The 72,089-nt window shown below is 36.4% G+C and overlaps 1 pseudogene; it reads left to right on the top strand.

Moving 5' to 3' along the window:
* The first annotated feature begins 24,029 nt into the window (after nt 1-24,029).
* Nucleotides 24,030-51,262, top strand: LOC100071752 (E3 ubiquitin-protein ligase Mdm2-like; annotated as a pseudogene).
* The last annotated feature ends 20,827 nt before the right edge of the window (nt 51,263-72,089 follow it).

Below are 72,089 nucleotides of genomic sequence, written 5' to 3'. Positions count from 1 at the left end.
TCTATGTATCATTAGTTGATATCTATCTGGGTTTTTTCCACTCTTTGGCTATTATGAGTAATGCAGCAATGAATATTCATGTACAAGTTTTTGTGTGAACCTAGATTTTCTGTTCCCTTGGCTATACACCTAGGAGTAAAATTGCTGGGTCATATGACAACTTCATGCTTAACTTTTTGAGGAACTGCAAGCTGTTTACCAAAGGGAATGTGCCATTTTACATTCCCGTTAGCAACGTTTGAAGATTCCAATTTCTCAGTATCTTTGCCAACATTTGTTATTGGCCTATCCCTTTGGATTGTAGTCATCCTTGTCAATGTGAAGTTCTATCGTATTGTGATTTTGAGCTCCATTTCCCTGTTGACCAATGCTGTTGAGAATCTTATCATGTACTTATTAACTATTTGCATATATTCTTTGGAGAAACGTCTATTCAAATCCTTTGTTCATTTTTAATTTTCAGTTTTTAAATTGTGGAGCTTTAAGAGTTCTTTGTATAGTCTAGATACAAGTCCCTTAACAGATATCTGGTTTTCAGATATATTTTCTCACATTTTTTGGTCGTTTTTTTACTTTCTTGATTGTGTCCTCTGCAGCATAAAATTTTCTAGTTTTGATGCACGTCAATTCATCAGTTTTTTCTTATTATATTTGTTATTTTAGTGTCATATCTAAATAAACTGCCTAACCCAAGGTCATGAAGATTACACTTGTTTTCCTCGAAGTGTTTTAGATTTACACTTAGGTTCTTGATCCTTTTTAAGTTAATCTTTGTATATGGTGTAATACAGGGGTCCAAACCTAATTTCTTGCATGTGGATATCAGGTGGTCTAAACACCATTTAGTTGAAAAGTCTGTTCTTTCCTCTGCTTAATTATCTTGGCACCCTTGTTGAAAAATCAAATGATTCTGTATGTGTGGGTTTATTTCTGAACTCTTCAATTGTATTTCATTGACCTATATGTCTATTTCTGTTCCATCTCAGTAATTTTTAACTAATTTCATTTCCTTTCTTAAAATTTACTCTGTTGACTTTTTCTAGTTTTTTAAATATTCATATTCAATTTCAAGTATTAAAAATACAAGTAAGGCTATGAGTTTGCTTCTAATTACCACTCAACTGAATCTGAATAAGCTAAGCATTTTTTAAAAACAAAAACAATACAAGCATTTCACAATTTTCACTTTCATTTTTATTTTAACCCATGGACTACTTGGAAATCTGTTTTGTTGTATTTGCACATTCGTTTTATTTGTTTATTTGGTTGATTGATTATTTTGCTTTCATTTTGTTGTTGATCAATGCTCTCTCACATTCTAGTCAGAGATATCTTCTCTATAATCTTAATTCGATGGAATTTGTTGCAAATATATCCTACTTATAAAAGATTACCCTGTGAGTAATTTCATGATTGCTGTTATGAGACCCTTCTCAGGAACACTTACCCAGCTGTAAAAAGTCTTCAGTTACCAGAGATTCTATCAGGTCTCAGAATAATTATTTGCAATTGCAGCATCAAGGACTGTTTTTCTGGGGGGTAGCTGATACTGCCTGTGGCTTGGGGCCCCAAAGTCACCTTCAGCTTCATGACAGGAAGTGACCAGGGATCCAGAGTCCCAGCTTCCTCCTGCACATGGATGTGACACTCATGCTCTCTTGGCGTTTAATCTCCAGCCCCTAATGGTGATATCAGAATCCCTAGGACGATGCAATCTCATCCCCTACTCACCACTAAGTGCTTCCTTTCCAGTTTTCTTTCTTTTATTAAATGCAAATATATCTATTTTAATGTGTATGTGTGTGTTTACAGCATTACTATGCATTCAGAAGAAGGAGGGGAGATTTAGGCCCATGCCTAAATTGCCATTTTAACAGAGAAGCTTAGTGGATCATTTTTAAAATGGATTGTGCATATTGATCTACCAGAATTTTACGTCTTTTGCATGAAAATTGGTCTATACAGTATTCCCCTCTTATCCATGGTTTCGCTTTCCACGGTTTCAGTCACTCATGGTCAACTGCAGTCCAAAAATATTAAATGAAAAATTCCAGTAATAAACAATTCATAAGTTTTAAATTGCCGCTGTTCTGAGTAGCATGATGAAATCTTGCACCGTCCATCACTGTATTGCAGTGCTTGTGTTCAAGTCACCCTTATTTTACTTAATAATCGCCCCAAAGTGGGAGAGTAGTGCTGTTGGCACTTCAGATATGCCAAAGAGAAGCCGTAAAGTGTTCCTTTAAGTGAAAAGGTGAAAGTTCTTGATTTAATAAGGAAAGAAAAAAACTGTAAGCTGAGGTTGCTAAGATCTATGGTAAGAACAAATCTTCTATCCAAGATTGTGAAGAAGGAAAAAAAATTATGCTAGCTTTGCTGTCACACCTCAAACTGCAGAATTTGCAGCCACAGTGAATGATAAGTGCATCGTATAGGAAAAAAACATAGTACCGAACACCATACATGTGGGGGTCTTGGAACGTATCCCCCATAAATAAGGGAGAACTACTCTAGTTTTGTCTTCATCACAGAGTAACAAATTTGTCTTTTCACCTTAGAGAAAGAATATAATCGGAAATCTATTTTATAAATCTCCAGTGTGATAATTACAGTTGGTATAAATATGCACTGTAGCTGTAGATTGAACACGCACAGTGGTGCTTGAGGTATTTCCCCAATCGCAGCACAGAACGTGCTCAGTTTTATCTACCATCACATTAAATAATTGTTTCTAATTAGACAGCACGAGACTTTAACTTATAACATTATTTCCTATCTCTTATCACTGCAACTGTACACTTCACTACATCCACTGGGGTTAACAAAAATTCTCTTTGAAATCTAATCCTTTCTGTCAGCTAAAAAGAAGAGAAAAACAATGCAGGTGTGTTTTGTGCTGAAAGTAGGAATCAGAAGGATATAACATTTCAATAATGACAAAAATGTAGGTCTCTCTGTATAGTGTCAAACAAACTAGGCAATAATTATGCCTATGTAACTGAACAGGATCTAGGTAGATTGGTTCATACCTTGTACAAAGCCACCGAGCCTATTTGATCAAAATTTGTTCTTACTCCTTTCCTTCCATTAAACCTATTGTACTGCCAATAGGAATGACTAATTCCCGAAGGTCATAGAGCAATTAACCTCTGTCACTAACTGTGATATCACTGAATGTGGGATTTGTTCACCCTTTAATTCAATGAATCTCTATAGTGAGTAGATATTTTCTCTTCCTTTCAGCCCTGGAGCCATGAAGATATTCTGCTTACCACTCGTACGATAGGTGTAGTATATTAAATTATTGCTCAGCAAATATTTGCTACCTCCCTTTGACCTACATGGGAAGAATATATTTCTGTGCTTGTCAGATATTGTGCATAGGCATGTAACTGGCTTTGGTAAATATTATGTTAGTGAATATGATTTAAACAGAAGCTTGAAATGGTCTTGCACAAATGTGCTTCTTTTCTTGGGCTTGTGCTATGTCCAAGACAAGAATATGGCATAAGTAGCCCACCTAATGAACTCAGGCTATATATACTCAAATAGGTTATATAGTCATGCATCACTTAACAATGGGGATACGTTCTGAGAAATACATGATTAGGCAATTTCATTGTGCGAACATCATAGAGTGTACTTACGCAAACCTAAACGGTATGGCCTACTGCACACCTAGGCTATATGGTACTAATCTTATGGGATCACCATTGTATAAGTGGTCTATCATTGACCAAAACGTGGTTATGTGGCACATGACTGTGCATATACAAATAGCTCATATATACTAAATATATATATACTGAAATACAAAAGAGAAGCATATCTCAAAAAGAACTGTAGGTGCAGCTTTAGTATGTGGAGTGGATTAGTATCAATTCATAGAAAACTTACAAATTTTTGAGAAAGTTGTATTTGCAAATGCACTAACAACTGATCTAAGGCATCCTAGACCATTCAAGTCATGAAAATATCTCTTGGTCCCTCAACTTTCAATGGACAGGAAATAGGATCAGAAATCTGCTCAACCATCAAGGGAATATTCTCTATTGACTCTTCTGCAGTAGCCCAGTAAAATGATGGCAGAGCAAGAATATTTCAGAGCAGCAGAGGCAAGAGGCATAGAAAAAAAGAAATGGAGGAATCGCTTTCAAGAAGCAGAACTGCTGCTGAATGAAAGAACCTTTCCGACTCTCAAGGTAATGGTTCTCGGCAAATGTGCCCACTGGGATTTTGGAATTTCTATGGACTGGTGACGTCTATAAGCTTCCCATCACTACCCTTTCCAATATAAATGTTTATTGAGGTTATACTCTCCATGTCCTGCCATTGTATGTTGTGAGTATATTGCCAAAATATACTTGTCTTAACAGTTTATAGGTCTCTAGCCTTCTCTTTTATAAGTAGATAAAAAGCAAACGCAAAGTTTCAGTGAGAGAAAAGCTTGGTCTAACTTTCATGAATGAATCTGCAAAGCTGGGCAACAGATGGCGCTTCTCCATCTCCAGGAGCTCTTACTGTCTGAGTGCATCCTGGTCTCTCTGAACTAAGTTATCCTCTGTGACAAAGGAGAATGATTCTCAAAGGTTTTAGTCTCATCACTACTTTCCGCTTCTATTTTCTTATGATTCCTTTTGGGTTCATTTTAATACTTAACTTTTCATTGTCAGTAAGGTAAATTTCTTAGAAATAATATCCTCCTCATTATTATTGTTTAGATACTGTCATTCTAAGAATACTTAATACTTACATAATTGGTTATCAACTTCAAATGCAGACATATAATTTGTCCTTGCTTATCTCATAAGAATGTGGCTCTGTGTTGCTTTGAGCTTATTAAAATATCTTTACAGCTGGTGAACGTGAGTGTTTATTACATACTTTAAAATATTCATTTAGCATTTTGTAAAACAACTACTATGTTTTTTACGTTAGTTAAAAAATATGTGACCAATACGTAAAACAGCAGGTCAGTTGGAAACGAGTCTTTTGAACTAAATGCCGTCCACTGCAGTGATACCCAAACTACATCATCAAGATGTTATAAATAAACAGACCGAAGAGAACATAATTTGATCAATATCAGGTTGCTAAGAGTCAGATCTGGGGCTAGAACTCAGACCTTCTGACACTATTTTAGAAACAACAGATACACAGTGCTTAGATTAAACATAGGGAAAGCTTCAGATTGAGAAATAAAGCATTGTTTTCTCTCTTCAACTAGGAAACACGCTGCCCACCTCGTGATGGCTATATTTATTTGAATTTTCATATTACGTGAAGGTGGCCATTTAATTTTATTTCTCCAACCTAAATTCACCCATTTTAACACAGTCAACAATGTTTAGTTAGATACTGAATGCCTTAATCTTCCACCTCATACCATGTAACTCAGTGAATGATAGATAGATAAAATATAAAAACCCTTCAAGTTAATTGTTACAAGTCTAAATTTCAAACAATTTTATATTTAAATTGTTTTTATTGGGACTAACATAAAGAAAAATCAAATCATGATTAAATCACCAATTAACTGTTTCAATTTTGTGGACTCTTCTGGCAGAAAATGTCTTCTAACAATTTCTCATATGTAATCATCTTGCCCCCCACCTAATGTGTCAACAAGGAAAGTGCACTGCTTCCAGGATGTTGTTTTCCCTGTACAGCAGTGTAAACATTTTTTTGAGTTACAGGGCTCTGACAAACTTGGATTACCTCTCTTTTAATTTGTTTCTAATAGATACATTCTGCCTTATTGGCCTCACTTGCCACAATGACTTTACATAAGCATGTTTTGTCAACAGCATTTTTCATGACCTATTGATTGTACAGAAAGAAAATGACTATTCAGGAAGTGGAGAGGTGGTAAAATGGAGATGGACAATGTGAAGGAGTTGCCATGGAGGGATTCCTAAGACCACACACCTGTTTTTTACGCACATAGCCAAAGAGAACTTGACAAGGAGGATCATGAATCATTAATTCTGTAGTTATGGAACAGCTGTGTCCCTGTTTACTCCAAACACTGCTTATTCAGGAAGCCAGGCAACAGCAGGTAGGACTCTGAACATTTTAGGTATTGTGAGCATTACCTCAAAATAGACACTAAGGCCTGTTGTCAAAGTTAATACTACATATTGACATTAAAATACTTACTGCCTGTAGAGCCAGGGAGTAAATTCCAAATGCTTTGTGTCAGAAACATGGCAATGGGTCATCTTCCCCACTTCTTAAATTGACCATTAATATACTTCATCTGAGTCAGTTTATCCTCCATGACATCCCACCTTGTTATTCTGGTTCTCTTTCATTTATCTAACATTATCTTCTCTGGAACAGAATCATAATTGCTATGGAGAAAAAGTAGTTGGAAAACACCCCATATGTTGTTGTTATTTGCAGATCTCAAAACACTTGACTATACCAAACATTTAATAAGCATATCCTGGATACCCAGCATTAAGATTAATATGATATGGCTCCTGACTTCATTATGCCTGCAGTCTGGAGAGGGAACCAAATGAATAACTAAAGAAGTATAACAAAATATGTCAAGTGTTATAATAGAGGTACTTTAAAAGAATGTGTTATTCTCAAGAATTTGGGTAAAAATTACACACACACACAAATAAATATATATACATACATCTATAAGCAAACACAAATATATATGACAAATAAAACAAATAAAAATGCGGCACCTGCACTGCACATTTTGCATAGCATGACATCATGTCATAAAACTGTCAATCACTATAAAATTGTCATGTAATTCTTTTTCAAAATAGGTTGAATTTTAACTTCATATTGAAAACCAAATCTAGTGGTCAGACAGTGAAAAGTTCAAAAAGAAAAGAACAGCAAATGAGTAATTGCCTTATCCTAATAGAGAATACTTTAAATATGCTGCTTTCATATTGATAAATGATTACACCAGGGCTCTCAATTTGCGTATTATTAACATTTTGGGCCAGATACCTATTGATTGGGGGGGTGGCCTCCCTGTGCATTGTAGGATATTTAGCAGCATCCCTCACCTCTACCAATTAGATGACACTAGCACCCATCTAGTCGTAAAAATAAAAAAATGTCTCCAGACATTGCCAACTGTCTCCTGGATGGTAAGAATAACTGCCCGTTGAAAACGAATCTAGCTCATTTGTTAAAATACTAACAGATCAAATCTCACTCCTTAAAATTCATCAGTGACTTCTCAACACACTTAAAATAAAGTGCAGTGTCATTACCACGTCCCACGTGACCCTACACAATCTGACCCCCAGCTCTTTCCAACCTCGCCTTCAGTGACTCAGCTCTGTTATCACTGCCCAGCAGCCATCTTAGCTCTTGCTGTTCCTGGGAGAGGCCGAGTACGTGCCCACTTCAAGTCCTTACACTTGATGTTTCCTTTCTCTGGAATGTTCTTTCCCGAGAAATTCACAGGACTTGTATCTTCACTTCAAGTTTCACCTCTTCATCCTATTATTTTCTGTCTCTCCACTGGAACATGAACTCTGTGAGGAAGCGGCTTCCTCTTGTTTGCTTCTGTAACCTGATAACCTGAAATAGTGCCTTATGCATAGAAGGCACTCAATGGGTTTCTTGAATAAATTTTTTGAAAGAATAAGTAAATTCCTACAAATCAATAATAAAATTGGTTAAATTTTTTAAAAGAGGCAAATAATAGATAAATTATATGTACAATAATCAGAGAAATAACTCTTAAAGAAGTATATTGTACTCAAATCTATAAGTGTGGCAAAAAATTCCAAAATAATTTTTGTAGGGAATGATGAAAGTAAAGGAAGACTCTTATACACAGCTACTAGCGGTGTTGGATGTTATAAAATGTTTGGAATGCAAAATGGAAAAAGTATTGTAGTTGAAAATGCACATACTCTATCATGTAACAATTTAAAGGAGATTTAACTAATTTAATTTCTAGGTAAATTCCCTAGAGAAAATGTTGCACATTTGTAAATGGAGATGTATTTAATGAGAACCATTACTTAATTTTTAGGAATAAAGAGATATTCAGAAAATTTACCACAATTCAATCAACATGAGAGTGCATAAAATTTAGACTATTAAATAGCACCAAAAGTTAGTAAATTTTATATAGAGATATCAGGATAAATCAATCTTAAAATAATATAAAGTCATGTAAATAAGTTATTGAAAAATAAATTTGTGATTATATGTCATTTAATATTTTTTATCTAAGCTAAAAAACACTAAACAATACTATAGTGTTTATAAAAATACACAAATACAGTAAAACATAAGAATACAGAAGAGAGGGACCAGCCCGGTGGCACAGTGGTTAAGTTCGCACATTCCACTTCTTGGAGGCACAGGGTTAACCGGTTCGGATCCTGGCTGCAGGCATGACAGCACTTGGCAAAAGCCATGCTGTAGTAGGTGTTCCACGTATAAAGCAGAGGAAGATGGGCACGGATGTTAGCTCAGGGCCAGTCTTCCTCAGCAAAAAATATATAGAAGAGAGAATACTCATCAGACTGATGATAATGGCTGCACCTGAGAAAGATGGACGGTTATCTCTGTGGATGGGAACACGTGAGACTTTAGCCCCATTGTGCTCTATTCTTCTCTCTTTTTTGGAGAAGAAAGAAAAATTCTGAAGCAAATATGGCAGTACTAATATTTGTTTAGTCTGAATGAGGATACATGGGTGTTATACCATTTTATTAACTTATTTTTGTTTGTATTAAGAAGAAAATAAAAGTGTTACAGGTTTAGTTCAACAGTTATTAAATCATTATTATTTGCCAAGCAATGTGTTAGCTGCTGAACCACAGAGCATGGAGCCATCATTTTGCATCAAGGGCAAATTTAAGCTGGATCTGAATGAGAGTTTACTACGAAAATAGGATAAGATGAAGGAAACAGAAACATCATTACTACAAGTGGAAAGGGCATGAATATGCACATACTTTTGGAACTAGTTTAAGATTAATACTGTCTTGGTAGAGACAAAAATAATGTCATACTGAAATTTGTTCAGTCACGAGAAATTCACAGATAGCTACAAACAGCGAGTTGTCAGAATCTTTGCTTGTTTCATCATTATCTTTAACATACTTTAAAAAATATTTTAATATATGATAAATGACTCATCTAGATGAAAAAAATGTTATGTTACATCTCTGGTTGCACTATCACATAGTAGACTATGGATATTAATTTAATAATTGACTTGGTGCTTTTATCATTCTTCTGCTTCCCTCAGATTTGAACTAAGTTTAGGAAAGAGCTAAATTTATACATTTCTTACAAAAACAGAAAGAAAATACAAAGTTAAATATACCCAACATGCATCTATCTGTAGGGCACTCTAAGAAGATGCTAAAAAAATAACACATTTATTAGAGAAAGAGAAGAATGTTAGAAGCACAAGCACTTAAAAATGTTTGTGAATACAATACCTGGAATAATTGATGCATCAATTGGATTTTATGGAGAAACCCCCCTTTTTTTTTTTTTTTGGTGAGGAAGATTGGTCCTGAGCTAACAACTGTGCCCATCTCCCTCTAATTTGTATGTAGGATGAAGCTGCAGCACAGCTTGATAAGTGGTGTGTAGGTCTGCGCACAGGATCCAAAACTGTGAACCCTGGGCTGCCGAAGGGCAGCATGAGAACTTAGCCACTATGGCACCAGGCCAGCCCTGAGAAAACTTTCTTCAAACTAATATCTAGACCCATTTGAAAATGTGCCCCTCTTTCTGAAACCAACTAGGGAAAGATAATTTTTTCTTCAAAATATTTTAATTATAGCACAAATACAGAATCTAATCCAAATAACATAGAAAACTAACACTCATTCTGAATTTTCTTGAGTGCAAAAACCAATTGTTTTTTCTTGGCTATGGCATTCTGTCTCTTACTTCCTAGTTTAATAGCAAAATACTTATTTTTGTTTCTCCAGAATTGATTTGTGAACTAAGGCAAATAACTACAAGTCTAGCTTCCAAAACAAATATTATGACACTTCAACCATTGGGTTATTATTTGGATCTCTTAGAATGTAAGTCTGGGGATTCATTTTACTCATTATCTTTTATTAGTGCTGGTAGTTTGTCCCAGTATATTGCTTAAGTAAATAAATGAATCTTCTTGAAATTTGACTAGTGTAACAAACAGAAAATACACTATTTTTAGCACATGTAGTGTATGCACTTATATGAACGAAGCATACAGTTTGTGGAAATTCGTTAAATGTTATAATACTAATGTTTACTACTCCATTGACCAGAATGTTAATTACTGAGGAATCAAAAGCTGGCAGTCTTTGGAAAGCACTGCTGCTGGGAAAGAATGAAGCAACTTGGAAACAGAAGATACCAGTTGGAAGCAGGGTATAATAGAAAAAAAAGGGAGGAAATGGTGGAAATTAAGGAAAAAAAGAGAAAAATCGAAAGGCACATCATCTTCCATCCCAGTGAAAAGTGCCAACCAGTGAGGGATGTCCGTTTCACTTTACTAACAAATAAGGACACTCTCAATGTAAGAAACAGGAACACAACCAAGTCCCTCACGCCAGTTGCCATAGAGACATTCTCTATTGATACTTTCAAAAAATAGAAGACTTTTCAAAATGAACAGAACTTGAAAGTGGCATCCTTACAAATCTACTATAAGAATAAAACAGAAAATAAGAATTAAAACATTTCAGCTGAAGAAAATATACTCCCAAGCAACAACAATGCAGAAGAAAACAAAATAGCAACAGCGAAAACTTGCAGCAATACCCGAGGAGAATTAAGTAACTTAAAACAAGCATTTGAAGACGTGAAAGAGCTCTCGGAATCTGATATTTTAAAAATAACTAATTAATTCATGAGAGAAGAAATGGGAAAAACCCAGGGAGATGTGATATGAAAATTTTGAACACTCAGAAAGAAAGGGAAAAATCAGCTTAGTAATAAGGCACAAATTACAAGGTGACTAAGGGAAAGTAGGTTTCTGGAAAATACACTAAGGGAGGTTGAGAAGTAGCATGAAAAGAGCCAAGAGAATAAAAATAAATTCATAAAAAAGGTAAAATGCATCAGATAGAAAGGGATAGATACAGAAAAAAAGGCAAAGAAAATTCACGTACACGGAACAGGATTTTTTGTAGAAGAAAAACAAAACAATGAAACTTATTATTTAAAATTGTAACCCAAGAAGGTCTGAATCTACGTAGGAAAAGAGCCCATTACTGAAAAAAATTGACATAGAATGTTCAATCCCAAAATATATCCTAGTAAAATTTCTGGACTCTAAGGATAGGAGGGAAAAAAGTTCTTTGAGCATCCGGACAAAAAGACCAAGTCACTTAAAGAAAAGAAAACCAAGTTGACGTCAAACTTCTAGACAGCAGCATATGAAGCAAGAAGAGAATGGAGCAAAATCAAAATAACAAAAACAAACAAACAAAACTTTAAGAACACAAAGTGCTAACCCAGGATTTTCAAACCAGCCCAGCTGTCAACAAATATCAAAGCAATAGAAATGCCGTGAACTCACAAGTCTTCTCTAGGAATCCGCTACATTCAATCAAGAGATGACAACCAATAGCAAAGGAACTGATGGTAAGCAAAGAAATGTATTAATTGTGGATATAAGATTAAAACAAAAATGGGGACAAGAGTGGATAAAGAGTAAAGGCTGTTATAAGTTCTTGCACAGTATAAATAAGAGAATTTTAAGAAGGGGAGGAGAATTAAGCAAGACAGGGGAAATAAGCTCATGGATTGCTGCATGGATAATAGATGGAAACCAAATGTTAAAAGTGAAGCCGACAAATCAAATAGGAAAAACCTATGTAAGGAAAGAGGGGGACTAAGGCCATTCCAAACAGTATTTTAAAATAAAGGTACTGATATATATAAACAAAAAGTCCTCAACATGAGATTTTTTTAAAGAAAGAGCGAGAAATCAAGAGAATGAGCACACAAGAGTGAGATTGAGAACAAGATTCAAAATGAGAACAAGATCAATAGAGAAAGAGAGAAAGACAGACAGAGAGGAAGCAAGACTGCAAAGAAAACCACAGTAAATAAAATACACACAGAAAAATAACATAGAAGAATACGATTTAATTGAGACTAAACCTATCTGATATATAAATAAATATGAATGTGCTTTCTGTTTCCTGTGATAAATCATGTTGATAGCATGTACTTTGATATAATATGTTGAGAATGATACTTTATCTCTGTTGTCTTCCCAAAAATCCATAACACAGTCTTACCATGAGAAAAACACCAGACGAACCCAAATTGAGGAACATTCTACAAAACACCTGACCAGTACCCCTCAAACTGTCAAGGTCATCAACAACCAAGAAAGTCTGATAACCAGAGAAACATAAGGAGACACGATAACTAAATGTAATGTAGTATCCTAGATGGGATTCTGGAATAGAAAAGGGACATCAGGGGAAAACTAGTGAAACTCAAATAAAGAATGAATTTTGGGTAATAATAATGTGTCATAATTGGTTCATTAGTTGTGACATTACTATAGTAATGTAAGACATTAGTAGGAGAAATGGTATGTAGTACACACTGTTCTATCTTTGTAACTTTTCGCTAAATATAAAACTTATTGAAAAGTTTATTTAAATTTTAAAAAGATAATAAGCGAATATTATAAACAAACAATTTTCCAATAAACGGATCGACTTGGTTAAAATGGACTAATTCCTTGAAAGACACAAACTACCAAAGCTCACTTAGGATGAGATACATAAACTAATAGAATGATATCTGTTAAATAAATTGAATTTATAATTTAAAACTTTAAAAGAAAGATTTGGGTCCAGTTGACTTACTGGAGAATTCTACCAGACATATAAGGGAAAATATAACTTATGCTAAAAAGAATATCTTTCAGAAAATAGAAAAGGAGGAAATAGTTTGCAATTCATTTTACAAGGCCAGCATTACTGTGATATCAAAATCAGACAAAGGTATTAAAAGAACAGAAAACTATAGACCAATATCTCTCATGAACATAGATGTAGAAGTTCTTAACAAATTTTAGCAAATAATATAGCAACATACATATAAAAAACATATAATAGCCAGGTTGTATTCATATCATGCCTGCAGATGTGGTTTGACATTCAAAAAAATAAGTATACGTAATCCACCATACCAACAGAAATTAAAAAAAAACATATAATGATATTTATAGAGGAAAAGCATTTGCTAGATCCCAACACCCATTCATAATAAAAACTCTCATTAATTAGAAGAAGGGAACTTCCTCAACTTGATAAAGGACCTACTTGTGGATCCTTATGGATGAAAAGTTATAATTTTCCTCTTAATGTTAGAAACAAGGAAAGATGTCTGCTTCCATCATCTTCTATCCAATATTCACTGAAAGTCCTAGACACTGTAGCAAGGCAAGAAAAAGAATAACAGCTCTAATAGTTTATCTCCTTTGCTTTCTTTTCTCTTTCATCTCCATGGAAGAAACAAGGAGACATAGGCAGAGAAAGAGAGAGAGAGAGAGGGAGAGAAAGGGAGATTTTATCATTTCTCTGAAGCTCAAGTGCCAGCTACAAACACCCAGTCCTAACTATAGCATTTTTCAAGTAGTTTTTCAAAAGACATTTACCTATATTTGATTAATTAAAATGCCAGGTAGAACAATATTTTTGCTATTCACAGATAACGGAAATGTATTTAGGAATCCAGGTTAATCTCTCCTTTGCACAAGGCTATATAGATGCAAGAAGCAGCCCAGTTGATCATTATAAGGTTTGGGTTAACTGCCATTTAGCATCATGATGGAAAAAAAAAGTACAGCTACTTATTAAATACACTCCCTGTTCACCTTCATACCATGAATCTTTTTCAGAAATTCACTTTTTCAGTGTTTTCTAACTGCCAGTCACGACTCATTAGCGGCTCAAGGCTGTGAAATCATTTTCAAAAAATGAAGCAGAGAGGAATATACTAGAAGAGATAATTTCAGTGTGAGTATCTCACTACAGAAATATTAATAACTGTTTTCTGAAAACTTTATCTTGGTGATATATATATGTATGTATATATATACATACATTTACATATAGGAGTTTTGGATTACAGAATGTAATTTGCTATTCCAATTAGCAATAAAAATGTCCAAAGTGAACTACATTTGGTGTTTGCTAATTAATTGTTTGAAAAAAAGGTAAGGTTTTCCCTTATCAATAGCTAATGTGTGCTATTAAAATCAAATTGAGAATATACAAACATAATTATTTTGATTTCCATTGTAAAGATGTTTTACTCTAGGCTTCATATTTTTATAGCAGAAGCTCTTCTTAAATTTGTATTTGTGTAGTTGTTTTCTGCCTCCCAACTGGAAAGCATGCCTCTTGAGGACGTATATTATATAATAATACAGTAACATAGCCATAATGCAACTTTGCCTATTCTGAATAGACTAAAAAAAGAATTTAATAGCTTCTCGGAGCAGCCAAAATAGTTATCACCAATGCATGCACTAAAATCTATGTACATTATTCCTAGAAGAACTTTACGTTCTCACATATACAGAAATGTGGCCATTCCTATTATATATAACATGTATTTGGCTAAAGAGATTCCAAACATATTGTCTAATAGAATGGGTTTTTTTCAATGCTTAAATGTTTACTGGAGGGGGTTGAAATACGAGATAAGTGTTCAACACTTTCTGTATTATTTTAACTATAAAAGCCAATAAACAGCTGCCCATTTTGGAAAATAGAAAACTAAATATGTCTGTTTCACTTGGACCTTGTGTAGTTTAGGCTGAAATGTAAAGGGTAAGATTTTTGTGTGTGTAGCAGAATATATATAACATAAAGTTTCCCATTTTAAATGTTTTAAGTGTATAATTCAGTAGCATTAATTACATTCACAATGTTGTGAAACCATAATATCACTATCTATTTCCAAAATCACTTGAAACAGACACTTCCTACTCATTAATCAAAACTCCCTATTTTTCCCTCCCCTTACCGCCGGATGACCTGTAATCTACTTTCCGTCTCCTGAATTTGCTTATTTTAGATATTTTATATAAGTGGAATCATAAAATATTTGTCCTTTTATGTCTGCAGAATGTTTTCAAGGTTCATCCAAGTTGTGGCATGCGTCGGTACTTCATGTTTATGACTGAATAATAGTCTATTATATTATATACCACATTTGTTAATCCTTTTATCTGTTGATAAACTCCTAGATTATTTATACCTTTTGGCTATCGTGAATAATGTTTCTACAAACGCTAGCATGCAAGTTCTAGTTTAAGTCCTCTTTTTCAGTTATTTGGGGAATATACCTACAAGTGGAATTACTAGGTAATATGGTAACTCTATGTTGAGCTTTCTGAGGAACTGACATTTTTTCACAGCGGCTATACCAGTTTACTTTCCCACCGATAATGTACAAGAATTCCAATTTCTCCACATTCTCTTCAACACTTGTTATTTTCATTATTATTGTTATTGTTGTTGCCATCCTAGTTAGGGTGAAGTGGTACCTCACTGTGGTTTTGACTTGCATTTCTCTAATGACTAATGATGCTGAGTATCTTTTTTAAGTGCTCATTGGCCATTTGTGTATACCTTCTTTGGAGAAATATCTATTCAAGTCCTTTGCCAATTTTTTAATAGTTTTTTTTTAGCTATAGGAGTTGTTTATATAATCTGGATATTAAACCTTTATCAAATATATGATTTATTTTCTATCATTCTGTGGTTTGTCTTTTCACTTTATTGATAGTGTTCTTTGACGCACAGACATTTTTTAATTTTGATGATGACCTTGTTTCTTTTGTTGTCTATACTTTTGATGTCATAACAAGAAACCATTGCCAAGTCTAAGGTCATGAAGATTTCCTTCTATGTTTTCTTCCAAAAGTTTTATAATTAAGCCATTAAGATTAGGCTTCTGATCCATTTTGAGTTACTTTTTCTATGTAATGTAAGGTGAGGATCCAAATTCATTCTTTTGCATGTGAATATCCAGTTTTTCCAGCACCACTTGTTGAGACTATTCTTGTCCCATTGAACGGTCTCAGCACCCTTGTTGAAAATCAATTGACCATACATATGAGGGCTAATGTTTATAGTAAGAAAAAGAATAACACAATAAGTTATAATATCTGTTATATTATATCTGAGAATCCGGGAGCAGAGCAGGAGGGAAAAATCCTAGCCTAAGTATTCAGCATCGATAAAAGTTCAGGAGCAGAGGGCATTTAGAGTAAGGACAATCAATTCCATAATAAGTCAGGAAACCCATAAGATGAACACTGGAAAGTCCTCCACCCTTTCTGTAAAATGTAAAGAGGTATACATGTTAAACAACCACCTGAAAACCAAGGCTAGATTATACACTTGGCTGTGGATGGTAGAGATTGAAAAAGTACAAACAATTAGAAAGGCAATGACAACTTTGTTAAGTAAAAATATTCACACAAAAAGTGAGTTTTATTTCCATCTCTTGGTAGAACTTTCCCTTGGAAAACTTGGGAAAATATCATTGCATAAAATATTGGTTTGACAAATACATTAGAATATGGGTCAGGCTGATGAATTATACTGGAAATGGCATAACTACAAAACGTTATGTCTCATATAGCTACATCAAATGACTATTTGTAGAAAATTAAGCCCCGTGCACTTAAAACTGGATTCATTTCTTCCTGATTCTATTGAACAGGATTTACCATTAGAGTGGACACTGAGAGATCTTGATTTTTTCCATATCCTGCCGCAATTTTCTTTGACACCTTAAAAAGTAATTTAAACTCAATAAAATGAAGATAATTGCACTTACCTCACAGAGATGTAGAGAGCGTTAATGAGATCATGTCTACAAAGTGATTCAAAGTCTTTAGTTGGTAATATAAATAGCAAGCATAACTATATTTTTCCAGATGTCTAATAATGATAACTATAAATATGATGAACTGAAAAGTTAAAAGGCTGCCAGTAAAAGTAAAATGTTTTCATTTTAATTGCTAGGCATTTAAATGGTCCCTCTTGCATGTTTGGATGATAGGAAATGCACAGAAATGTTAATTATGAGTTCCATTTTAATAAGGACATGTCCCCCAAGTTTAGACTCAAGGGTACTTAACTTCTAGCCAAATAGGGAAAAACGGAACTACCTCTTCTTTGCAATATGTCTAATAAATCACTGTAGAAGTTTAATAAAATAAATCACAGCATAAATTTTAATGAAACCTATACATTACTTCTTCAAAATGTTTCTTAATATGAAATAGAAGATCATGACTTTAGTTCCAAATCCCATTACTCAATTGTCATACCTTCAGTGCGTCTTTATTTCTGAACTGATAAAGCCAAATACTAATATCCTCTATTCAGTTCCTATCCTGTTAAATATTTCTCAGAGCAGACATCCTTGTGATCAGACCCAAACTATTTTTAAGTTCAGAGCCTACACCATATTCCTACGGCTGTCAACCATTTGTGAATTAAAGTACTTATCTTTGAAACTGAATTGCATTTTACATTAAACGAGCCAGAAAAAGCAATGTTGATTCTAACGGGAACAGGCATTATAATCTCCTGGCAAAGATGCTTTTCAAAGTACTGATTCTTGGCAGCTATGGTGGTTCACTGTCTACTGTACTTGGCCTTGGGATAAGCATTGCAGACAGGGCTTTGAAATGAGACCAGACATTAGGTCTGGATTCAATAAATACCAGAGTAAAGAAGGTCACTCTCTACAGCATCCAGCAGGGTAATTGCATCCTAAAGGACAGCAGAATTTCTTGTCATGTCCCACGAGGGCAGCCTGGGTTGCACTGATATGACTGGTTATTGTTGGATCTCATCCAACAGGTTGTCAGGATTCAACATTCTATCAGAATCCACACACACAAATAAGAAAAAGCAGACTGAGAGAGAAAAATCACAGTAGCTTCTTGGAATAAGAAAACGAGTTTTATTTTCCTTTTAACCTCATATATAATCCACCAAAATTAATGAGTTATTCCCTATATATTACAGTTAAAGCAAATGCATTCTTCATTTATCCACCTTGACGCTGCTTAAATAAACTTTGTTTCTCAACAAAACTGATAGAGGAAATGTCTCTTTTCTCAAAGTCAGCCCGGATCCCTAGTAGCTACTGCACAAATTCTGTCAGGATTTTGGATTGGCAAGTGTTACTGATATTCAAACAGAAAATCATCAAAGGTTCTCCCAAACATGCGTGCATGCGCGCGCACACACATACACACCCCCACTCCAAACCACCACCATCTGCATCTCCATCTCCATTGGTATTACCATCAGCTGTAGGAATTAGGGTTTGGATCTGCCTCAGAGGCGAGATAAGCAGGCCAGGAGAAAACAGGAAAGCTCTATTTGAAATGAACGTTTTCTTCCAGAGCACAGGAGTAATCTTCTTCCAAGAATTCAGGAGACAGTGGTGAGAAAAAACATCTTTCTAGTGAAGAATTGAGCCAGGTATGCTATAATATTAGGTAAGGACATCCTCTTCACATTAAAAGGAAATTAAACAAAGAGATATATATCTTTAATTAAATGCAACTTTTATTTAAAAATTGAGGGGAAAGAGGAACTTTCTGCTTAGTTTCTTATAATTAACCATTGATGTAAATGACACTCAAGCAAAAGTCAATTGCATTTCTATACAGCAGTAATGAAAAATGCAAAGTAAAGTGAAGAAAACAAGTCCATTTATAACAGCATAAAAAACCTACCATACATAGGAATAAATTTAACAAAAGATGTGTAAGACCGATATACTGAAAACTATAAAACACTTGGAAGAAATCAAAGACCTAAATAAATGGAAAGACACCTTGTGTTTATGGATTAGAAGAGAAGATTATTAAGATGGCAATACTGCCCATATTGGTCCACAGATTCGATGCAATTCTTATCAAAATGCTACCTGAATTTTTTTTCCCAGAAATTGACAAGTTGATCCTAAAATGCATATGGAAATTCAAGGGACCCAGACCAGTCAAAACAAACTTGAAATAAAACAAAGTTGGAAGACTCACACTTCCTGACTTCAAAACTTACTACAAAGCTATAGTAATCAAGACACCATGGTACTGGCTTAAGGACAGACATATAGATCAATTAAATAGAATTGAGAGTCTGGAAATACACCTATACATTTGTGGTCAATTGATTTTTGACAAAAACAACAAGGCAATTCAATGGGGAAAAATTACTCTTTTTAACAACTGGTGCTGGGATAGCTGGATACTTACATGCAAAAGCTGGAATCTTACTTCATAAAATATACAAAAATGAACTTGAAATGACCTGAAGAAAAACATTTAAGGACTAAAACTGAACAATTTTTAGAGGAAAACAGGCAAAAAAAATTTGATGACCGTGGATTTGGCAATTATTTTTAGTTATAATATCTGAAGTAAGAGCAACCAAAGAAAAAATAGATAAATTAGACACCATCAAAATTAAAAGTCTCTGTCTTTGCATTTCAAAGTACACTATCAAGAAAACAGGTTAACCTACAGAATGAGAGAAGGTATTTGCAAATCATGAATCTAATTTAAAAAACACACTAAAAATTAATATTATTCAACAATAAAAAGACAAATAACTCAATTTTTTAAAGGGGGAAATAATTTGAAATAAGATTTCTCCAAAGAAGATGGTCATTAATTATGAGAAAATCTGTTCAACGTCATTAGTCATTAAGAAAATGCAAGTCAAAACCACTTCACACCATCAGGATGGCTAAAACTTAAAAAAAACCAAAAAACAAAAAACAATCAATAACAAGTATTTGGGGTATAGAGAAATTTAAATCTTCATACAAGTCTGGTGGAAATGTGAAATGAGGCAGCCACTTTGGAAAACAGTTTGTCAGTTCCTGTAGAAGTTCAATGTGGAGTTGCCAAATGATCCAGCATTTCCAATCCTAGTTATATACTCAAGATGAATAAAAATATATGTTCACACAAAAGATTTACAATATATTTATTACAACAATATTCATAATAGCAAAAAAAGTAGAAACAACTCTAAGTCCATCAACTGAGTAATAGATAAACAAAACGGAATATTATTTAGCCAGTAAAATGAATGAATATTGATACATGCTACAACACGGATGAACCTTGAAAACATTATGCTAATTCAACAAAGTCAGACACAAAAAGCCACATATTGTATGATTTTATTTATATGACATATTCAGAATAGGTAAATTCATAGAGATAGAAAAAGAATTAGCAGTTGCCAAGAGTGGTGGGGTTGGGGGAAAGTAGGGGAAATAAGAATAGAGAGTGATTGCTAACAGATACAGCCTTTCTTTGAGGGATAATGAAAATGTTCTGGGATTAGTCAGTGCATTTTATGGTATTTGAATTATATTTCAATTTAAAAAAAGTCTGAAGAATCATATCAAATTACATGTCAATGAAGGAATGTTGTATAAAGACGCATACAAATCACGCCATTCAAACAGAAGTGCAAATGATTTTCAATTCTGTCTTTTTTTTTTCTCCCTGTACCTCGATCAAAAATTCTGTGAAATAAATGTTTTGGGAATTGTGAACTTTTGATATGAAACGTACACACTAGGCATATTTTCTGATATTAGAAAGATGTAATTTCTTTGTGTGATGGTGACTATGATTTTGTCTGTGTCCTTTCCTCCCACAAATATCAGGGAGACGCGGTTGTGATTTGCGCTCACGATGAAGACCAGTTCTTCCAGTTGCAAGATAAGCAATGTCGTCATCTCACTTGATCTGCCAGCAGTTTTTGCAGTTAATTACTCCCTTCTTGACACTTTCTTCACTTGGCTTTGAGGAGTCAGATTCTTGGTTTTCCTCCTCTATCACTGGCCAATCCTTCTAAGTATCTTACGCTGGCTCCTCTCCTTCTTCCTGACTTTCCTACATTTGAATGCTTCAGACCTCAGTCTTCTGTCCACTCATCAGCTCATCTGCATTCACTCTATCAGTGATCATATATATTTGCAGGGTTTTAAATGTCATCTACATACCAATGCCCTGCAAACTTATACCCCTACACTAGCTCTCTTTTCTAAACTCCAAGATGATATCTGTAACTGCATACTCAACAATCCATCAGAATGTTTAACAGAAAACTCAGGCTTAACATGTTCAAAACTAAACTCCTGATTTCTCCCCTCCCGTCCCCCCCAAAAAATCCCTCTGTATCAACCACACTTCTCTCCGAGTCAGTTTATGGCTACCTCATCACTCTGTTTTCTCAGGACAAATCATTAAGAGTCATGTTTGATGCTTTTCTTTCTCTCATGTCCCATATATAATCTGTTAGGAAATGATGTTGGTTCTACCTTTAAAATATGTCCAAAACTTCCCCAGTTCTCACCATATTGATTGCTTCCTCTCTGATCCAAGTCACCATCAACTCACCTCTGGCTTACTGATACCTTCCTAAAATGTCTCTCTGCTTCTGCTCATTTTCTGTCCCATAATCTACTTTCACCCTAAAAGCCAAGGCGATCCTTTGAAAATATAAATTAGTTTATATCACTTCTCTGCTCATAACCTTCTAATGACTGCTCATTTGGCTCAGGAAGTTTAAGTTCGTATGGAGTCTATTCTTTTTTATCACGTCTTATGTCTATGTCTTTTGTCTTATGTCTTTCGTATTGCTTATGAGAAGAAATGTGTCTTAATTTTCTGGTGACTTTTAAGAGTATTTCCTTATCATTGGCTCTCAACAATTTGATTTGGATGTGCTTGCTTTGGTTCTCTTCTATTTATCCTTTTTGGGGTACTTTGAACTACTTAGGTCTTTCTGGTTTCATCCCATCAAGTTTGAAAAATGATCCACCATTATTTAATCAAATATATTTTCTGTCTAAATCTTTTTCCTCTCATTTTTTCTCTTTTGACACATATGTTAAACCTCTTTATATTGTCCCACAGGTCACTGAGGTATTATTCATTTTTTATTAGTTTTTTCTTTGTGACTTAGGTTTGATAGTTTCTACTGCTCTTTCTTCAAATGAACTGATTTTTTCCTGGTGTCCAATCTGCCGTTAAGCCTATCCAATAATTTTTTTCTTTCACTTAAAAGTTTGTATTTTCAATTGTAGGATTTCCAGTTGGTTCCATTTTGTCACTTCGACTTCTTTATTGAGATTCTATATTTGTTACCTCATTATGTCAAAGAATTTTTCAAAATATGGAGTGATCAATAATAACTATTAAGAAAATGTGGTAGAAAAATGTGTTGAATTCACACTGGCAACTATTAAACAAAAACATAAAATTGCTATTACAAAGAAATAGTATTTTTGATTTGATACTATTGACTAAAATCACAACTTATTGATTTATACATGATTGTGTAGTTCACCTCATATTTAATCAAATTATTATTAGCTGGTCTAATGTAGAAATGACCACCAGGAAATGACTACTGAGGTGATTCCTGATGCTGTGACATGAAAGAGCATAGCCAAAAGTTGTGTCACAATCCTGGAACTAGAAATATAGAGGTAATGAAGGAAAGACAATATTGGAATTGTACAGTGCTAGAAACTATTCTATTTAAGTTATTCAAATCATCAGACATGTAAAATTATAAGAAGAGAACTCACTTTTCAGAGATGCCTAGTGAAAAGTGATTTTCTACATTAAAAAATATGCACATATATACATATATATACACATGAGAATATATTTTATTTTTTGTTAAACAAAGTATTTATTAGACAAACAACACAAAGTCTATTTCATTGTTTTATTTATTTGTTTATTCTTGTTTATCATTTATATATACTCAATAATATTCTGAATCTTATAGCTCTATGTAAAGAAAATTTAGTTTTCCCAAATTTGTCTACAAATCAAAATTGTAAATATTTCCAATAAAACATTATGAAACTCAAGCAATCTTTCCTAAAATATCAATTATTAAATGAAATTAATTTACATCACTAGAGGAAGATTGAACTGACTTTGATTTTCTTCTCAGAAATTATAATTACAAAATCATTCTCAAGGATAGGGACAATTAAAGAAAATGCAACGAAAATAAAAAGTAGGAAAAATAAAGAATTATGCTGGAAATTTGATAAATAAAACATTATATTGTTTTCCTGGATTTTATCATGATTGTGTTATTTATTGTAATTTCTTTGCTCATTATGAATATGTTTACCAATTTTATATTCTTTTCCCTAAAGAAGTGTTTGTCAAAATTGTATAATAGCTGCAGGCCACAATAGAACAGAATGAGAAAGAACTCGTAAAATTAAGCACACTTCTAATGTGGAAATGAAATAAAAATATAATTCATAATCCAAAAAAATAAGAATATTTAGCAAACAAATGTCAAAATTCTTTATTTTTCTACTTTTATTTTCTTTTCCCTTCCTACTTCCTCCTCGTTATCCTCCTCTTGTCCAGAATTCTCCAAATCCTCTGCAGTAAGATAGCACTACATTAACAACTTTAGTTTTTAGAATTTTTAAACCTAAGCTATACTGTCTACTGAGGATGAAGACAACAATCACAGAGAACACAGCACCGCTCTTAATATGAGGGAAAACACACAGCCCAGAGTGCTCGACCCACCTCCATCTCCAATTAGCTGTGTCACTTTGGACAAGTTATTTGGACTCATTTCACTTTCCTCCTCTATAAAACAGAGCTGAAAAGCCTGGGGGGTGTGTGTGGGTGTGTGTGTGTGTATCTGTGTGTGTTTTAATTTCAAATAAAGCAATGCCTAAGAAAGCACAGGGAAAAGAATTACATTTCTGTATCTTTATTGCTTATGGTGTGTCTTAGTAAAAGCTTTTTATGAACAAAATATGTAAATATTAGAAGAAACCGAGAAAAAAGACAATATTTTTAAGGCGTATGTCGCTAGAAAGAGGATACCTCCCAAGTAAAAGTTGTCTTGTAAGAGGGGAAACTTTCACCAAGTAAAGCAAATTAAATAGACACATTCTTCTTCATGATTCCAAAGAACATCTTGTGAAAGATGCAGAGAGAAAGCTCAGTCTTCTGGTGTCCCAGTGAGCGTCTGGTTGAGTCTCCGCCAGCTGGGGCTGCCGCCACCACTGCGGCCTGGGGTAGACAGCCGAACACCGGGTCAAGGGGAGCGTGGAATGTCGTGATGCGGGTAAGGATTTTATTTTATCTTTGGCATCCATTTTCTAGTCACTTGACACTGTTCCCCAAAGACGTCAGCAGAGCATCTGCTCTGTTGACAGCATGAGCAGCTTGACATTTCTTCTGAGGAATGAACTATTAGGGTTCTTGGAAGGCATGATAGAGCCCGGCAGGAAGCGCCACAGCTTTGGGCCACCTTCCGCAAATTGCCTCCCAACGTCATGGATACAATCACATTTCTATTTTCCTCTTAATAACTAAGTGAAGAGCTAAGCCACAGCCTGCTTCTGATACCAGATTTGCTCTAGGCACCGTTCCTAGGATTCTACATTGATGGCGGGCAAAGATGAATGGAAAGCTTTCTTTACAAAGCATGCATGTCTAGTGCAGGCCTTAGGGTGGACATGGTCCAGACAGAGTTGATCATCTGTTTTTATCACATTTTCTCATTATTAGGACAGGTTTGGGATTACTATACTGCTTATTTCTTGAAAAAAAAAAAAATGGCATCAAATACCTAATGTTAAAAACCTCAAAACATGCAAGAGTGTACAATGAAAAATAAATCTGCCTTTGACTCCAGATTTCCAGGATGGACCACAGAGTTAATCAGCATCACCAGGTTCTTATGTGTCTTTTAATCAGTACTTATAGATTTGCAGCATTTTTTTCATAATGGCTGTTTTGTATTCCATGGCTTGAAGGTACTTTCAAAAATATTCTATACTGTGTGGTATTTATGTCACATCTAATACTGTATTGATAAAGCCATTGCAATGAACACCCTCACATATTCACAGAGAGGCAGTAAAATTGGGTTAAGGGGCTGGCCCCGTGGCCGAGTGGTTAAGTTTGCGCACTCCGCTGCAGGCAGCCCAGTGTTTCGTTGGTTCGAATCCTGGGTGCGGACATGGTGCTGCTTATCAAACCACACTGAGGCAGCGTCCTACATGCCACAACTAGAAGGACCCACAACGAAGAATATACAACTATGTACTGGGGGGCTTTGGGGAGAAAAAGGAAAAAATAAAAATCTTAAAAAAAAAAAATTTGGTTAAGATCCTGGAGTCAGACTACCTCGAATAAAATTTTAGCTCTTTTTTTTTTTTTTTTTTTTTTTTTACTGGTTTTGATCTGGAGGAAGCCACTTTACCTATATTTGTTTTGGTTTCCTCATAAGTAAGTATGTAAAGTGGAATAATAATAATGGAATGATAATAGTGTTGGCTTCACAGGGCTTTGTGAGGATAAAATGAGTTGATGAGCACAGGCACAAGTGCAATAACTAGGTCAGCAGAGATGTGCACTTTAAAAGGTATTACGTATGTCTAGTCCCAGGAACAGAACATGAAAGAGCCAGTTTTCATTCATCCTCAACAACAGAATATTCTAATATATAAATAACCTTTGCCATTCTGATAGGGAAAAAAATTGCATTTCATTGTTGTCTTAAATTTTATATTTTAACTATGGGAAAAATAAAAGTATTCATATGTTCATGAGCCATTTTCATGGATTTCCTGGTGAACTCTCTAACCCTGTTTTCCTCTCTCTATTTTACAATTGCGTGGCTCATTATTTTCATACTGATTCATAGAATATGCTATAGCTTAAATATTGTATGCATATCTCCTCAGTTTGTTGCTTATCTGTTGACTCTGATTTTATATCAGGCCAAGACTTTAAAAATTTACCTATTTTACTAATATCAAGTCAGATTTACCAACATTTTCTTTATGACTTCTGAGGTTTTCATCTGCTTTAGAAGACCTTTCATCATCATTTAGTAGAATGGAACCAATAACCCAATGAGAAAATCACCCTATTAGGACCTTCAATTTGTTTTAGAGATGATTCTGAAGATTAGTGGGAAAAAGAACTATTTTTCCAAAGGGAGATTGGATATCCACATGGAAAACAAAAGAAGTCATTTGGCTCTTTTGGCATAGTACACACAAAATCAAATTCTGGGAGACTGTATATCTGTATGTGAAAGTCACAACTTTCAGAAGATAATATAGGAAAAGATCTTCATGACCTTGAGGTAGAAAAATAAAATGAAAGAAATTTAAAACCACTACCTGTAAAGGAAAGACTGATAAATTTGACTACCAAAAGTAAAAACTTAACCTTTATTAAAAGTTTCAATTAGGAGGCCAAAAAATCAAGCTGCTGAGTAGGAGATATTTACAACTCATGTAATCAACAAAGGTTTTATATCCAGAATATATAAAAATGTCTTCAAATCAATAAGAAAAAGTATGCCATTGAAATGTAGGCAAGAAGTTTAAACAGGAACTCTACAAAAGAAGATATCCAAATGGCTAATATGAAAACGTGTGAAGAATTATTAGTAATCAGGCAGATGCAAATTAAATCAAAATAAAATGTCACTGCGTATCTACTACAAAAGAGTGACAATACCAAATGTGATGAGAATGTAGAACACATTGCTGGTATAAATGTACTACAGTGGCAAATGGTTTGGCATTATCAAGTGAAAGATGATGGTAGCTTGGCCAGGGTGGGCAGTTGGGGTGATGAATGGTAGTCAAATTCTGGATGTGTTTTGCGGAAAGATAATAAATTTGCTGTTGGAGTATATGTGGTGAGGAAGAGAATGGTAGAGTGAAGAATAATTCCAAGGTCTGGTCTGAACAAATGGATGGATGAGGTTGTCATCACTTAGTGTAGGAAAGCTGTAGAAGAGCCTTTATTTTTCATGGAGGTGGAGATGGTTCAGAAATTCAGTTTCTTACCACGTTAATTTGTAATGTCGGTCATGAATCCAAGTGGCAATGTAAAGTAGGCAGTTGTGTATACAAGTCCGGAGTTCAGGGATAAGGTCCAGGCTGGGCAAATATCCTTGAGAGTCATCAAAGTAAAGGTATTCAAAATTATGTAACTGGAAGTAATTATCAAGGCAGTGAATATAGAGAATGAAGAGAGTCAGTAAGACTGACCGCTGGAGTTTAAAAGTTTATGGAGTTGAGGAAGAACCAACCAAGGAGACAGAGGAGTGGTAGTGAGGTACAAGGGAAAGCAGAAGATTGTGGTAACCTGAAAATCCACTAGAGAAACAATGTTTCTAGGAAGAGACAGTAATCAACTGTTAAATGCTGTTGATAGGCCAAGTAAGACAGAGTATCCAGCCAGGTAAGGATGGATAATTGACTATTGATTTAGAAATGTGGAGATCATTAGTGACCTAGAAAAAAAAAATTTCAGGAGTCGGGTGGAGGTGAAATACTCAATGAAGTGGGTTCAACATAGAGAAGGAAGAAATCAGTAATAGTGGATACAGATAACACTTTTGAAGGGTTTGCTCTAAGAGAAAGGAAAGAAAAGGCAATAGCAAGAGAGGGAAGCAGTGCAGAGAAATAGGATATGTGCATGCCGATGGGAGAGATAAGGCAGAGAGAGAAACTTTAACGTACAAAAGAAAGCAGACATTGAAGCAATATCCTACAATGGGCAAAAGTCACGGAATCTCATGTGCGAGTTGAGGAACTTCTGTTAGGACCAGAAGTCATTCATTTATGATAACACCAGAGAAGAGCTGTCATTGGAGCACAGCTGTAGATAGGTAGTCAGGTGTAATAATAGAAGCTACTGAAATGTCATTCCTAATCCCTTTTCTTTTCTCAGTGAGACATCTGTTATACATGGAGAAAGGGGAAAAGGGTTATGAGGTTTTAGGAGAGAGAAAATGAAATGGTATTTTCCAGCAGAGTAGGGAAGTGAACGGGCAAGGGAATTGTATTAGGAATGCCAGGAGGCATTAAAATATCCATTTGCACAGATTTTTATGTAAATATGCAACAACGTGACGTTTTACACCACAAAACAGTATTTATTTTTTCCTTTGTATACTAAAATTATTTATTGTGTTTGCAAAATACTTGATGAACCAGATAAATGTGGCCTTTGTCTTCAGGGAGCTTACAAAACTTTTCCTCCTCTGAGGTTCTTTTGGGAAGTGAAATAATTATTTCCATTGCTTTACTACTGAGAAGAACAGGTTTAGATTCATTCTTCAGGTCTGCATTCAGAATATACAAACACGAAAACTATACAAAGAAATTTAATTTCAGATATATTTCATTTTAAAGAACATTATTCTGATGTTATTTCAAACTAAATCATCTATCTACTGCTTATTTCCTATCAATCTTCTGCATTTTAAGGGCAAACTGGGCAAAAGCAATGTTTTCAACACCACTCAATCTTCAGGTTCTGGAATGATGCTGGCACACGGTCAGAGCTCAATAATAGTTGTTGAACATACAAATTAATAGAAGGAATGTAATAAATCAGGACATACTACTTGAAGAAATCCCTAAGGAGAAAAAGAATCCCACATATTTTCCTTTTCTATATCCTACACTGTTTTGTCAAAGTGGAGACAATAAAAGTTGGATAAATTTGATTAACTTATTCAAAATATTTTGACTATAAGACATACATAGCCATAAAATATCATAGGAGTACAGTATAATGAAACTCAGAATTTTGATAAATATTATTTAAAAAGATTAAGAAAAGTTCTCAGCTCATTGAATTTCAGTCTTCAGCAAATAAAGAAAATGTCATTAATTATTAATGAAAGCTTTTTCACTTATTAATCTGTGAATTGTATGTGTAGGGATGAATTGGTTGTTAATAACAAAATGCGAATATGAAAGATAACACACCCAACCATCAAGTTTGCTGAACACAGTTCTTACCCCTCCTGGAAATGATTTCTTTTTAGAAAAATGAATTGAATATTGTTAAAAATGGAGAATAATCGGACACGGATGAGGAAGTTATGACATTGACACATATTCCTCTATAAATACTGAGATTTATTCTGTGCATCACTCAAAACACATTTGTTAAAAATTGAGTTAAAAGATCTCATACCCGTGATCCAGGAAACATAATGTGAGAAACATGATAAATTAAATGATTGATTGTTCATGTTTTAATCTACACATCTACTGATACAAAAAAAAACAAGCTTTATTTCTTTAGACTCATTAATTATAAACTTTGGATTCCTTTAGGGATTGAAAAAAACAACTTGCAAGTTAATCTTTTGTTGTCAGTTTTTGAATAAGTTACTAAAGAAAATTGGTGAACTTATTAGTTATGGAATCAAATATTTCAATTTTCTCATGTTGACTTCAATGTGGAAGTTTACTTATTTATTAAGTACAAGCTGTTGTGGTCATTTATTTATCTATTAAATATAAGCTGACGTATTATTTTTAAATTATGGAAACATTTGTAAAATATGTATGGTTGTTACTGAATTAAACAATTAAAATAAATATACTTTGTATATTAAAAGTCAAACTTCTATATAACTGCATTGGGTTGTTTAACGGCTTTTTAAAATTTGTAAACATGACTAATTCTATTTTATTGATTAGTTAGTAACTTCAAATCATGCAAATATAATTTACTTTGTCTTGGTGCTAATCCAGACAATACTTGGAATAAGGAAACGGTTTTCTGTAGATTGTACCTCTTCTTGACATGGTGAAATGACAACTTGTAAGTACATTAAAATCATTTTCCTCTGAAAACAGTGGTGGTTCCCACAAATTATTTCTACTCATTTTCTATGACTAGAACCTCATAAGTTTCCAGAATGAAACTTCTGGTGGCAGTTTCACATTGCCCGAATATGCAAGTTAAGGGACCCTGGTCTTCTCTCTGGGTCTATTTTCTATATGTGGGACTCCTTAAGGATGGACTATGTTTCTAGGATCTCCAGAATTCTTTTTAGATAGAATACTTGAAATTACTCAACTATATATTTAACATGCCCACCATTACACTCAGCACTTTAAATGGATATAGCCTCGGTCATCATTTCAAAGATTTTTAAATGCCTGACCTGGCATTGAGAAGCCATCTGTGTTTCTGTTTGAATCAGTTCCTGCCTTTAGTCTTGCCTTTGAAGCTATGAAATTAGCGGCACAGTTTTGCACCTACATCGTACAGTCCCCACTGCTTTCTCACTAGACATCTCTTTGTTGATTAGGCAGAGTTCATCATATGGCACCAACATGGGCAGAGATGCTCTTCAAGGAGAACTTGACCTTTCTATAACTTCTTGGTATTGACAATTCCCTAAATTGAACTTTTCCCAAGAACTGCATCAGCATGTCCACCTTCATGAAAAGGTCTCAGCTTTCCCTGTGCTCTGTGTATAGCCAAAAGAAATAAAACACATGTGTCTTCTCTGGTCAACATGTCCGGCAGTAAGAGGATAATGGGGGCTGCCTACCTGTATCCAGTTCTCTCAGACTTCCCATAATATGACTTACTCTACTTCTGCATGGGAATAGTAAAGGGGAGGGGGCAAGAATTGCTACAATAATGGGGCTTTAACTCCATATAAGAAAATATCATTTGGGAGGAGGTATCCTCCCCTAAATACTCCATGCCTTTCTGGCTCTTATTTCACGGGGCTTAGCCACTAAGTTTATGGTCAACCAAGAGTGTGGCTATTCTTCCATCATGAAGGAGATCAACATTACTGCTCCACCCTCGCAAGGCCACTTCCTCAATAAGAATTACTTTCCTTGATTGTCTTCCTGGGAATACCACTAAATAATATAGATTTTGCTACCAAAAATTCTAAAATAGGGGCTGGCTTGGTGGCATAGTGGTTAAGTTCACGCACTCTGCTTGGGCGGCCCAGGGTTCACGGGTTTGGATCCTGGGCACAGACCTACACACTGCTCATCAAGTCATGCTGTGGTGGCATCCCACATACAAAATAGAAGAAGATTGGCACAGCTGTTAGCTCAGGGCCAATCTTCCTCAAGCAAAAAGAGGAGGATTGACAACAGATGTTAGCTCAGGGCCAATCTTCCTCAAGCAAAAAGAGGAGGATTGACAACAGATGTTAGCTCAGGGCCAATCTTCCTCACCAACAAATAAATAAATAGAAAGTCTAAAATAGATTACAACAGCACATTTATCAAGTCTATTCTAGATCCATACTATATCTAAGGCTAGGATTTTACAACATTCTATCCCAAATGATTTCAAGCCGCTTTGTCTAAAACAGTCTATCAGAGATTCTGAAATGTGATCAAATGGATAAATCAAGATTGATGTAAATTCCAATAAAGTTATAGTCCAATTTGAATACAAATCACTTTCCATTGTCAGGTTTTTCAGAATAAAATTATATACAAAGCCAAAGAAAATAAATTAAAATCTTCAATTTTCTAGTCAAGCTGAAGAATAAAATGTTAAAATAAACTAAAATCTCCTGTTATCCCATCTTATATTACTATATTTCTTCCCCAAAACAAGAAGTCACATATTTCTATGTTTCTTTAGAAAGAGATATGCAAAGGAGGGAAAAGGAATGAGGAAAGGAGGAGGAAGAGAATAAAAAAGAGAAAGGAAAGGAAGAAAAGCATGTTCCACGTTCTCATTCCCCAGGAAGGTAGATGTGATCCCACTAATTGAAGACAGAGTCAGAAGTTAACTTCTAAGGGTTCTTTTTGTTGCCCATACTCTGGCCCTAGCAAAGTACCAGAATGGAGAGTCATGGGCCTCCCTATCATTGGTCCTGCTAATCTTCAGAGCATCTAAGTGCCTGCTTTTTCCATTATCAAGCATTCTTTCTACACTCTGAGTCTAAAACATTTCTACCAATGCTGCTTTCTCCTGACAGTGGGGTGTTTGTATTGATGACAGGCAATCCTACTGGCAAAATACATTGATTTATAATTTGGACAACTCCAGTTATTTGCTCTCCAAATAGTGCTTGACCTCATTCAGTCATATTTGGGTGTTTTCAATTTCCTGATATCCCTAACCATCTATCAACCTAATTCTGTCTGTTCTTCCAACTTCAATGTTGCCCCCACAATATTCCTTGGAGTCCCTCTTGTGTTCATTCTTTAGATTGTTGGGGAAACAGCTGTGCTTAATTTTCTCTGTTGAATGGTCTTTTACATTTTTCTTTATAATATATGCCTCAGACCCTACTGGGATCCTCTATATTCAGAAATGTGTAGCCGTTCATTTCTGGTTCTGTCAAAACGTGTTCTCCTGAGTCAGGTAATCCTATCGAGGAGCTTTTCTTCATCCAGTCCCAAATCTAGCCCAGGTCTGGATTCTACCTATTGAGATCTGGCTATTTCCCCCTTGTTCATGTCATTTATCCTTTATCTTGCCTTAGATTTCTTATTTTATAAAATTTCCACAACATATCCTTTAGAGAACAGTTAATAGCTGTGTCTCTGCTTATAATAATCAATTTACCTTGAAACTCACTCAGCAGTAATTCGAGCATTTTACGCCGGGACGCCTAGCCTTCCCCTATTACATTTGTTCAAAGAGTATATAAGCTGTTATTATAATTATCACAATCTTCAAGGAAGCAATTTTGTATTAGCTCTCAGGATATACTCTATCTGTAGCTGTGAGACGGCATTTCTCAATAGTTTCCTGAGTCCTAACTCGATCCAGGGGAATTATTTCAATCTTATCTCTGTGCTCTTCCCTATATTCTTCTGTTTCTCAAGGTTTCTCAGGCACTGATCACTTTTTCTGGCCTGATTATCAAAAGATCTCTCTCCCTGGTCCAGCCAAAAACTTAAAAGTACTTAAATCTTGGTATATTGGGTCCTACGTACATTTTTTAGCCATTTCTTTTGAATCACGGCCTCTGAAACCTTGAATTTCTTTGAAGTGTATACCTTTTCTCCTTCAGCTTGATTCCCCCAGATCTTCCTCAGTCATTTTCAAAGATAGACTTTTCTTAAAATACCATCTCATATTCATTTGAATCATTCTTCAATTTCCCTGCCACTTCCTATACCCAGATACTGCTTGCATACCAGGCTAATTCTCAAGATTAAGTCACTCCAGGTATAAGCTTTCTTGAATAATAATAATTGAAGAGGTGGTTCAAGTATTTGTGATCAGCTCTCCTCTAACTCTATCTGTGTGAATGTGATATATTCAAATCTGGCAGGGGCCTCCATTTCTATTTGTCTGTTCATTACTAAAATCTATCCTATTTCAGGAGATAGGACTGCTATTTGAATTTCCAGTATTCACATGCATAATTATTGACTGATGAAAAGTGTAATTTTAAGGGTACGTTAGTAGAAAAAATAAAATAAGACATGCCATTTTCTACTTGCTCTTGCTTCGGCCCTGGTGAAAGATAGTAGTAATAACCTCAAAGCTTTATAAGAAATCACTTCATGACCTACAGACCTAGCTGAGAAACAAAACAGAAGTTACTAAGTGCACAGAAGTTATTCTAAACAAGGTATTAACAAGTTTTAAAGAAAACCATGAAGATAAGACACCGTGTGACAGCTTCTTCATAATTTCTCCACCGGTGACCTTAGACTTCACAATTCTTAAGGCTCACCGCTCAATGAATCAGATGTCGGGATGTGAGGGGACACTACTCTACCCGCAGGCCTCGCCACTGAAGGGAGCAGGATCCACGAAGTAAACCCTATGACAGACTAGAGCAATTGCCAACTTCCAACAGATAGAAAAACAAAAACAGGTGGACCATACATGTTCAATCTCCTCTTCCCAAACTCACTGAAAAGGAAAGCTCCCCTTCTCCTCATGGGGGATGAGTTACGGAGGGGCCAGAGAATGGCCCAGAGTTTCATACTAGTGGGGATTCTGCTACGTAGATGAAAATATGAGGCTGGAGCTGGGGTGGGGGTAGGGGAACTGCTTCACTTTTAAAACTTGCAAGCACACTTAGACATGCTCTTCAAGGAAAGGTTTTTGACCAATGGAAGGCATTTTCACATTAAGTTGTCTGTGTCGTCCTTGTGTCAAAGAAAATGCATTTGGGCCTTACTTCATAAAAATATAAGACAAGAAAGTCCAAATGTAACAGGAGGGTTCATGGCCATCCAATCCTGCTGTCCTGGTAGCTTTGCCCAGAGCAAAGTCTTCTTGCTTCTCTTGGATTCTCTTCTGAATTTTCTTGGTCCATTAAGAGATAAACTCATTCTTTTACCTGCTGGAACCAACTGCAGACATCTGCTGCTCCTGAAGCTGCCCGTGGGGTGAACATAGACAAAGGCAACTTTAATCTACTTTATGCTGCCCATTGTTGAGTAAGATCTCTCTTTGCAAGCAAATAAGCAATCAAGAGATTAACTATACTGAGCATATGGACATTGCTTTTTTTTTTCTGGATAAAAGGTATGGTATGGGATTTATATAAACTGAACTTTGTAGCTACTTTCTTTATTTTGACTAGCAGGTATGTTATGTAATTGCTGAGATTCAAGCAGCTTTTAGTGTGTTTCCAGAAATAAAAGGCAGGCACTGAAAGAAAAATCATTACAGAGACACTATATCTGTAACGGTGAAGAACTAGAATAAGAACTTATCACACTGAAGGAAGAGCGTAGCCTCAACTGTTAATATAGATATAAGAACTGGTTTGGTACTATTAATCACTCTTCCATGTTATATTAAAAATGCTGGCTTCGTTTTCATCTGAGAAATTATTGAGGGGATCAAGACATTCACATGTTCTGCCCGGGGGTCTTCACTGGGTACATAGGTTAGTTTCAGGGCCTCGAGAGTCACTTCCAGTTGGTTTTCATCTCTGCTGTTTTCTCGAATGTGTGCCTTAACATCAGTGGGCTTATCAGATGTGGGGTTTATCATTTCAGTAGCCACATCCGGGGATTGAGTCTATACCACCTTTAGAAAGGTAAAATTTATGCTCTCTGAGATAGTAGCCTTGAGCTGTTGAATTATCTTCCTAGATAAGTTGATTACATACCACATACACATTTTAGAGCTATATTAAACTTAAATGTATGACAGTAACTTCCCTAAATATTTCTGACCTGAAACGATAATAATTATAATGGTAGTAGTAAGAGCTACCACTGTATTTATTACCACAGTCACAGTTAAAATTTATCTACATATTAATTATCACTTAAAATTAAAGTGGTTTGTGGTCTGGACTTAAAAGCAACCCATATCTTCTTTCATTTATTCCTCCTAACAACTTGAGAATTGGATAAGGTTATTATATCTGTTTTAAAAGATAAGGAAACTAAGTCCTAGGGAGAAATAAGGCAACTAGTCCATGAACACTCAGTAAATAAGTGGCTAAATAGGAACTTGAAGCCAGGTTTATATATCTCCTAAATCTGCATCCTTAAACATTTCACTAAACTTTCTCTACGGATTAGAATAGTCTGGCACACAAGCTGATAAGGCTCTTCCTAGTAGGACCCAGGTAAGCTAGCGCATGGAGCCCTTGATAGAAATATTAGTAGTCATGAGCAAAACAGTAAGTCTGAGCCATGGAAGCTACGAGATGCCCACCTGAGCCTGCCTGATGACAGTGCATCCCAGGATGTCAAGACCACCTCCCTCCCGTGCAACACTCCTTTCTGTTTTTCTACACACTATAGCTGTGTCCTGCATGTCCCAAAGCCCCGATTAATCAGTATGGTCCTAGCCGTGAAGGGAAATAAAATCTTAGAAGCTGTTAGAGAAGTAATGAATATTCACCAAATATCTGCAGCAAAATGCAAAACCTCGATAAGGACTTGAGGAAAATAATGAGAAGGATGCACCAATGAGTGCAAACACCACTACAAACGTAGTAACATAAATTTGGGAAGGTTTTATCCCTGTGAAATCCCATCACAACCTTGGAAGCAGCCTTTGACGAGCAGAGTGGCCATTCGCCAGCACATTACTTCCTAGTACAGACTTACAATCTGTGAGGTGAAGAGAGAGAAGGAATAACCACCACCAAGGTGAGCTTATTCTTTGAACGGAAGTGGAGGGGTCAGGAGCAATGAAAATGCTGAATGCCCTTTGTCTGAGCATCATTTGACAACAATGCAGCTCTTTCATGGGGCTGACATCTAGCCACCCAGAGAAAAACTCCACGAACTTTTGTTTTTTGCAAATAGACTTTCTACAAAACAATAGATAATACAATGATAGTGCTTTTTTTTTTTTTTCTGGTCCAGTCACATACTTGGCATCAAAGAGTGGGGGGAAAGTAGAAAAAAATCCTAGCCTAAGCTTTTTCTGTAATTATCTAAAATTATCTAGATTAAACTTGAATATATATCTACTGTACCTCATTAAGCACACTGTTCCACTGCCTGCCCTTTCTATCTGAAAACGTTCTCTCATTTGCAAATTGAATTTCTCCCCCATTAACTTACTGCTTAGGTATATTTTAATGGCTTTCCTTTCAATGTAAGCCCACTTGTTTTGGCCGTGAAATTATCTCATTTCATTGTATAAAGCCCAGCTTCATTTCTAATTTTCAGTAATTGTGTCCATTTCTAGGTGAAAAATGTAAGCCCTCACAAAAGGCCTCTTAAAACTGGCCTGTCATTTTCAATTCTTTCTCTTCCAGACGCTGGTTGTTAATTTTCCTTACAACAATGCGTGTCTGTTCTCCCTCTCCAACGTCCTGTTATAACTAAGAGAGTGAAGCATCTGCACCTTGCTGTGTGAGGTCATCTCCTGATAGGAAGCTGCCAGCTTCACACAGCACCAGGCAGTGCAGGTGTGGTAGCCATCAGCTAACTCATCACCTGTTTGCCTTCTGAGTAAAAGCCTAAGGAGGACGACAGTCCTGTCCTTACTTTTCCATTAACTAGAAATTCACTACCCAAAAACTTTGTCATAGAGAAACTCTGGGAAAAAGCACATTCTATTTTTAATCTTCAATATATTTCCCTGCACACTCACATACAAACACACACATGTAGATACACATTTGTATGCATGCTCACTCACCTACACACTCTGAAAAATCACGTGTTATAATATTATATTACACCCTCCGCATACAGACACACATGTATACACACACAGTGTCTTTTAAAACCTTGTTGGGAAATGACTTGCCAATACCTTTCAATCCTTGATTTGCATCAATTTGCCAGTGGGAGAGAAGGAATGGTAGATGACATTCCAAGTAGAGGAAGGAGCTTGTAGAGAGACCCCTTGTGCTGAAAGGACCTTGAAATTCTGAAAAGACCTTGAAATTTTGCAAAACCTGGGAAGGTAGGTACATCTGGTACAGGAGAAAAAAAAAACACACACACACACACAAAGTGAGTTTGTAGCTGTAACTTGGAAATTGAGAAGAACCTTACATGCCAAGCCTCAGGCTCTGGATGTGATCCAAACACACAGTGTATAAATCAAGCATCTGAACTTAATCCAAGTGCTACAAAGGGCATGAAAACCATTTCAAATAAAATAAAACATCAACACTTTCATACACACACACACAATACTATTAGTTAAAATGCACTTACTTACTCCCTTAATGGTCCATAGAACACAGAGGCAAATAATAATAATAATAATAAACAAAAACCTATGCAGCAGTAGGACAGACAGTAGGGTGATTATTATCAGAATGAAGAACTCGAGACTCAAAACATCTAAGTGAATCTTCAAGTTCATCCAATTCCACTGTGTTGATGTCTTCAAACTCAATAACTCGTTGCTGCCACACCAATCTGGAAAAGGTTGTTCAGAAGAATTGGCAAAGAGGAGGGTTGGCTTATGAAAATGGGTCTCAGTGTAGTCGCACCAAAAGATTTCTAAGTTCCCAGAGGAAGGCCAGGCACCGGAGCAAAGAAGCATAGAAGTGTGAAAGATTAATATTACAACCAGATTCAGAGAAAGATTTTGACAGAAATGTTTGCTAGGGGATTATTTATAATGAGAAAAAAAATGGAAATAATGTATGTGTTATTGAATGTGAAGGCTAAGTAAATAATGTGCATCGTATATTTGAATATCATGTGAGCATTAGGAACAATTTTTAATTAAATGGAAAAAAGTTCAGCAGATAATGTTAAGAAAATCAAAACATGTAAAATAACTCCAAAAAACAAAAATCAACAAACACACTATATGCACAGTCACACTCAGTATGGTTTCAAATCTAACTATCATTTATCCATTCGTCTAGCTCTGCATCTTTTGATCTCTCCAATTAACTACACTTTCAATCTGTTATCTACCAGGCATGTATAGGAGACTAGGAAGAAATACATTAATTAGATATTAGGGTTTTTTTTCCATTTTTAATGATTTGATTTTCTCCATATACTTTCCAGTGTGGTAGAGAAATTTGGTGAGGGAACTCACACTCCACTAGTCTCTGAGGCAGATAATTTTGCCCACCCCATAAAAGACATACAGTTAGTTACTTATTGGCTTGTATTTGAATAGCAAGTGAGGAATCTGGGCACAAGAAGCTAGCAACACAATAATAGGTCAACAAGCCTTTTCCAAGGGCCTACTATGTGCTGGGCAAGGGAGATGCCCAGTCCTCATGCAGTCAAGTGGCATCTATAGATGATAAAACATCAATAATAGAGCAAATGTGATGAATGGCATAATGGGGCAGTGCAAGGTGTTTGGAGACTACATATCAAGAACACAGAATCTGGTTTAGGAAGAAATCCAGACTTATAGAGGAAGAGCTGTTGAGGCTCACATCTTAAAGAGGTGTAAGGAATACACTTCCGGAAAGAAATATCAGGACATGTGAAGGCCCTGAAATGAGAGACCCCTGACATGTTTGAAGAACTGAACAGTATTCAGATTGATTGGACTACGTAGTGCACGCTTTATGGCGAAAGAATAAAAAGATGAGGCTTTAGAAGGAGGCAGTGGCAAGTCCTAAACATTCTAGAAGCATATGAAGAAACTTGGGATCTATCTGCAGGGCAGTGAGAAGACATTGAAAGATTTCAAGATTTTACTGGAGGTAGTTGGGGGTAGAGGTGGTCACGTCAGCACATTAGTGGGTTTATTCCGGCTGCATTGTAGAGTGCTAATTAGCTGTAAACAAGATTGGATGGGAGGAAATCTGTTAGGAGGCTGTTTCAGAAGTTCCAGAAGAGATGATGGTGAGCCTGATTATTGTAGTAAAAATAGAAATGAAGGAAAAATTATAATCCAGACTTCAGATGCTAAGATATGAATAGAGTGGTAAGGGCCCAATTACGACTGGATTTTTTTTAAGAGGGTTTGGACAAGATATAAGTGGCAAAAGGTGAAAAAACAGATTTCTCATATGAAAATTTTAAACTTCCATTTTGAAATATCTTGTCCTGGATAATAGTACTCACCTGATGAAATTTATAGAAGCACCAGCCCTGAGACTCTCTGAAGTAGCTGTTGTGTGTGTGTATGTGGGGAAGGGCTGTAATTTGAGAATTTGGGGGCAAAACAAGAGAGGATGAAGAACTAGAGAAAGCTTTGGAGAGATGTGAGAAGCAGCCCCCTGGGTTTTCCTAGAGATAACGGGTGTGTTGGATGGTAGGTCTTGGAGGTCTGTGTTCCTGCTCGTGTTGGGGAGGAGAATGTTGTAGGAGATGGAATTGGAAGTGCTTAGAAGAAATGTAATTGCAGCATAGAAGCAATTCATACCCACTTCTCAGTGACATTTGGGTACATCTGTATTTTTCAAGCTTTCTACAATACGCAGATATCATAAAACCCTTGACATTTACAAGGGATAAATCCCAAGATCTTTGCAAATTTCTAGCTTTGCAAATACAGAGAAGCTTGTATAATCTCTTGACTTTCTCAAAAATTGTATTTCCTTCTAGAGAAATAAGTTTCTGGTGCATTCCCTTACACGATGAGCAAGTATTGTTGCCTCTAACTGCAAAAATATATGTGGAATCCATCCTCACCTTTCCAACTGCACGATGACCACTCTAGTTTAAACCATATCATTTTTTTCTTGAAGAACCACATAGCCACTAAAACTGTTATCCCTGTTTCCATTTTGAACTTTGCATAGCCCAGAATATTTATAAAATCTGTATCACATGTCGCTTTTCTGCTTAATATTTTCCAATGTCTTTCTATTGCTTTAAAGAAAATATCCACACTCATTGTCACGACTTAATAAGTCGTTTATCATCTAGCCTTCCTAAATTTAGTACTTCTCTTGCATTACCCTTTCTATGTTTAACGTGCTGCAGCCACACTGGCCCTTGAGGGCATAAATTGACAACAATCAGCATATAGCCTCGCTGAGGAAAAGATTCCAATTCATCCTTAGAAATACTGAAAAGAATTTCATGTCACCAATGTTTAGCAGTGCTCACTGTTTTAGTCAGCATGAGCTAAGTTATGCTGCTTTAACATATAACCACAAATCTTTCGGGCTTCACATGCCAGTGCTAATGTTTTGTTTATAAAAAGTTCTCCCTCGGTCTAGGAACCTCTCGGTGGAGCTCTCTTCCATCCAACTGCACTTTTTGGACTTAGCCATCACAACACTAGGACTCCTTCATAATAGCTGCAGTAGTAAGATAATGAAATTGGAAACTTCTCAGGGTATATTTCACTACCTCTGCTTGAAAGTGATGCATTTTATTAGCGAGAACCAGTCACACAGCCTCATCTAACTGCAAGTAGGTTGGGAAGTGCAGTGTCTGTAAGTCGAGGCAGGAAAGGAGAACTGGATACTGATGAGCATTGGTAAATTCTGCTACAATTTGTTCTGCCAGTTCTAATATATTAAATTTAATCCTCTTGCAAAATGTACAATCTTTTGCCAAGGAAAACCACCCCAATCTCATCCAACAATAGCTCTAATGTTTAGGTGTTGTGCAGTAATAGTTTCTCCATCAGATCTGGATGTGGCTCCTCTTGGACTCCCCACTACCTGCCTGTAGAAGCATGGGGGCCCAAGGATCATTCTGACAGTGAATGTTAACATTTATTGGATGCTTTCTATTTGATACAAATTATACTAAGCAATCGCACCCATTCAATCCTCACAATGGCCTTTTGAAATGGCATTATAATTATTCCTCTTTAAATTGCCCAGTGTTCCACAGCTAGTCCATAATGGAACTTGGACTCAAACGCTGCTCTGTCTGAAACCAATCTGTAATGTTTCCTTTATTTCTATTGTCTTTAAACTCTCGAATTAAAGGGGTTGTTTCAGGAATTGTTAGAAATGATTCTTGGAGTAGCTGAACATAATACTTTCAACAAACATAAAGGTCATTTTTAAGTCTCAAAGAATCACAAGCTTTTCCAGTCTTGGCTCCAAGTTTCTTTAGCAACGCAATCTCTGATTTTATTTATTTTTTTCCTCCTTACTTTTCTTTATCAACTTACAGAGTCTACTTTGAATAGTAGATGAAAAGGCTACACCATAATCTGATCTTTTTTTCAAGATATTTTAAATGTTGATATTAACTTGTTGGGCATTGACCCTTAATCCGATTTTTGTTTTAAGGCACTTAAGTCTGTTGAAAAGTATCAGCAAAAGGTGAGAAGGTCTTTAATTTAATCATTGTTGCTCAACTGAGTTTTTATAGGCTTTTGACTTTCAAAGTCTTTATTATAGTCATCTTTTATAGTTTGGGATCAAAAGCAGTCAGCTTTACTAATATTGTAAAACCTGAAATGTTTGTAATCACACCATTCCATTCCATAGCCAATTCTGTCCTGAGCTCATCATTTTCTTGAAATGTCCTATAAAATATGGTCAATTTCATTCAAAACACACTAATAAAATTCTATTTTCCAACCTTTTTCTCTAGACTCTCAGGTCGACAGGACAAGTTCATCATTTATATGATCTAACTCTCAAATTACTTCAGGCAAGAGTTTTACCACTCTATGATATATGACAAATCTTCTGCCATTTTGTAATATAAATCACCATATTTCCAGGCACCTATAACAGCAACGTCACATATCTTAGGTTTTTGTTATGATAGCACCCCACTTCGGGTACTAATTTTCTCTATTCGTTAGGGGAGTGTCTTGGTGGTCCTCAAGGTCATTCCGAGGTTTAGTGATTCACTAAAAGGATTCATCGAACTTGAAAGGCATTATATTCATGGTTATGGCTTATCACAGCGAAAAGATACAAAGCAAAATCAGCAAATGGTGCATCAGGAAGTTTAACGGAAACTAGGAGCAAGTTTCCAAAAGTTGTCTCCCAGTGGAGACACCCAAGACACACTCAATTCTTCCCGCTATAAACTGTGGCAACATGTGTGAAATGTTGTCTACCAAGGAAGTTTGCTTGAGCCTAAGAATCTGGGGTTTTTATTGAGGGTTGATCAGCCAAGTACACAATGCCTTCATGACTGACTGCAGTTACCAAAACTACAGACTGCCAAAAAATAAGCAGATGTCCACCTTTGTTTGCATAAGCTATTTGAACAAACTGGTATAGTTTCCTTCAAAGCTCCAGCCATGCAAAACACTCTTATCAGTTGGAACATTCCAAGCACTCAACTCCCAATAGCCCACCAAGGGCCCAGTCAAGAAAATATGTTCTTTTGGGAATGTGCAAGTTTTAAGCAACTCAGACCTGATGAATTCATTCTTTCCTGCACATAGATGTTAGAATACACTGAGATAAAAACAACAAAAAAATCCCTAATTTCATTGATTTAATACAACGAAAATATTTTACCACCACTCCCACCCCACTTATGTAAAGTTTACTGAAAATCTGGAGGACTCTCCAAGGCACTTGATCACCACGCAACAGCTCAATAACCCATGCTGCTTTGGTCCTTTGGTTTTGCTATATGAGCACAAGGCTTTGTCTGCTTTAGCTGTGACAGAGGAATAAGAGACTGGAGAATGCCTTGGGGCTCTTCATCGCATCAGTCAGTAACACGTTATTATTATTATTATTTTGCATCAAAGCTAGGATGATCAATCTTCTACTGCCAACCAATTCCATAGTTAAAGAAACATTTATTGAACTCTCACCATATAGCAGTCACTCTTCCACTTGCTTAGGATTGAGTGGTGAATACATCAGATTTCTGCTTTCTTGGAGTTCATATTCTTGTGAGCATTCATAAAAAACAAACAAGTAACCAAATAATTATACATGCTTATTTCAAATGTTGATAAATTTTATGAGCTAATGAAAAGTGTGATGCAATAGTGAAGGGGAGGGAAGGCAGTCAGGGAAAATCTCTCTGATAAGGTGTTATCTGAATGAGAGGAACTGGAGACAACTTTTTCCATTTGGAATAACATGTATAAAAACATGGATGTGATGGATGAGCTTCAAGTTTTGGTGGAACTAATGGTTGGCCAGAGCTTAGTAAACACCAGGGAGAATGAAAGGAGAGAGGCTGGCAAGAAGGCATGGTCCAGATGACGCAGGTCTGGGTTTATTCTCAGGGGCAGTTGTGACAAGAACAGAGGGGCCATGCCAAGAAGAAGAGGAGGAGGTGCTGTGGGAGGAATCCTTTGGGCAGATGGTGCAGACTCTGAGTACCATGATTGGGGATTTAAACAGTCTCTTTATGTCACTTCAAAAACTAGATCCAGCTCTTCCCAAGCAGCCCAGAACCCTTTTTCTTGCTTGACCAAATGTGATCATTCCCCAATTCACATTTTTCTCAATCCATTTCTTCCAGGCCATTGATCCACGTAGCCTGGCCCATCCATGCTGAATTTCATTCCAATGAATAAACTTCCTTTCACTGCCTCTCGGACTGTCCCTTGTGCAATTTCTCGGGTGTTTCTTCCATTTGGTTCCTAGTCATGCCTCTGTTACTGTTTTCATTATTTTAAAAATGGAGAGGATGTGTTTCTGCTGAAGTTGCCCAATCTTGTTTTCACTTTATTGGACTCCAAAGTGTGCTGTCTGGGTGTCGGCAGATGGATGAGGCAGAAAAGCCACTGATTTGATTTTCCCTTTCAATTTTCAGATCTTTCACTGCTTGCCTGGTTTTGTTTTCTTTTCTAACAGTGCATCTAAATACGTGCCTTTTCCTTCTCTCTCTTGAGGTAATCCTTTTTATTGCTTTTACCTGTAACATTTGCCTTTGATGGTTTCTGGATATGTGTTTAGGATCAAAGATGTTCTCTCCTATGCTTACTTATCATGTCTGTGCTTTAACTTGGTTATTTCCTTTTGTTCTGTGATTTTTTTTTCCGGCTTATTTTTCAGTTCTCTCTTCTTAGAGATTCCTTTACGTAGCGTGTCACAGCAGTGCTTTTTAAACAAACTTTTTGGTCTCCAGAACTTTTAATGTGTCAGATGGTAACCTATTGTTGGTATTTTGAAAGAGAAATACCACATAAGAGAAGCTCAGTATTCCTGCATGAGTTCAACAGAATCCGTTTTATCCGTGTTTCAATACCCAACAATCAACTTGTTGGTATATACTCACTGAATCAGGTCTGCACTCATGCCAGCAAATAGCTACTCACCTGTCTCTGTTAATGTGCAGTAAATCTCAGAAGCTTGATCAAGTAAGTTTCTTCAAGAAATTTAAAATAACTTCCTAACTGTCATTGCTCCCCTACTTTCCAGAAATCACAACAACCACGGGGATTCAAAATAGTGTTGTACGTCTATGGTGTGGGCAGGATTCGCACAAATTACGTGATCATGAAAGGACATCTTCCTAGCTAAATATTTGAAATATCTATGTACAGTATAATGTCATCCTGTATTATTTCCTCCTTTTGTTATAATTTTCTTAGGATACCTATCTTTCCTTAGCAGCTGAGGGAGTTTCTTCTCAGCTCTATAGACTAGGTTTTGTAACGATACTTATAGTTTAGGTTTTAGAGACATTATTTGCAGTTTTCATGTTTTAATCCACTTTTCAATGGCGTATAGAGTTGACTTCTATGGACGTGCGCCATTGCTTTTTTACATAAATTTTCTTTGATTTTGACCCCAGATTTCAAATAAGCATTTAAAGTTTGTCATGAAATATATAATAATTATTTCTCTGGATATTTCTAAAATTTACTGGTTGAAGGGTGTTATTGATACAATTATAGATAGTTAATATGTATTGGCTTCATATTTTATTCTGTTTGAATGCATATATTTTGATCATTATAAAAAGAATATAACCACAGCATAAAACTATGAGAAATTGAAGAAAAGGGAACCATACAAACTCAATGTAATTATACTTTCTTAGCATCAACACTGCTTACTCTTCAGATCATATAGGTTCAGTTTTTGAGAAGCTTATGATGCTCCTTCACCCCCAGAACTTGCCAGATCCTGGAAATATAAAGAAGAAATGGAACAGCCTTGGAGCTTGCAAGGAGTCCCAGGGGAGGTGGCAGCCTCCTACAAAGAGACCATTTTAGAATAATGTGTCAGACTCTAGGATAGAATGATTAGGGGGAACCTTACATGTTCATGAAAAGGGGGCAGAGAAAGATTCTCAGGAAAGCTAATTCCTGAGTTTGATCTTAAAGGATAAGTTGGGCTAACTCAAGACAGGAAGGATAGGAAAGTCATTCTAGGAAAAAGAAATGCATTAATCAAGGTACATGCCACAGCTTCATCTGGGGGAGTATAAGCAATTCAGCGTTACAGGAACATAACCTAAGCAGTGGGAAATGCTAGAAATGAAATTTTTGGCCAACCGCAATCTAGTCTATGCATCATGCTCTGAACATAGTTTTAATCAAAGGACATGTAGAAATAGAGCTGAATTTATTTTATTATGCAATCACGTGTGTGTATATATACATATATGTTTATAGCATGTATCATTTAATATAAAGTCATATAGCTACACTTTAACAATTATTGTTAAATATTACCCATTGTTAAAGATTGTAAATTGGTAAATAAATATTGTTAAATATGAAATATTATTAAATATCATTAAATAAAATAATATTATGGCTACTGCTCAAATTAATATCATTAATCCAGGTTTTTGTTTCTGTTTTTACCTGTTGCCTGGATTATTTCTTTAGAGTATGTTCCTAGGCTCACATACACTCTAACAAAATATGACATCTTTATGACTCGATACATAGTATACATTACTTAATAAAATAGTTTTCAGCAATTTAATCTCCCACCTACAATACAAGTTTAAATGCTTACATTTCTCAACACCCACTGCCAATACTGGTGATTTTTTCCCCCTTAAGTTTTGCTAATTTATTTGGCAGAATATTTCTTAGTCTTTAGTATCAGATCTGTGTGGTACAATGAGAATTATTCCCATGTCTTAATGATGTTATGAGAATTAATTTAAGTAACGAATGAAATTGCTTAACACACTGCCACATATAAGTGTTTGATAAATTATGACTATCATGTTATTATTATCTTTCCTACTAGTAAAGACTATCTTGATCTATTTTTTTCTCTTCCTGGATCTATTGGAGTATTGATAACTAAATGAATACTTAATGCTCATGTTAGAAAGCACTTTTATTTTATACTAGTGATTGACTGTCAGCATACAAAGCCCACAACTATGACGAGCTGCAAAAAAGTAATGAGATAATTCCAACCCCCAAAAAAACATCAGTCCATGTAGATGATAGCTTCAATGCAATTTAATCAAATTCCTAAGGTTCAAATTAAGGAGGAAAAAAAAATGTAAGTGTGCTCACCACATCCTAGGAAGGGAAAATGACTCTTAGCTCTATTTCTTGTATCCAAACGCTTCTCTTGTTCTTGAAACTATCTAAAAGTGGAAGAGAAATGTCTTAAATACAAGATCTGTTCCAGAAGAAGAATGGGGGGAAAGCATGGAAATAAATGTGTACTTTTCAGATATTAGGAGACTAAACTCTAAGTACCACTGTATAATCTACATGTTGTCCAAATGATAGGCTGAGGTATAAAAACAAAAAGAAAAATTGAGCAACAGCAATATTATTTAAAAACTCATTGGTCTTAGTTATAGTGGTGGTACATTTTGTTTCCTTTCCTGAGTACATAAATGTCTCTCTCTTTTTTTAGTAAGGATTATTGAAATATAATATATACAGTAAAATTCACCCTTTTAGCTATTTCTCTTGAAGAATTTGTTCATTTAACCTGTTATCAAATTTATAGTCATAATGTTGTTCCTAAAGCTCCTTTATACTTTTAATGTCTATGGGATCTGAGCTGATGTTCCCTCGTCCGGTTTTGATTTTGGTAATTTGTGTCTTCTCTCTTTTTCTCTTAATCAGTCTGGCTAGAGTTTTACCAATTTTATTATTGATCATTTTCAAATGACTAGTTTTGCTTTTATTAATTTTTTCTATTTCTTTCATATTTTCAGTTTCACTGATTTCTGCTCTTATCTCTATTATTTTCTTTCTTTCTGTTTTGAATTTAATTTGCTCTTCTTTTTCTAGTTTCTTAGGTTGAATCGCCAAAGACTGATTTGAAATATTTCATTTTTTTCCTAATGCTATAATTTTTTTCTAAGCACTACTAAGGCTGTATCACGTAAATGTTGATATGTTGTGTTTTCACTTTCATTTAATTCAAAATATTTCCTAACTTCCCTTTTATTTTCTTCTTTGACACAGGGTTTATTGAGAAGTGTGTTTTTAAATTTCCAAATATTTTGGAGTTTTCCAACTATTTCTTATTAATTTCCAGTTTCATTGCCTTGTGGTCTGAGGATATATGTTAGGCAATTTAATTCGAGAACTTTGGTGTTACAGAATATGGCCTATCTTGGTGAATAGTGTGTGTGCACTTGAAAAAAAAAATGTGCGGTCTGCTGCTTTGGGGTTTCTGTCATGTGTCTTTCAGATGCCAGTTAGGTCAAGCTTGTTGATAGTGTTGTTCAGGTCTAATATTTGCTTATTGATTTTCACTTTATTGTTCTACAATTACTGAGACATCTCCAACTGTAATTGTGGATTTTAGGTTAGTTATTTTTAAAATGCCATGTGTAGTGGCACAGACTCATAATGTCTAACAAATTAACAAATTTTATTTGTTTAAAGCCATATAATTAGCCAAATGTGTCTGCTGATGCTTAAAGTCAATGTAATTTGGGCGTTAGTCAAAATAAGAAGCAGCAGATACTTTTCATCGAGCACATAACAACAACTGTGTATGTGTTCATGCATAATTTAATCAAAGACATATTTTGATATTTGGGGATCTATTCCTATCTAAGACACTTTCTAAATACCAGTAAGTGAAAGACAAGACACTAGAACTCTTCTGACATTTAGATCCTGGGTGATGATTTTTAGAAAATTCCCATTTTAAGGCTCAATGGCATCAGCCGTAGAAAGGGAGAAGGTCAGCCTAAATGAGATTTTAACAATTCTTCCTTTCTGTGACATCATTCTCATTATCAAAATCAGCATAGTTATTTTTATTTACAATTTGTTTGATATAATACGGTTTTGAGGGCCTATCACTTTTCATCTATGAAGTAACTTACTAAATCGAGCCTTACTTTGTCAATTGCAAAATAAGACAGTAATCACAGCCCTACCTGTATTCTAGGAAGTAAATGAGAAGATGAATAGACAATTTATTTGGCACTGGTCAGGAATTGTAACAACCAAGTTGATATTATTATAATGATTATTATCAAGCAAAAACACTGACATGCTAGTGAAAGTTGCTACTTTTCTCTGAATCACATACAAAAAAAACACTTCTGCCCCAGAAACATAATTATACCTGTACTATCACTTGTATAATTCTTTGAATGATCTTATGTTCTTTCTAAATCAACGTTTCATGATCTTTCCTTCCCTAGGTGGCTAATTAAATCAGTGATTGAACTGTCCAATTCATACTAAGGCAATCAGGAATCTCTCTTCCCAGCTAGTTTCCTTGCATATTACACCATTCCATTTTCTAGAATCTCAGAGAAGCAAGATTGAATGGACTTAATGGGTTACTTTTAGACCTGCAAACAAGACTGACTTCTCGAGACTCTGGCCAACTGGTATCCATCCGAGTGAAAGATGGTTTGAATGGTCAAAATAAGCTAGTTAATGTTCTAATGTGGCTTTTGATTACCCCACTGCAATGACTCTGAATTTGTGCCATCTACTTTAAAAACGAAATCTAAATTGTGAAGCCTGCTTTCTTATTTTTCATCCAGAGAAGATTAGTGGAGAGAAAATCAAGTTCCCTGTACCAATGTATGGGAGAGTTTCAGCCTATAACTTATCCAATTTCATTAGCATTAATGAGAGTTTTGTGTGAAATTCTGTGTGAATCATTGCATTAGGAGATCTATAAGAGCTTGCTGATTACTTTTATTTTGTAATGGCTCTATTCTCCAGCTCAAACTTTTAACGTATTACGCTTGCAATAGATGCTAAATTTTGGAAGAAATCAAACTTGGACCTTTGAAGGTAATTAAATCTGAGTAGCATCACATAGAATCATTCACCATTGTGAATAGTAGATGCTTGTGGCATGTTAGGTCTCCAGATATTCCACTGGCTTGCTGTCTATAGCGTGTGAAGACTTAAACTTGAGTTTTTAGCTTTTATCTAATTATGTTATGTTTTACTAATATGTACTCATTTATGAATATTCCTACTCAAGCCCTCTATTTTTCCCTCATTGTTGAGCCATGAATTCTGTATCCACTTGGATAATCCTTTGAGCACCCTGCCCGGGCCATTCCTCAGCTTTGTAATTTTTGATGACCTTTACATGGTATGAAAAGAGAATTTGTGTCCAAATCTGGACAATTTTGAAAATGAAAGGCGGGGGATTGGTGGGGTGGTGGGGTCTGGGCACGCACATGCAAACACTCAGTGAGGCAGCTAGGGGACCTCAGCAAGCTGGGCTCCTCTTGGGGCCCATGCAGCCTGCGTGACTGGAAGGAGGATGGAGGGAGAAGCTGTGCCCAAGGGGCAGCCCTAATGCCTCTGACCAAGGGTCTGCCCCTTTTGCTGCCAGGAGTCTCCTTCTCAGGACCCAGTGTTCTTGAGTGCCCCAGAAGCCTTGGATTAAGAGTGTTTTGGGAATTCAGAGGAAGAAGAGATGACTTTTGACTCAAAGAAAATTCAGATGAATTACCTGGTGAATGACAAAGAAAGCAACAGAAGTCTTATAGTACTTCCCTTTCTTCGATAAAAGCCTCATTTTGTGTGTAATAAGGGAGATACATCGTGAAAGAAGCTGTAGCAAGAAATCCACAGAGACTCCATCAAATCCCAATCTTGATGCCGGTGTAAGTGAACACTCAGGTGGCAGAATCAGGATTTGGTTTCAGATTAATTCACCGTAGAATTTGAAGTTTAGTCTAGATTCAGAAAAGCCTTAGTGCGGAAGAACAAAAACTCTCAGAGAAAGACGATGAGGTGTATGGAGTTACTGCATCAGGAAGGGGAGAGTGATACAGGGTCATTTGAAGAAGATACTGAAATTTCCTTAGCTAACTAGTGGAGGTGCACTTTATGAAATAAAATGAATCCTTCCCTTCCACCTCTTTGCAACAGATGTTGGGTGCTGGTGAGAATGGGCTTTCTGAAGATAAAAGGAAGATATCTGAGAAAGCCAATCTAGAAAACTCAACACAAGTAGAAGAGGGCTTTGATTTTCCTGATTGTAAAAATACTCCACAAAACCAAAAACTACAGTAAATGATTCCAGAGTCATATTTTGAAGAAAATGATGATAAGAATGACAGATGCGTTCCCATCCCAAGAAAGTGAGCACTATTCTCAGCCATCAACTTCTAATTGTATCATTTATAGCAGCCAAGAAGATGTCAACAAGTTTGAGTGGGAAGCAACACAAGACAGAAGAAAGTATGGAGTCGAGTTTTCCCTTTAATGATATTGATCCTTGTGTGATTTGCCAAGGTCGACCTAAAAATAGTAGCATCTTCCATGGCAATACAGGACATTTTATGGCATGTTTTACATTTGCAAAGTAGCTTTAAAAAAGTATGCAAGATGAATAAGTTCTAGAGGTCTGTGGTACAACACAGTGTATATAGTTAACAACATGGCATTGTGCACTTAAAAATATGTTAAAGATAGATTTCACGTTAAGTAGTCTTAACACCCACACAGGTGTGAGCACACACACACACACACACACATGCAAAAGAACACAAGGAAATTGTTGGACATGATGGATATGTTTAGTACCTTGATCGTGGTGATAGTTATCACGTCTATGCTAATGTCCAAACTCATCAAAATGTATACATTAAACATGCACAATTTTTGGTATGTCAGTTATACCTCAATAAAGCTTAAAAAAAAGAGAGAAGTCAGCCCTGCCCAGTACGAAGACAACCAATTCAAATGATTGTGCTAACTTATTTCTCTTGGTTGATCTGTTCATAAAAGTAGAATTATACATTTCTAACTATATAATCCTAAACATTTAGAAAACATGAAACGTACTCAATTTTTTTCCATATGTCAAAGCAAAAATGTATCTCAGTCCATGTATATTTCTACTTTGGTGTAATTTACCTACGTGGCAGAGGGTGGGCAGGATAGTGAATAGTTACTTCCCTTGAGGAAAATGTAACTTCTGTTTATATTTTATATTTGGATTTTAGTGTAACTTGAACTGGATATACAACTCATCCTGTACCCCTACTTCTCATATTTTAAATCTTATCCACTTTCTCTTAAATGAGAAGTATCTGATTTCTTAAATATATAGAAGTGCAGCATTTAAATGTAACTTATTTAGTGCTTTTCATGTAATGAGAAAAATTTTGTGTGAAAGATTTAATATTAAAATTTTAGATACCCTTTAATCTTGTGATTCTTAGTTTTTCTGCCCTTTCAGAGCCTCTTAAAATACGCTTTCCAGACAAAAAATGAATGGTAGTTATATTTGGTGCCATGTAATTAAATTGTACTTCTTCTCCAGCCACATCGGTTTATGTCAGTTGAGAAGTCTGTGAGACTTCATGTGTCCACAAGACAAAAAATTTTTAAATAATTTTATTGGGATTATAATGGTTCATAACATTGTGTAATTTTGGATGTACATTATTGTTTACCAATTCCTGAATACACTTCATCATTAGACACTCAGTAGTCTAATTTTTATCCATCACCATACATATGTGCCCCTTTGTCCCTTTCGCCCACCCTCCAACCCCCTTCCCCTCTGGTAACAACTAATCTGTTCTCTTTATCCTTGTATTTGTTATCATCCGCATATGAGTGAAATCAGGCAGTATTTGCCTTTCTCTGTCTGGCTTATTTCGCTTAACACCACACCCTCCAGGTCCATGCATGTTGTTGCAAATGGGACCATTTTGTCATTTTTATGGCTGAGTAGTATTCCATTGTATATATATATGCCACATCTTCTTTATCCTTTCATCTGTAGAAGGGCACTTGGGTTGTTTCCACATCCTGGCTATTGTGAATTATGCTGCAAGGAACATAGGGGTGCATAAATCTCTTTGGATCATTGATTCAAGTTATTTGGTTTTGAACACCATGCCTACTTGGGCAAGGGAAACAAAAGAAAAAGTTAGCAAGTGGGACTACATCAGACTAAAAAGCTTATGCAAAGCAAAGGAAACCATGAACAAAATCGAAAGAGAACCCACCAACTGGGAGAAAATATTTGCAAATCATTTATCAGACAGGGGGTTGATCTCCAAAATATATATAGAACTTATACAACTCAACAACAACAGAAAACAAACAACCTGATCAAAAAATGGGCAGAGGAAATGAACACACATTTTTCCAAGGAAGATATACAGATGGCCAATAGACACATGAGAAGATGCCCTACATCACTAATTATTAAGGAAATGTAAACCCAAACTACAATGAGATGTCACCTTACACCCATCAGAGTGGCTATAATTACCAAGACAAAAACCAACAAACGTTGGAGAGGATGTGGAGAAAACGGGATACTCATATACTGCTGGTGGGAATGCAAACTGGTCCAGCCACAATGTAAAACATTATGGAGATTTCTCAAAAAATTAAAAATAGAAATACCATATGACCCCGCTATCCCACTACTGGGTAAGACAAAATTTTTTAAAAGGCTCTGCAATGGAATATGGAGATGTCCCAAGGGGTCCGACCTGGTATATCAGGTCCATTTCCACACTTAATTTCAGGATTTAGTGGAATCTATTGTTTCCCCTAAGTTGAAAAACAAATCCAAGACACGTTGAAGTACATTCTTGGGCTGGGTTCCATGGTTTCTGGCAGTTTGCTAGGTTTCAGACCTTTGTTTAAGGTAAGTTCTAGAAACCATTGAATTCAGAAAGTAGAATTCAGAATTTGATGACAGAAAATAAAGTTCATTTTCCAACTATCCTGAAAGGTTGTAACTTTTTTCTAAATTATCTAAAAATTTTGCATCACTTTTCTTCAAGAAAATGAGTCAGAACATAGGATTCTAAAATATCTCACAAACTGTGTAGATGAACTTCATATTTAAACATGAATCTTATTTAAAGCAAAACAGTATAAACAACCACTTTGATTTAGTTAAGGTCCCAGTGTTTTTCTCCTGTGTGTGACACTTGTACATACTCGGGTAAAGACAATGAAACCGACTGAACTATAAGTTTAGAATAGAACTGAGGAGTCATTTTGCACAGCAGGTTTGTGTGTCAGTTACCAACAGTACATCGTTGTTAAAAGCTTCAATGACAGAAACCGCACACGCACACACACACACACACACACATGACTTATCCATGAATGCATATGTAAGTAGGAAGCAAATAGATGAAGGGATCAGTACTTCAGCCAAAGAGTGATCATCAAATACAGTAGAGCTTTATTAGTTTGGAATTTATAATACATCAACTAGAACTAAGTAGAATTCATCCTTTCAGAGGAGAATTGGTGGTAAAAATGAGATTATAAGCAATGTGTATCTAGGTTATATGTATGCAATGATTATGCTATTTATAAAACATTCAAATATACGTGCAAATGGAGTTTCATTCTACATGCCTATGGATTACTCAGACAGTCTTGACTGTTTACATTTGTAGGTTCAGTGCACATATATTAGTTATTGATTTATAAATAAACAATTTATTAAATGTTGATTAATAAACAAATGAGAAGGGAGGTTTTAGTGATTATGTAAAGATAACGAGCATAGATTGAGTCCTTTTACCTTTAACTCCAACCTTCTGATATTTATATCCGCTCCCACTGGTTCACCCCTGGGCCTTAAAATCTAGGAAACTCCACTGATAAACACAAACATCTTAGTTATTTTACTACAACTTTCTACCCTCCTAGCTCTCCAGTTAGTTTTATCCCAACTTGCCTTTCATCCGACCAAGATCTCCATACTTCTATCCTTTCTACCTTTTCATTTTCTATCTCTACTGTATTCCACTCTCACCACTTCCTTCTCAATTTTGAATGGATTTCAATGGCACTTCCCTAACCAAGTGCCAGGCTAGGTACACTGTTCAGAGAAAAACCAGAACCTCATAAGGTACTGTTCCTTTAAGTATATTTTCTCATGCATCAAATGGGCACTCAAGACTGACTGACAATCCCGTTTGCTCAGTAAATGTTCTTTGACCGTCACTACCCTAGCTATGTTAAATCTTGGCCATCTTCCTCAAGCCTTCTACTCACCAACTCTCTAACCCTCTTGGAGCTGAGAATTCTACCTCTTACTTCATAGCAAATAAACGGCATTAAAATTGGAAATCTGTCAGCACCAAATCCATCAAGGTAAACGTACCTGTACCCTTATTTGTGTCTTTTACACTCACTACAGTGTAAAAGAGACCTTCCTCCTTTGAAAGATGCATTCATTCCCCTGAGTTCTGGAATCTATAGCCTTCTACCTCCTAAGAGAACTTGCTCATTGATTTTTCTCTCTTTCTGCAAGTCTTCAAAGAAAACAATTAGCTAACATTGGTTGAGAGTATACTGACACATTTATAGATGAAGAAACTGAGACTTAGAGAAAGGTTCAAAGTCCTGCTGCTTGAAAATGGAAGAGCTAGAATCAAGATTGAAACATGTGACGCCACAGGTAGAAGAATTATTTGCTGCTGTATACTGAGCGCATCACATAATCATTCAAACATCCTCAGGTCTCTCTCATCCTAAATAAAATTCCATGAAATAATCTTGGAATAATTGTCTATTGGTACTGCCTCTAATTTTCACATCTCCCATTCACTCATCACCTCACAACAATGTGGCTTTACCCTATTCTGTTCCCCTGACACCTCGCTTTTGCTGTGATTGTCTGTGAGCTCCTCGTTGTCAAGACCACTTCTCCTTTCTGAGTCTCACTTGATATTTGATACTTTTAATCACTTGATGTTTTAAAAATTGTGCTTTCTCTGAGTTCTATGGCACCACACATTTTGGCTTTCCTTCTACCTGTCTGGCTGCTCTGTCTTGGTTTCCTTCATGTACTCCTGTTTCCTTAAAGGGTTCTCAATTATTGATTGTCAGTGGGGTTCAGTTGTTGGCCACCTCATCTGCTATGATCACCTCAGTGAGGATCTGTCTGCTGATGCTTCCCAGAAGTGCAAGGAAGGTCTGTTTGAACTCTTACTCGCCACCACCACCTCCACCCTCTCCTGTGCACCTATAGCTTTAGAGTTTTCTCTCTTAACAGCCCATATGTGCAGCGCAAACCTTTGAACTAGCAAGTGCTGCTGCAGCTGAGGGAGTATTTTGTTGCCACAGCCATAAATGTGAAGAGTGCCAGCACTTTGGCTCCTCAGTGGGTAGCTGGGCTCTTTTATACCCACTTCTGATGCAGTCAGATAAACAGATGCTTTATTCCTGTTTATTTTACCTCTTCTTCATCTCCCTCACTGCTATTGGTGCTAAAGCTGAAACTATGATCATCTGCAGTCTTTTTCTGCATTTAGTAGTTACAGATGTCCAGGTTAACAGCTTGAGTTCTCAAAAATTTCTGCCAGTTTGTGGGTCGAAGGGTAGGAATGATAATTCCCCATTTTATAGAAACTATAAAGTGGAACTTGAAAATAACAATCTTAGGAGTTTCCTGATTAAAGATTGAGGTCTGTGAGTCCTCTAACTTGCAGAGCTGGAAACTCTGATCTCTTTTTCATGTGTCTGGCTCTTCTACAATTTAGATCTGCAACCATCAGTGGCTGTGCAACAAAGGCACTCTCACTGGTCAATCAGCAGGGAATGGTGTTAACACACAGAAGCACATCGGTTTCCTTAGGGAGCAGACCTGGTTTCATAGCCAGCATGCCTCTCTCTCTGTTTAGTGGCAAGCAGAAAGCAGGTATGTACTGTGGTAACCAAGTGCCGGGACACACCACTAGCAAAATTTCCTGCCAAGTTCTTGGATTGGTCTTGCCTAAAGGTAATTTAGTTTTCTTTGAAGAAAGGGTCTAGGTAAGAGTGTACTTCTGTTTAATTAGACTTGTCTGTCCATTATTTGCCTAGCCGTTATCCGTTTATTTCCCATTGTACTCTTTTAGTCACTACAGAAGAGAGATTGGTAACTGAGGAAGAAAGGGACTGTCAGTAAAAGTGGAAGAAGAAAGTACAGATTATGGCCCAAAGTTTTAGTGTCTAGAGACTCTCAGATAGACCTCTGTGCATATCTAAATTATTGCTTTGAGCACTATTACTTTATACTTTTCAGTATCCCCTTTAGGGAGTAAGATCATCAAAAAAAGGGACATTCTTTTATCAGACCAAATAAACTATAATGTCCAGTACTGTGCCTAGCCCAGAGAAGTCAATCAATGCTTATAGATTACACTAAATAAACTTTTGCAACCACCAAGAAAGGCTCAATGGAATATTTGTCTTCTTAGGAAATAACAGCAACAATTTTGACCATATCCCATTTAAAGGTATAGCTTTATTGTTACCACTGGATGAATTTCACACATGAATCTTTTCATGTAATGATAATATCCTACTAAAATTTTAGACATTCATTGCTCTGTTTGTTGCAAAAATGTATGAAGGAAACAGGGAAGGTAAAATAGAGGTCTGGTTCATCATAGTACCTTTATATCCCACACCCCAACATATAGGTTTTTGGACTAGTCTGATGTTGCCAAGTATCACGTACACTTACATACCAGTTTCAACCCCACAGGTAAGAGTCAGATGTAAGATAGGTCATAACAATATACAGTATAACCTTCCTAGGTTCTCTCCCTCTCTCCCTTTTTCCACCCTCTCAAGATAGATAAATATCTCTTGTTCATGTGTCTGGCTCTCTCTATATACATCTTGAGATATCATACACACACAATAGATGGATGTATAATATGAATTATATATATTATGTATATTTGTACATATATATGTAAATATATGTACATATGTGTATAAATATATATGTGTGTATATATATATATAAAGAATATTATGAGAGATGTAAAAATAATCTTGAGAATAAATTTCAATTTGGCAATAAGCATCAAGATCTCCCTCAAATATTCATGCATTTTGATCCAAGATTTCTATATCCAATAATTTATCTTAAAGTTATTAAGAAATGCAGGAAAAATTTATGTATGAGGATGTTTATAGTAGCATTGTTTGCAATAGAAAAAATGAATAAATACACCCTTAATAACCACCTGTTTAATTAAATATAATGTACCTATATTGTCACGTATTATTCAGTCCTACCTGGAAATCAGATTTCAAAACAATATTAAATAATGCCACAAAATACCCATAAGGTAATTTTAAGTGAAAAAAGTAGCATATAAAACTGTAACACATAATCACAATGGTGATGCCTTAGGCATTTTTTTATGTATATTTTTTATTTTGTCCTACCTTTTTCTCTTTTTCTGTGCTAAAACGTATTTTATTTTTATGGTCATAAAAATTAAATGGTTGTTAAAGGAAGATTTTCTAATAGTTAAAATCAGAAACAACTAGTATAATTGGATCTGAAAGGGTTAAATATAAATGCCTATGTTTAGAAATAAATATTTGAGAAGACAAAAAAATTTAATAAATATTCATGATTTTAATGAGTGAAGATCAATTTTAGGCAACAGTTTTCAATGTCTCCTGACAAGATGAATGCAGTCTGTAAATTACTGTAATATTTCTATCAGGAAAATTGAAAGTGAGTACTCCTCTGTACTTTGGCTTGGTCTGGCCATATTTAGAATACTGTGTTCAGTTCTGAGGACCACATTTAAAGAGGATCAAAGACCTGCAAGCTAGTGTGATGAGCATTATGAACGGATGCCATGTGGAGTTACAAACTCCTCCGGAGTAGAAGTGCTAGAAGGGGCATCTGTTTTGGTTAAATATAAAGGCATATTTCTCAAGATTAGAAATACACAAAAATGGAACCAGTTTCCCTGTGACATGCTTACCTTGCTTTCACAAAGCTAACAGGAGAGTATCTGAGCGGCTCCTTTGACGTGAACCCCGGTTCACAAATAAAGAAGATCAGCTTCACCCACCATCGCTCCAAATCTGCAGAATCCTGAGATCTGTAAGGCAAAACAATCTGGGTGTTTTCAGGATGAAGAGGCTTTCTTCATTATGAAGATTTCTTCCTCGTTAATAAAACATGGGAAAACATCAACGAAAAGGGAATGAGCATGAATCACAGAACAGAACTACTTTTGTAATGGAGCATGTTATAACACTATTCAAGCAGATGTACATAGAAACAGTTTGCCAAATTATTTTAGAGTAATATTACAAAATATTTTTCTCAATGAAAAAGCTTACAGCTATCAACCTAAGAAAATCCTGTTGGAATGGATGTGTTCAAACCTGTCTTCAGAAACTACTTAATACGTCGATAATTACTTATGAGTCTATTTAGTGTCTGGTTTTGAATTGCTTTTTCTGTGATTCACAAAAAAGTACAAGTATGCCAGATGGCAGTGCATAAGATGAGAATAATTTAATGCTTTTGCTTAACAAAGTACTGTAATTTGGCTTACTGTGAGAAGGAAAATTATTTTTAGGATGTCAACTTTCACATCTAAATGCATGTATGTATGTATATATGTGTGTGTGTGTGTGTGTGTGTGTAGACATATAGTATATATCTATAGAGGGATTTTTCACATCTGTGTCTTGTTTAGCTACTCAGTGAATTTTGTATATTCATTGATACAACTTAATGGGCATGTGCTTTGCAGTGATTTTCTTTGTGATATGTTTATTCATTACAGAATAGTGGTGAAAAATGGGTCTGACAAAATAGAATAAAAAGTACCTGCATTAAGACCCTTCTTCAACAAATGCAATATGACTATTAACCAAAGCCAAAAGAGTAAATGCAGGAGGAAGCATATGCAAACCTTTGAATTGAAACTACGTGGACCACAGAATTACAAACCACGTTCACTAAGACAGTGAGACCTGAGGTTATATAGCATGGATGTGCTAGGTACTTATGAGTTCATGCAACAAACTACACAATTTCGCTTATTCCTGATCAGTAATAGACTTAAGATAATAGATATAGTTTTGCTAAAATAACTGGAAAACTATTTACAACATTGGGCAAAAACAAGAGTCCTAATTAAAAATTGGTTCTTTGCTATTTTCTGTAGCAGATTTTAGCCAACATTTTCTATTTAGCTGTGATATAACCATATCTATTTAACTTGCATCTGAAAGCAGGAAAATGTCTTCAAAATATCCTATACTTCCAATGCATTGCCAAATCCTATCTTCTAATTTCCCATTTCATAAAAATAAAAATAATCTCAGAAACTTATCTTCTCTTTAGTCCTTTTCCCCAAAATTGGCATCTTATCTCTGCAAAATCACTGATCTCATCCAAAATGGTGAAAACTAAAGTTATCTTCCTTGCATTTCATGTCAAGCAATTAACCTATCCTTTCTTATTCTCATCTCCTTCCAGTTGCCTTAGCTTCTTGCTGAAAATGGGTAAACATGTGCCATTCCAAACCACACCAAATCATCCTGCTTTCCCCTGGATCTCTCTTCTGTTCATATTCAAGTATTCTTTTCTAATTACTAAAAAAGTCTTGAGTGTTTGTACAGTCATGCATCCCATAATGATGATTTAGTCAATGACAGACTGCATTTACAATGGTGGTCCTGTAAGATTAGTACCATATAGCCTAGGTGTGTAGTAGGCTATACCATCCAGGTTTGTGTAAGTACACTCTATGATGGTCACACAATGATGAAATAGCCTAACGACACATTTATTAGAATGTCCCATTGTTAAGGGATGCATGGCTGTATACCCTAGGTAAACTTCAAAGGCATCTGTTATTTTCAGGGCTGTCTGTCTTCCAAAGGACAGCCTTTGTTACTTTACCTAAAGCTAATCTGCCCTTCTCTGAAGTTCCATATAGTTATGTCTCCCCCACTGTATCCTTCATAACTCAAGTTTTCTTTCCTTTTTCTTCTAGTACACATTGTTAACCATCCTTGGACTCTCAATCAACATTGAGTAGCTAATAAATGAGTAAATTTCCCAATATTTAAGTTAGGGTTGGGTCAAGACCTAAAATAATGCATGTTAATATTTTTGATTTACTAAATTAATGGCTGTATAATAGTTGGGTACTAAATTGGGCTTAATCTGTCCAAATCAACCAAAACAACAATGAGGATGCCCCACACCCTTACAAGCCTCAGAGATCATGTCTCTGTCACAAAATACTAGGGACAGAATAAGATACAACTTGCCTACTTAACTATCCTTGAATTCCTAGGATTTTGGGGTCACAATAGAAAGAAGAGGGATACTGATACCTACTTGACATCTGCAATCACAATGCCTACCTGTCACCATCCCGTAAGCAAAATAAAAACTCTATCCACAGCTGCAAAAGTATTCCTGTCTTCTGCACCCAATTCACTTATTTGAGAGACAAGTAACAGCCTCACTCTACACACTTTGCAGGTGGGGTGACTGCGGTTTCTGCAATTGATTAGGCTCCATTAGTTCATATAATATTAAGGAGTATTTCAGGCACCGATCTTTCAAGCTGCCAACAAAACACACATTGTTTTCAGTTTCTTAAAACATAATTAATCTGTACTTCTGTGCTAGGCTAACTCAATTGATTTTTTTCCTGCCCACTCCCCACTTTGTCACTTGATAGCTTGAAACTGGGCCTGGAAAAGCTCATTTGCATTCTTGCAGCAAGGCTGGAGAATAAACCAAGCAAACGTGTCTATTTGTGTACTTCAATATACGACTGTGCTTGCTTCAATCAAGACTTATTTTCAGTATTATGGCCAACAAAAGCATTAAATGAGTTTTCTCCGACATGACTGATAAGCTATAAAATATATTTCTTTACAGGATTTTTTTTTCTGTGACACTTATGGAATGCAATGAAAAATAGAAGCCAGAGTGCAAATCTCACTAAAAATTCACAATGCTAACTTGCCATTTGAACTCTCTCCTTGTTTCCTGACACGTTAAGTACCTTCATTATAGTTTAGGTTGTACCTGATTATAAGTTTAAAAGGTTACAGTTATATTTCAAAAGGAATTATTTTAAAAAATCAGTATTTCACATTGAACTTTAAAGACTGCATTCTCAACCAAAGATTGTCATTTCACACACTTATCTCTTTTGGGAGTTGATGCTGGTATTGGCTTCTTAGAATGAAAACATCTAAAATCTGTTTTTTCAGACATTAGTATGGTTTCAACATAATCTTTTCTGGGTATTTTTTTTTTAATTCTTCCCCCATGAAAATACTTGGTACATTTTCATTTAAATTATTACTTTCTTAACTATTCCCCCTCTCAGGGGCCAAACGTTTAGCTGACCCCAATTATTTTTCTCATAATAAATTCACATGGTTTCATCTACAAAATGAAAATTTGTATGTGTGTACATGTGTATGTGTGAGTGTGTGTGTGTATGTGGGAGAGAGAGAAATATCTCAGTGTTTCTGGAAAAGTACAGGGAAAGACAAAAAAAATCACTTTGCTTGTGTTCCGCGTAATGCTCTTATATAGTGATAATGACAGAGATGATGTTCTCAGTCATTTCAGTCAACACATTCTTCTTTTCACAACCTAATCTCCTTCATCTGAAAGAGAAATGTATTTTTAGCCAACTCTCTGGGACTAAGTCATTGATTTATGATATAAGGTGAAGGACTTCATGAATTTTTTCCTGACCTCCATCTGTCATTTTCTCTGTCATACCTATTTTAAGAAATATAAAACAAATTGTCCTAATGGGGCACATTATCACCTTGATATATCACACAGGAAGAACTCCTTCTGCTTCTTATCACACCCGTGCAGAAAATTAGCTTTACACTGTCCTAAGCTGATTTTCTCTCTATTCTTTATTATTTTATGCTGATGATGATATACATTACTCAAATGCTGATTCATTCTGAATATGCTCACAAGACATTGGAGTAAGTCCATTTAAGTCTTTTGCAGATAAGGACAGACAACCAGAAACAATTGTTCCTACATCTAAGTCCTGGGAAATTAATCCACCAAAGCTGCCCAATAGACCATTACAGTGGCTGCTAATTTTTCCTTTACTACATAGGAGTTGACTTTCTAACAACACTATCAGTTAACGTCTGTGACAGACATCACACCTGTTAAGCCTCAAGCCTCATCCAAAATAAACATAAAAAACAATCACATCACAAATCATTCAGGAAAAGCAAATCAAAATTACAATGAGATACCTCCTCATACCCATTAGAATGTCTACTATCAAAAAACAAAAAAACTACAAGTGTTAGTAAAGATGTGGAGAAATTAGAACCCTTGTATATTGTTTGTGGGAATGTAAAATGGTACATCTGCTATGGAAAACAGTATGGCAGTTCCTAAAACATTAAAAATATAATTACAATATGATTCAGGAATTTCAATATACCATTTATAGGTATGTACCCAAAAGAATTGAAAGTAGAATCCCCAGGAGATATTTGTACAACCATGTTCACAGCAGCATTTTTCACAACAGATAAAATGTGAAAGCAACCCAACTTTCCATTGACAGATGAATAAATAAGCAAATGTGGTGCATATATATATGCGTGTGTGTGTGTGTGTGTGTGGACAAGAGAATATTATTTAGCTTTGAAAAGGAAGGAAATTCTGACATATGTTACAACATGGAGAACTTTGAAGATATTATGCTAAGTGAAATAAGCTAATCACATACAAAAAAACAGATACACTATGATTTGACTTATATGAGGTAGTTAGAGTAGTCAAAATCATAGAGACAGAAAGTAGAACGGTATTTTCTAGGGGCTGAGGGGAAGAGTGTAATGGAGAGTTATTGTTTAATGAGTATAGAGTTGCAGTTTTACAAGATGAAAAGAGTTCAGGAGATGGATGGTGATGGTGATAACACCCTATGAACGTATTTAATACCACTGAACAGTACACTTAAAAATCGTTAAGAAGAAAAATTTTATGTTTGTGTGTTTTGCTATAGTAAAAAAAAAGGAAAAAAAACAATCAATTTTTTAAAGAAATACAATTAGATAGAAACCAAAATTTGAAATTTTGATGCATATTTGGATGAAACTCCACTTAGTTTTCACTTTATAGCTATTTGTAACTACACCTAGAAATTATATTCTTCTCTACACATTAACACAGTCTTTCTCTCTCTCTCACACACACACACACATCCTCTGTACTACAAAGAACATCTGGATGGAGGAAAATAGAAGGATATACATAGTGACAATATATTCTCTTGGTTAGATGCCGAGTGGGCATAAGCCAATCTATTTTAAAAGAATGAATTAGAAATTGACTCACGAATAGGATCCATTTAAGGACAAGACAAGGTACAATGAGCTTCATGCACACTGACATTAAGATAACACATTTCCCTTGTAAGCTATTTTGAGTCTTCTTATATGATCTGGGAAGCCCCGAGAACATACTTCAAAATGGGAGAATATCACCTTAATTCACATGTAGAGACCTAGAGCTCTCCTTACAGCTTAGTATCATTACTTCCTCAAAAATAAATGATGGTTCATGAAAGGGACCTGATTTAAAGAAGGTTTGCTAATAAAGAAGTTAGCAACCAGAGTTTCATTAATAAAATCAAGATGTACAAATAATTTCTTTTCTTGGTTTTGATCATAGCTGAGCATTTTGTCTTATTCTGACTCTTACATCTTAAGAATATTAACAAACTGAACTTTCGTTAGAGGAAGGTGTCTGGAGGATGAAACATCTAGAATTCAAAATGAGGGAGAGCTATCGGTAACTATTTGGCTGAGATACATAGAAAAGCCATTTTACAGTTTTATACATCTGAGGCACTACCAAAAAAGTAAAAAAGAACAATCTCATACTGTGTAGCTTTAGATAATAAAATTAGGTCAAATGGGATAAAGTTGCAATGTTAGAGTTTATCTCATTTTAAAGAAAGGTTTGTAACAATGCTGTCCAAGCACACAATGTGACCCTTTTGAAGTACCATCCTCGCTATCACTGGGAGAATTCAAGTAGAATGGTCATCAATGAGGAACAGAGTCAAAGGGAATCATGCATTGATAGAAGTTGGGAAGTGAGACCTTAGATCTATTTCTAGCCCCAAGATTTTAAAATTCTAGCAAATCAGACACCTTGGATACTTCAGTTACCCTTTTGAAAGACTCTTGTACTTAGGAATATATCTGTACGAGCCAAAGTACTCATATCACTTTTAATATTAAAGAATAAAGAAGGTGATTTAAAAGACATTTGAAATTGGTAATGATCATTAGAGTCAGTCCACGCCATATTACGACAGAACAAAATTTAGTTTTTAAGTAAGTTTGGAGAAACACACGGCAGGCCTGTTATGCAAAAGTCATTATGCCGAGTGTAGAATACAAAAATAATAATGACCTGGTCAGTTATGACACTAAAGGCATGAACAAAAGAAAGAAAGAGATAAGTTGGATCTCGTTAAAATTTTTTAAATGTTTGTACACCAAAAAACCTCAAGAGAGTTAAAATACAACTTACAGAATGAGAGAAAATATTGGCAAACCATATATCTGATAAAGGCCTAATATCCAGAATATGTAGAGAACTCTCACAACTCAAGAACAAAAAGACAACCAAATTTAAAAATGGGCTAAGGACTAGAATTAACACTTCTCCAAAGAAGATATTCAAAGGCCCAGTAAACACACGAGAAGGTGCTTAACATCACTAGTCATTAGGAAAATGCAAATCAAAGCCACATTGAGACACCATTTCATATCCACTAGCATGGCTAGTATCAAAAAAAGGAAAATAACAAGTATTGAAGAGGAAGTGGAGAAAATGGAACCCTTGAACATAGCTGGTAGGAATGCAAAATGGCTCAGCTTCTGTGGAAAAGAGTTTGTTGGTTCCTCAAAATATTATAGATAAAATTACCATATGACCCCCCACCTCTACTCCTAGGTACATACCCAAAAGAATTGAAAATAGGCACTCAAACAAATATATGTGCATGCATGTTCATAGCAGCACTATTCAGAATAGTCAAAAGGTAGAAACAGCCCCAATATCCATCAATGGAGGAAGGGATAAAGAAAGTGTGCTACATATATATAACATATTATTATTCAGCCATGAAAAGAAATGAAGTATGGATACATGCTACAACACGGAAGAAACTCCAACACAGAAGGTCACATATTGTATGATTCTATTTACATGAAATATCCATTATAGATAAATCCATACAGACAGACCACAGATTGTTGCTTACCAGATGCTAGAGGGAGGAAGGAATGGGGAGAAACTGCTTAATGTGTAAGGGTTTTACTTTGGAGTAAGCGAAATATTTTGGAACTAGATAAAGGCAATGATTGCACAACACTGTAACATTTAGTACAACATTGTACTAAATGTCATTTCATTGCTCATTTTTAAACAATTTTATATTTTGTGAATTTTACATCAATAAATTCTTCTTCTCTTTTTTTTTTTTTTTTGAGGAAGATTAGCTCTGAGCTAACTGCTGCCAATCCTCCTCTTTTTGCTGAGGAAGACTGGCCCTGAGCTAACATCCATGCCCATCTTCCTCTACTTTATATGTGGTATGCCTACCACAGCATGGCTTGCCAAGCGGTGCCACGTCCGCACCCAGAATCTGAAGCGGCGAACCCTGGGCCATGGAATTGGAACGTGTGCACTGAAGCACTGAGCCACCGGGCCAGCCCCAATAAATTAGTTTTAAAAACAATGTTGTTTTCTGGAGCGGATGGTAGAGATTATCTAGATCTTTAAATACCTAAAAGATTCAAGTGCAGTGGTCCCTCTCATATCTTTATTTAATTCAACAATCTGGCCCCAGGATGCATCCTGGAAAATGGCTGTATTCTATGACCAACTTAATCAAGCAGTGCGCCCAGTTTCAGCTATAGTGCTCAGTGTGGTATTGTTGCTAGAACAGACTTCTAAGGTTTCAGGTGTAGGATATGCAGTCATTGATTTGGCCAATGTGTTCTTTTCCATTCAAATTAAAAAACAAGATCAGAAACAGTTGGTGTTTATGTGGGACAGTAAACAATACTTATATACAATTATGCCTCAGGACTATGTTAACTCTCCTGCCTTCTGTCATAATATAGTCCTAAGAGATCTGGACTAACTGGACATCTCAGAGAACATCACACCGCTCCTTTACACTGGTGACATCATAATGAATTGGCAAGATGAGAAAGAAGTGGCTAGTATGCTATAGGCCTTGGTAAGACATGTGCATCCCAGAAAAGAGAAAAGAAACCCTACAAAGATTCAGGGCCTAGACGCTTCAGTGAAATTTGGGGGGATCTAGTGTCAGGAGAGTGCCATGAAATTCCTTTCAAAGTGAAGGACAACTTGCTGTATCTTGCATCTTCTATGACAAAGAAGGAAATGCAGTGCCCGGTAGACCCCTTTGGGTCTACAGGCAACACATCAGAATAGAACTAATAAACACATCTCAATGCCTAAGAATAATTGCTGGGGAACATGAAAGTCTGTAAGCTTTCCTGGAGTAGGAAAGGACACTGCAGCTGGTCCAGGTCATAGTTCAATCAGTGCTGCCACTTGGTCACAATCTAGCAAACATTGTGGTGCTGGAAGTGTCAGTGGTGGGAAAGGATGCAGTACTGAGCTTATGACAAGCTCTAGTGGGAATCACAAAGCAGACCCCTGGGACTCTGGGCCCATGTTATCTACCACAGAGACTTATAAGCCCGTTAAGAAGTAAATATCTTTTGACATCTTGCTGGGCCCTGTTAGAGATGGAGTACTTGAAGATGGGACACAAAGTGCCAGTGCCTTTGGAATTTCCCATCATGAGCTGTGTTCTGTCAGGTCCACCAAGTCATGAGATCAGATAGGTACAGCAGCACCTGTCCATAACATAATGGAAATGTACATCTGGGAATGAACCTGAGAGGGCCAGAGGGCACGAGTCACATCCATAAACATACAGGTCAGACCCTATGTCACCTGTAGAGGTGTACCAGTGCCTCTCCATCTGTGGGTTTAAATGCAAAATGAGCAGTGACTACAGACCCACACTAAGGGGTGACCCTGAAAGATGGTTGTGAGTGATGATTTTCCAAACGGGCTAAGCAATAAGCAGTTAATCTACTTGTCCATTTTTTTTTTTTTTTTTTTGAAAGGAGAAATGGCTCAAGTTGTCAGATCAAGGGCCTAGGAGGAAAAGAACTAGAAGATTGGAGATATCTTCCAGATAGAGACATGTGTAAGTCATATGGAAGTGGGTATAAAATGTTATTTTTGTACAACATGTTAAGCCCCATCAGAGAGCATGCACTGCAGGAGAGATACCGAACAACCAAGTAGAGAATGTGACTGAGGCAGTTATCTTTAGGCAACCTTTGTCATCAGCCACCCTGCAACTGTCATGATGGGTAAGGGAATGGAGTAGTCATGGTGACAGAGCCAGATGGCCTGGACTCTCACTCACTGAGGCAGATCTATTGACACCTCTGCATGTCTAATTTATCAGTATCAGAGACCAACACTAAACACTCAATATGTTCCTCGAGGAGACCAACTGGCTACTGGTGGCAAGTTGATTACGTGGAGCCCCATCTATCCTGAATAGGCTATCTGCTCAACTTCACGGGGATAATAAATTAATTCTGGGTTTTCCTTTCCTGCCCACATAGCCACAGCCAGCCCCACTATGTGCGGGCTTACAAAACACCTGATCCTCAGGCATGGACATCTACACACATATCATAAAATCAGGGGACTGATGTGAAGTGAAGGAAGTGAAGAAGATGAAGAATGTCCTGGAGTGGCCCATGCCTGTGAGTTTCACTGGTTGTGTCATACAGTATGCCATCAAGTGGCTTCCGGTCTCATAAAAAACTGTGACGACTTCCTAAAAGTGCAACTGAAATGCCAACTAAGAGCAAACACTCTGAAAGGAATAGGTACCACTCTTCACAATACGGTGAATTTATTACAACAGAGGTCTCCCTATATGATGCTCTGTCCCCAGTAGGAAGAATACATGTGTACAGAAATCAAGGGATGGAAGTATGGGTGGCCCCACTTATCATCAATTCCAATGATTCACTGGGGGACCCTATGATTTCCGTTCCCATAGCTCTAGGCTCTTCAGAGTGGGAGGTTCTGGGCCCCAAAGGGGTACACTTGATAAAGGATAGATAGGATTTCTACTGAACTAAAATTTATACCTGTTCCCAGGGCACTTTGGACTTCTTGTTTCCAGGGAAAGGCAGGCAAAAAAGGAGTCACAATATTAGCAGGAGTAAGGGACCTTGATGAGCAGGATGAGACAAGGCTCCTTTTATGCAATATGAGGGCAAGGAGAAATACCTGTAGAACCTAGGAGAAGTACCTGTGGAACTTGAGCACCACTTGGTCCTCCCTTGCTCCATTAAACTGTGCCCGGACATGTGCAGCAATCCAGAACTGAAAAGAGAATGACTATGAGCTTCCGATCCTTCAGGAATGAAGGTTCAGATCAAACCACCAGGTGGGCCATCCAGACCTGCTGAAGGGATCGCTGAGGGTGAGGGTAATTCTGAGTGGGTAGAGGAGGGTCAGTTACAGCCTGGGATCACCTGCACTGGGCCTCTGGCTCATCCCCTCACCTCACTCTCCTGAGCTTCCCCTCAGAAACACAGGACACAGGAGACAAAGAGGAGATGCTCCTAGGCCTGTGTAAAGAAGCACATCTGAACAGCACGCGGAGACAGACTGCGCCTCCCTGACCTCTTGCTACAGACAGCACGACTTCAACTGCTGAGCTGTGGAATGCAGTGCTGAGCCGTCCCGAGATAACGCTCCCTCGGGCTGCTTCCAGCCAATGACTGGCAATGGCGGGGATATGAAGAACTTCTACATATTGACATAGAAAATTATAAACACATCAATACACAATAGATTAGAGAGATCATCAGGCATTTATCAGAAAAGCAAAGCAAACAGTAAACATGAAAAAGTACTCAATTAGCAAAGAATCAGGACACTCAGATAGAGACAATAGTCTGCCATTTGCAGTGATCAGACTGACAGATAATGAAACAACGAGGAAGGGGAGCCGGAGAAGCAGTGGCAATATGACAATCCTAAAAGCCGTTGAGGGTCTGAGGAAACAGGAACTGGTATATCGGATGCTGTAAACGGACCCAAGTGTTTGAAAGAGCAGCATGGCAAAATCTAGTAAAGATAAAGATAGCTAATTCCTAAAACCTAGTGCTTCAGCCACGGTTGAGTTGAACATAATGAAAACAAATCTAGATATCTGAAGCAGAAAGCAATTCAGAACAGGAGTATAGGGGTGTACAATATTTTCAGAAGGGCTGAAGGAACAAGCCTTTGAGAATGATTCCTGCAGCCAGCCCTCTTTCTGGCCAACCTAGGGCTGCTATGCCCGCCACAATGAGGACACTGGGGAATCAGGATGCAATGTTATCCCAGGGTCAGGAAGCTGTCACCACAATTGTCAGCTCCAGGGCCACAACACATCTCAGTTCACGGGCAAAAAATGTGCCCTGTATCCTGGAACTTGACAGTGGGACAGTGGGACGTTGTCTGCCACTGGAAAAAGAAATAAATGAAAAGCCTCTGTGCCTACTTGTCAGCAGAGCAGGCCAGCCTTCACCTCACTTTTTTCCTTCCAAGTCTTCATGTGAATATCTTCCTGGGAAATCTACACGAAATCTGCAACTGCAGACAGGAAGGAGTTTCTAACTTTCCAGGTTTTGTAACATGGTCCGGCAAACACGGAGAGGTTTAAAATGGAAGTTGAGCACAGATCTACTAAATCCATCACATCCAGCAATTTCACTTCTAAACACACAACCTAGAGCACTGTTTATCCACAGGGGAAATGCTGGTGTTTTGGATGGCTAATTCTTTACTGTGCCAGAGAGTCATTGTAAGACGGCCCCCTAGTATCCATTTCCAGTCGTGTCCTCCAGACATCACGATAAACAAGCTGCACACACACATTTCCAAACACACCTGAGGAGGACAGTGTGCCCCTCACATGTGAACCATTTCCCTGAAGTATTTCTAGCAAAATATTCGTAGTAGCCTGTCAATTAGAGTGAAAAATTTAAGAGCCTAAATGACCGTCAATAGTGGAAGAAACGAGAGATGCTCAGTTGTCTAACTTGCTGCTATTAAAATGAATGAGACATTTACATATTATCAATAAGAATAATTCTCAAACGGATAATCTTTTGTGGGGAAAAAACAAGTTGCAAAAGGGCTACTATTAATGAGTGCAACACTTGACAATACTGCAGATAGCTTCAGGATACTTTGATAAAATTAGCCTCTTGAGCCAGTATGACTCCATCTACTGGGAACAGAAGGGCTACTACTATTTTGTTTGTTTATTCATTTGCATGTCTGTTGACATCAAATGACCTGAGTTTACAAGGTAGCATAGGCCTCAAGGGCATCAGTAGACACAGAATATGATAATATTTGTAAAGTAGACTGTAGTAATTTGATGAGGCTGCTTGAGGCCAGAGGTGACAAGCTCGGGAGCTCTGGCTGCCTCGAGGCTTGACCCAGCCTCCACAGGGGCTAAAGGATCAATACTGCAAGCAACCTTAACCCGTTTGATGGGTTAACCTTTGGGAGAATCTTCCTTAACAAGGATCAACAATGCTCACATTGCCCTCACAGTTTATTCTGTCAACTCAAACTTTTCCTTCAAGGAGTTATATTTTTGAGACTAATATCACCAATATAAACAAATAAAAGGAAATGAAACATAGAAGAGACAGCCTACAAGGGCGAACACCATGGTAAACCCATTTTTGTATTTCCAGCTGCTCCCTGAGAGCTAAGCAGAGTACATGTACGCTTAAATGTTTGTTGACTGAATGGCATCTGTTTTCATTGTCAAGGGTCCTGTGCCGACTGCTCTTCACATCCCCAGATTCCAGCCATAGTCTTTATTAGGAGATGATGAAAAGGGAAGAGAATAAAAAATTCCTGATTACAGAGTAGTCACAAAAGAGGATTTAGTGCTAAAAAGGATGCTCAGGGCCGTCTGAGGAGCAAACACAAACCACCAGTCTGTCCCTAAATCTGTGAAATTCTCCCCCAAACCTGAAAACAGCCCCAGTGTTAGCAGTCACTACAAACCCAGTCAGACTGTTAGACAGCAGCAAACAAAGTAAGTTCCACTTACATGGCTGTGTTCTAAAGACTTTGCTACAAATTCTGCCAAGCCTGTTTCAGAACAATAGAAAAAAGATTTTTTAAGTAAAGAAGGGAGAGGAAGAAGGAGCAGGAGGGGGGGGAGAAGACGTAAGAGTGGGAGGAGAGCAGCAGCAACATTGACATCAATTTATTTCACTGCTCTGCAAGGAACTCAGAAAATCCCATGTGGACTTACTGTCTTTTTGCCCTTTGAGCCAATCACAAGATCCTGGAAATCTCTTTTGGGGGAGGCAAGTCTCCTTGTCTTCTTCTTGGGAGGAGTAACGCCCCCTTCCCTCTTCAGGACGCTTTGGGATTGGCTTGCTTGGTATCGCACCCTTGGCGCCCCTGCTCTCTCTGATCTTTTCTGAACCGTAAAGCACAGAGAAGAGATGGCAGGTGAAGCAGCGCAAACGTTGGAACACAGACGCAATATCGTTTCCATCACTGCTTGATCCCTCCTTTCTTCCCAAAGCTCTATTTTAGTGCCTCCTGCTCATGAATCAAATGTTTTCTGCTTCTGAACCACATCATGCACCTGCCTGA

Source organism: Equus caballus, chromosome 15 (assembly GCF_041296265.1).
Source record: "Equus caballus isolate H_3958 breed thoroughbred chromosome 15, TB-T2T, whole genome shotgun sequence".
Taxonomy (NCBI): domain Eukaryota; kingdom Metazoa; phylum Chordata; class Mammalia; order Perissodactyla; family Equidae; genus Equus; species Equus caballus.
Note: the sequence above shows the minus strand (reverse complement) of the source record. Positions and strands in the feature narration are given on the sequence as shown.